At 46.7% G+C, this 72,089-nt stretch overlaps 2 protein-coding genes across 2 annotated transcripts in view; one reads left to right on the plus strand and one right to left on the minus strand.

The window, feature by feature from the left end:
- Window positions 1-12,949, plus strand: part of LOC144179307 (uncharacterized) — a 142,261-nt gene extending 129,312 nt beyond the window's left edge. Inside the window, exons 7-9 of the mRNA XM_077707604.1 lie at window positions 3,995-4,329; window positions 5,990-6,129; window positions 12,032-12,949. Of these exons, the coding sequence (XP_077563730.1) occupies window positions 3,995-4,329; window positions 5,990-6,129; window positions 12,032-12,193 (637 nt within the window). The 3' untranslated portion in view covers window positions 12,194-12,949. The remainder of the gene's footprint in view (window positions 1-3,994; window positions 4,330-5,989; window positions 6,130-12,031) is intronic.
- Window positions 12,950-22,149: 9,200 nt separating this feature from the next.
- Window positions 22,150-58,534, minus strand: LOC144179963 (uncharacterized). The gene is made up of 17 exons (XM_077708378.1): window positions 58,420-58,534; window positions 58,293-58,322; window positions 58,108-58,158; window positions 55,333-55,453; window positions 55,143-55,266; window positions 52,343-53,015; window positions 51,045-51,074; window positions 50,801-50,854; window positions 47,958-48,005; window positions 43,213-43,239; window positions 42,516-42,698; window positions 37,792-38,024; window positions 37,164-37,264; window positions 34,614-34,707; window positions 31,849-32,001; window positions 28,446-28,565; window positions 22,150-22,451 (listed from the first exon to the last, which is right to left on the minus strand). The coding sequence occupies exons 1-17, from the start codon at window positions 58,505-58,507 to the stop codon at window positions 22,299-22,301; spliced, it is 2,283 nt and encodes a 760-aa protein (XP_077564504.1). The 5' UTR covers window positions 58,508-58,534; the 3' UTR covers window positions 22,150-22,298.
- Window positions 58,535-72,089: the final 13,555 nt, after the last annotated feature.

Consider the following 72,089-nt stretch of genomic DNA (forward strand, 5'->3'; position numbering starts at 1 on the left):
CTCACTCACTCACTCACTCACTCACTCACTCACTCACTCACTCACTCACTCACTCACTCACTCACTCACTCACTCACTCACTCACTCACTCACTCACTCACTCACTCACTCACTCACTCACTCACTCACTCACTCACTCACTCACTCACTCACTCACTCACTCACTCACTCACTCACTCACTCACTCACTCACTCACTCACTCACTCACTCACTCACTCACTCACTCACTCACTCACTCACTCACTCACTCACTCACTCACTCACTCACTCACTCACTCACTCACTCACTCACTCACTCACTCACTCACTCACTCACTCACTCACTCACTCACTCACTCACTCACTCACTCACTCACTCACTCACTCGCACGAGCGCACCAGTAATTGGCTTACTGACGTCACACACAGTTACCCACTGATACGGCTCCTATTCATATCCCTGTAAATGCGATGATAGGTGCGAAGCGCGTGCGGACGTATTAGTTCAAGAAAATTGGGACTGCTTGCAAAAGTGGTGCACGGCTGGAGAAATAGCGGTGCCGGGGGTCGGGCTAGCTTTTTTCCGGTTTTGCTAAGGTTTGCTAGGCTTTGTTTCGGCTAGGCTAAGTGTTAATGGATGAGACCAAGTGTAGCCGGATTTTACAAGGCCTTTCCGGTCGCTCCCCCGTGCTGACAGTGGATCCCAGGGAGGAAGAAGAGCTATCTCAACCCCCAACTCCATTGTTTCTCTAGCCTTGTACCACTAAAGCGAACTGCGCCATTTGTTTTGCGTTTTATTAACCTATGAAAGACTATCAACTAGTACAGTAAGGGGTGCGCATATGCAGATGCCCCTTGTGCTCACTCTCGAGCAGGCGCGACAGCCGGCTTCATTGCCATAACACCCTATCTGCGGTGGTGCACCCTTTACAGGCATCGGAGTTCTTTTTCTTGGTATTTTTTTTATTGATTGATTGATTGCAGGGTTTAACGCGTCGACGCACCGCAGGCGATGAGGCGCGCCGTAGTGGAGGGCTCCGGATTAATTTTGACCACCTGGGGATCTTTAACGTGCGCCGAAATCTCGTACACACGGGCGTTTTTGCTTTTCGCCTCCATAAGAAAAGCGGCCGCCGCGGCCGGAAATCGAACCCGCTACATCGTGCTCAGCAGCGCAACGCCTTAGCCACTGAGCCACCGCGGCGGGTGGTATTTTTTTTTTGCTAACGCCACCGGAACAAGCTCAAGCCTAAACAGTTCCGCTGTTAATAGTTCAAAAACGTCGTTTCTGCATGGCTACCAGCTATGGTATTTTGTGGGTATCGGTTGTCGGAAACGTTGTTGTGTCGGAAATTTGTTAATGTCAATAGGTATCAGCTCGATTATGAAATACAGAAAGCTGGAATTTCTGGTCTACATTATTTAAAACTGTCTTGCTCTCCACTTCACAACTTACAAAAAAACAAGGTAAAACGTGTCAATTGCCGCCTCCCTCTCTCTGGTGTCTTTCTGCATCCGCAACAGCACTTGCCAAACTCAACGAACCTCCAACCGACTCCGAAACCTTCGCTTGAGTTTTACAACCACTCAGATTGTTTATTGAAGTGCGCTACATTCAAGCTATCCAAATCTCTGTCAGTTCCTGTTCTGGATGTTATTTACGCATGCAGGTTACGACAGACATACAGGATCTCTGTCGTATACATAGCACTAGCGGTCATCCCGGTTTCCGTAATGCTTTTTTTTTCTTTATGGCCAATCTTCAGCAGCGGTCATCACGTGCGCCTCACACGCGCAATGTCCCCGGTTCAAACCCGGGCGGTAACATGTTTTTAGTTTTTTCTCGAATGACGCTCTCTATGGCTGGTTGAAGCTCTCTATGGCTATGGCGTGCGTGCGTGCGTGCGCGCGCGCGCCCACCCGCCCGCCAGCCTACACACACACACACACACACGCACACACGCACGCACGCACGCACGCACGCACGCACGCACACACACACACACACACACACACACGCGCACGCGCACGCGCACACACACACACACACACACACACACACACACACACACACACACACACACACACATATACACACACGCACGCACGCACGCGCACGCACACATGCATGCACGCATGATAACCACGTATACGATAAAGATACAATAATACTATGTTTGCTAAGACATGAAGGAATATTTACGGTACATTACCCACAGCCATATCTTCCCCACATTTAGATATACGTTATAGTAAAGCGGCACTGAAGCGGAGGAGGAGGGGAGAAAACTTTATTTACCAGTGAAATTTCGCTGGTTGGGGGTCGGGGTCCTCAGTCCAGGACAAAGTAATTTTTTTCAATTCATTGAACGCCATCCCGAATAGGCCTGGATTTGTTCTTTACGCCTGAAATGGTTAGAAACAATAAATAGCTGCTTGGACATATTCATCAGTTTCGATTCTTGTTGTACTGAAAACCGGCACGTACACTTTTTCTTGCGTTCGTTAGCGAGTATATCAAGCCTTCAACACCGTATCACGCCATAGCCGTTCGGGATGAGAGGGAGTTCGTCATGATAGCGATGATTACGATAAAAAATGGGGGCACAAAAGCCGCCTTCGAGTAGTTTGAATAACGTTGTCTGCGCCGTTTAGCGGTGGCGTAGCACAAACCCTCTCATTGAATTTGTGTGTGTATAAACAATGCACGTTGCGGATATGCACCTTCGTGCACGCAGCCACAACGAAAACCAATTTGTGAAGAAGGGAATGTATGCCACACTGCGTCAAGAAAATATCACCAAAAAGCTTTATGAGCCTCGCAAACACCCCCAAATCTCCAAATAAGAGGTTTGTAACGATGCAGAAAAATTAAATGTTGGGCACATAAAAAAACATTCATCTGATATAAGTACAGAACAACGAAAGAAATAGAAGGCAGCCGTTTTATTTCCTGCTGTGTGATGCGCGCGCAGGGTCTCGCTGCTTGGTGTGTAGCATTACAGACTGTTGAGTCTTCGTAAGAGCATCTCAAAAATATCTTAGGGAAGTCCACGCATTTCGAATACTCGGCGAGGCATTTCAGCACTGAACCTCAGAAGTAAGCTAGAAAGGACCAGTTACACACGATCTTCTGACCGATGCTCTTAAGGAAGTTATTCTGTCTCCCCTCATGTGTTGCAAACCTGTGCGGGATACAGCTTGAAATTATTCAGAGGTGTCGGAAGCTGGCAAAATAACTGAATTACTGGAAATACGCTTTTTAATGCACTGAAGCATCAAAACGGGCGATTACTTGCACGGGCACTGCTGCCCCTCACAAGCGCAGTATAGCAGACGATAGCGGCGCGAATCCCAACGCTGACGTCAGTAGCCAGGGGGCGCCACTCAAACATCTCACCGCCGATAGGTGACAGCGAAACAGGAAGTCTACCCGCATGCAAGGGCGTCATTGTGCTCATCTTCGCGCATTTTTTTCTTCCGTCCACGACGTATACGCTTTTCTGAGTCGACATTCCTAAAATTACGTGTTCAGTTAGTATAGTTGCTGCTTGGACATTACATGTTCTCACCTTTTTTTATTTTCAGTGAACAGCTTCAGGGTACCTTGTTCACACATTCACAGATGGTTCTACAAACGTAATGCGACCACTGAGTGCTGGTTTTGGTTTGAAGCCTCTGCCCGCTACCGCATAAGTGATGATAAAATACCATGCGGTACTTCTACAATTGTCCTATATAGCGCCTACTAAGCAACGCTGCAGTACTTGTTAGCGTTAGCAACACCACCTCTCTTTTATTTGGCATTTCAGAGCAGTTCCTGGAAAGTACAGGATTGCTTTCGCAGTAACGAATACAAGACACCTTATGTTCTCCTGCCTTATCTTCAGTGCAAAGCAGACGCACTCGCCATGGAGCCCGCTTTACAGGCAAACCCCGTCATCGTGGCACGGTCCCGATGACGAGTCGACGCTGTAAAGGCAACCCTCTGGGGTCTCGCGTTCTCCTCCGCAGGTACCGGCCGGCCCAGCTGAGCGTCCGTCTGGGCGAGCACCACATCTACAGCGACCGGGACCAGGCGCGGCCCGTGGACTTCCGTATCGAGGCGGCCACGCAGCATCCACGCTTCGCCCGCCACGGCTTCTACAACGACATCGCGCTGCTGCGCCTCGCTGAGCCGGCAGAGTTCAACGAGGCCATCAGGCCCATCTGCCTGCCTGAAGCGTCTTTCACTACGGCACCCGCTGCTGCTGCAGCGGACCCCACGGTTGCGTCCAAGGCAGGATTGAGAGCCAACGCGCTCGCGGGGCTAATGGCCACGGCCATAGGCTGGGGCACCTTATCCTACGGTAAGATGGTACTATCCGGCGGTGGCCACTCTTCTGATGGAGGCGAAAAGCGAAAACGCCAGTGTGTTGGAGATCGGGAGCACGCTTAAGATCCCTAGGTGGTCGAAAGTAATACGAAGCCCTCCACTACGGCGTGCCTCATCACCTGTGTAGTGTCGGCGTGTTAAATCTCATAGTTAATCAATCGGTTAAATTAAGATGGTACTACCGGTCTCTCCGTTATGTCGTTTCGGACTGCCCACGCCCTGCTCAGAGCTGTTCTGGGCAGCAGAATAAAATGGACCACTTGCACACCTAGACGAAAGTTCAATCAACACAAGAATACTGCACTGCAGGTGTGTTAGATGCTGCTGGCGTGAGGGGTTGGGGATGGAGGGAGGATTTCGATTTAGTTGACATTCCCTGACCATGAGGTACACTGAGACTGGGGCTTGGCAGTAAATACATAGGGGATGATAGAGAGTAGGATGGATGGAGTATAGTATTGGGTACGGGTGTGTATTGGTCTGTAGTTGCCTCGGGACGACTTCCTGTTCTTTGGTGACCTGATCGGTGATCGGCGTAAATGAGCAGGGGTTGCCAGGTCCGCTCCGACACTTCTTGCGGTGCCCGGTGGGCGAGTTCTTGGTCAGGACATGTGCCGTCTGGTTGTCGGAAAGAGCAGAGTGGGCCGGGGTCCATATTATTTTGACTTGCTTCTAGGGGAGTCGTCGGAGCAGAACCCGAAGCGCTTGTCTTGAAATCCTACCTGCTTGGTATGCTCGGTAGGTGGCTTGACAGTCGGTAATAATTACTTTGGCCTTTGTGTGGAAGAAAGCGAGGGCGATAGCAGCTTCTTCAGCCTGCTGGCTGTTACACGATTAAAGTGTCAGACTTCAAGTAACGTCGGTTCAGGAGGTAACGACCGCCGGTCTTACCCCGTACCTAGGGTATTCCGGCGCGCCAATAGACGACGTGGTCTTGGTCTCCATACGGTTTTTCTAATGCTGTAGGTCTTGCTATGCGTCTTCGCTCATGGTGTGGAGGGGACGTATTCCGTGGTATTGGTCGGACAAGACTTCTTGTCCCTTATGTCAGTGAGGGATGTCCACTGCGTTTTCCTTAATGGGCTGTGCCGTGTACCCAAGCTTACCTCGCGTTTCCTTTTCTGTTGGACTTGCTCCGAGTCTTCCTTTCTGCGCTGTTAGGTGGGCCTCTATGAGTTCTTCGATGGTAGTGTGCAGGCTCAAAGTACGAACAATATGTGGCGTCAAGAAAGCGTCAGCTTCGGCAGGCATCGTAGGGCGGTCTCAAGGACGATGTGAGAAGGCACTCTGTAATTCGGTCGTTTTAAAACGATATTAGCGAGAGTTTTGAAAACAAGCGGTAATGCAATAACAACTGCTACAATAATAATAAGATTACTAATAATAAGAAACGATGTTACTCGATGTCGAGTTTAGGCCACCCGAAAAACTTTATCGTCCGATGGAACAAAGTGTCAGCTGTTGTTGGTGTGTTTTGTCCTCTTTTAAAAGAAAGCCATTCCGGCTTGGAGTCGAACGCGCCGCCGCATGGAAATAACTTCGGCGCACACTTGGGGACTGGGTTGCGATTAAACCTCGTGGCATGATTTGGTCTTCTCCCTAACTGTATACGGTATACACGACTGTATCCGCAGGCGGCTCGAACAGTGGAAGCCTGCAGCAGGTATCGTTCCCTATCTGGCGCAACGAGGACTGCGACCGGAGATACGTGCAGCCCATCACCAAGGGCTTCCTCTGCGCCGGATACATCGAGGGCGGAAAGGACGCCTGCCAGGTACGTGTATATATGCGAGCGTACGGCCGGCATCTTTTCACCGAAAATGTGGCATCACTTTGCATCAATGGCCCTAAAAATTATCCTGCTACTTTTTAAAGCGGAGCTTTCTGTCTCACTTTTGGCGGGGACGTAAAATGCACTGCAGGAAAGTGAACTGCAGGAAGTCCAACAATGGGTTTCTACAAATGGCACATGATGATGATGAAATGCGAAGCTTTCTCCGACACAAATGAAAAGTCCACAATCCAATAAGCTAATGTCGAAATCTACGGCAACGTTGAGCTAACCGAATTAGCGCATTCAGATCACTCAATCACAAACTAAGAGATAGAAAATCATAACACCACATTCGGTTAGCTCAGTTTGAACTTTGGCTTATTTGATTGTGGACATTTGTATCGGAGAAAGCTCCGCGTTTTAACCACGCGTTCTTCCATAAAGGAGCGTTAGCTTTTATATTACGGGTAGTCACTGAGAGGCACAGGTACGAATTTAAATAAAAATTTTACAGTATTGGGACTGTTATGTGCGTGACAGAAAAATGAGTCACCGACGGGATCCACACGCCAGTATCTGTCTAGTCAGAAAATAGTTTGATTCTCAATTCCCTGATGTTTGCTCCGGTGGCCATGGTAAAATAGACTCATGAATTTTGCACACGTGGGAGAACAAAGACATCATGCAGAAAATTCTCCACACGCAACCGCGTAAACGTTCCTTGCTCATAAGGCTCCATAGACTGAAGAAGGAAAAAAAAACATGCTGCTGAGTACCTCAGCAATCAACAATTGAATGCGCTGTGTGATGGGTTGGAGGTGCAGACGAATACCCCCAAAACAAGCCGCAACCTACTAAACCCATACGGAAGACATCTTACTCAGCGTAACAACCTACTACGTATTATACAAGCGCTTCAAGGGGATGGAACCACATTAATACAAAAGCTGCAGGACCTCTACCTTCATACTGCGCCCCCCCCCCCTCCCCAGAACCAGCTAGCCATATGCCGGTAAACCCAGCCTGCATCTGGACAGACCAATCATAAAGGCAAACGTGTATAAGGCCATCCCCCACCTCAACACGCGATCTGCACCACACCCTGACTGTATTACCAATCGCGTATTCACCAAACTTGATGACTCGTCCGTACGGGTTCTTACCACCTACATGAACACGGGAACCCCCCCCCACGTGGAGAAGCGCCCTAATTAAACTCATTTCATAATCTAGGAAGGCCCTAAAGGTAGAGAACTTGAGGCCTATTTCACTGACTTCGTGCCTGGGGAAGCTTCTGGTGGAGCACGTGGTTTTGACCCGTCTCAACCCCCACACCACATACCCTCATCATGTGCATACCATGGACACACCAGATCAATCGTGACCACACGTCAGCTTTTACCACACACCATGGTGGGTTTCAGGTTTTCTTTATTGACGCAGGACATGATGTTAAAACTGCAACAGCACGTAATCAACAACGTGGGCGTGTCTCCACTCGACACTCGAGTCGTAATGGGGCTTGATCTAACTAAAGCCTCCGACTGTGTAGCACACAGCGCCATCGTCCACAATTTCAGGGATTTATATGTGGGCAGCAAGCCGTATAACTGCATCGCGGTCTTTCAGTCTCAAGGGACCACCAGACTAACAGTACAAGCACTCAAATCTCACCTCATCCGTCTGGGCAGTCGTGGCAGCCCACAGGGGTCCGTCTTATCACCATTTGTATGTAATGTGCTCATGATCAAATTACCTTTCCTACTACGACGGATCCCCGACGTGCATCACAGCCTCTATGCTGATAATATAGACCGCTGGAGGCAGCGCCGGAGACATTCGGGCGAGACTATAAGAGGCTGCCACGATAGTTGAAAGCTATGTCTCATCACGGGTACTCAAGTGACCGCCTCAGAAGTCGGAGATATTCTTCAGTAAAAGTGCATATTATTATGCATGCGCCTGCACTGCCTTTACCGAGGGCTCCATCAGCTAAGAATGAACGGGTGAGGAAGACAAGGTTGGGTTCCCTGGGGCTGACCATATACGCACTGCTTGTTGATCTGGTTATCGCTTTCCATTTCACCCCATCGTGAACTATAAATAAACATTTCCTGCCTTAACAATACCTTCCTTCGAACTTTTGGTTCGCACGAGTGCGTACGACAATTTTCTACGTTAAGTGACGCTCAAAGATACAGAAATTACTATTTACAAGATCTGCAAATTGATATACGCATTTCAGATGACCACGGGAAGAACCTGCTCGTCGCGAGGCGTCGTGGAACAGGAATAAATAGGGGCAAGAACGGGCCGCATATCTAACACCTGTAATTAGCAAGCTTGCCGAGCGTGTGGTTAACAATTGGCTCGTTCCCCACTTGGAGAGTATAAATTGGTTTCTCCACGGCCTCACTGCTTTCTTGCTGCCCAGGATTACCTATGGCTCCTACGGAGAGTTATCAATCGGACCTCGCGCAAGGACTCGCCTGACTACGTACTGGCATTAGACATGCACGAGGCATTTTGGCTCCTGCGTTCCATCTCGATAGAGGAGTCCCTCAGGGGTCCATTTTGGCTCCTCTCCTCTTTAATTTGGCAATAAACCGCGTAGCCCGAACTCTTCAGCAGGACACTGCCGCCGATTTGCCCTTTATGCAGACGATGTTATGGTATGGACAGAAGCCTCAGATTATTACTCGAAAGAAACTATGCAAACAAAGTTGCAACCAGCAGTCTTTAGCTGGGAACATAGGCTGTCCCATTTCCTGCTACAGCTATCTCCAACCAAGACAAAACTGCTCAGCGTTGACGGTAAACGTGGCACAAGTAAGGAATGAATTATCTCTCTCCAAGTGGAGGATACGTTACTAGAATCCCACAATGGCACCATTCGGCTGCTGGGCCTTCCCCTCAGTAGCTGTAAGAGCCCAAAACAGTGGATAGCCTCACTTATGAGGACCTGGCTCTCCACATTACGCCTAATTACCCGAATATCTAATAAACATGGCAGGGCGCACCAAGCAGCCCGCACCATGCTCGCCCGTGCCGTGGCACATAGGAGCTTCACCTACGGCTTCCCGATTTATGAATTACGACAGTCGCACGTAAATTGTCCCCAGCAGATGAATCGGTACCTTCTCCGCGTGATCAGCGAACGCATCTTTTTTACCCGGGTAGATACACCCCATGAAGCAGTTCCGCTTCCGCTTCTCACTAACCTCATCGAAGACGCGAAACTACGTTCCCAATATCATCTGGACCATTCGCCACAAGGAAAAAGACTCCAGAAGTGGGACCACCTAATAGCGACTCTCACAGCACCGATTCTCCGCCAGCAATCGCTCCGGGGGAGCGGCCCTCCATCGGACATCTACGTCGACCCCCGATCCGCTGCAGTAAACGAAAATTACGCGACCATACGTTTGCACCCTCGAAGATAACAAGGCAGGCGACGAAGCTGACTTCTAAACTGACGCGGCTCTGAATGGAATGACTGCGGCTATTGCCTTGACATCCACGGACCTCCGGGAATTAAATAGATCTAGGCACATTTCTAACACATACAGCATGGTAGAAGATGTAGAACTTCTGCGAATTCTAGGAGACGCGCGGCAAATTTATCATTCCGTCCATCTCCCCAAGAAGGAATTTTGCATTATGACCGATTACTACGTTGCTTTTCGAGAGTTAAACCATCTGTTTTCACCGAACACAACGGAAACCAATATTCTTACCATAATAAGAGACCAAATGAAAGGCTGCAATCACCTCCCGCTGTGCCCGCCACGGCCCCCCCTCCAAGCAGCAGGCTGGCAACCCTAGCTTCGCTACCTCAACAAGGAAAGCAGCAAGGTCTTACAAGAAGAAACTCCGGTTGACGTCCTTGGCCCTCTCAAGCCATTCTCTCGTCCTGGGGAAGTATTCGCCAATAACTGGTATCCGAACGAAGCATACACCGCACAGATTATCCGAAGTGGACATCCCTAGCAGAATCCTATTTGCTCCGGTGCCTTTATGTAGTTGTGATGACATACCAAATCTTTACCACTTAATTTGGCTTTGTCCTTCATTAGGCCTTAATCACCATCAGCTTTTAGCCCTAGGTCCCGCACCCACGTCCGTGACGATCACTCTACACTTGAAGCAACCACACAGTACGCCCTTAAAAACGGTCTTGACAAATCGGTGTAGCGGTTTGACCGACTTCCCCGTTCTGTCTACAGTTCTACAGTGCGAAATGTCTTTAGCGTGCACTGTTCACAGTGTGAACGGCATGTGAAATGTGCATTTTCGTGTTATTGACTGACGTAACTGTGTGCATTTTCTGAATATGATTCCAATACTGAACTGTGTTCATTGTGTGAGCTGTGACCTTACCCTTGTTCCCTCATCCTTACTCCCCGCACCCCGGGCCTCATGGCCTCTCGTAGTTAACAGTGTTTCACTCACTCAACCTCGCCATCGCTGATATTATTACGTCTGTTGGAATTGTTTCTGCTTGTAACCCCCTGATTATTTCGAAAGTATGTGTCTGTTCAAGCCAAAAAAACACCAGAGAAATTACGAGTCATCTGGATGGCAATGAAAATGCAGTAGCACTGGCTGCTGACGTTTTCTCTGAGCAAATCAGTTACCTATTCCAGTCTTACAGACTCACCTCCGTCGCAGCTCCGCACCCTTTACAGTCGGCTAAATCTTTAAACTAGCGTGCGCGAGCATCGATTTTTCTCTCACTTGTCGCTCTTGAGAAGGAACAGCCTAGCAGACGATGGGTCCAGCTGGGAGCGGTTTCTGAGCGTGCACGTAATCTCGACCTGTTCGCAACTTGGCTTCCGTCATACGGCGTTGACGCATGAAAAGTCACCGCCGCGCGCACTAGTTGAAGATTTGTGTGGGCGTCCGACTGTACATCAGTTACAACAATATTGTTCGCAGGGCTCCCGAGAAGCCGAAGCCGACCGTCTCGTCGTGTCTGGATGTAATTTCCCCGTTTCCTGTGAAAGCTTGCAGAAGAAGCATGGCGACTCAAATTTTTACATTTACATTTATTAACCAATGCTAAACCCACTAAAACGTACTGCAAAGTGGCACGGGGAGTTCAAAGGTCGCTTGAAAATCTGAAAAAAAAATTACACCATCTTCCCCTAGGGGAACCCTGAGTAGTAATGTGAAGCAGCCATGGGGTCGACTGAAGTTACCATTAGTTTTCAGTTCGTCGTTTCCGCTGACGTTCAGCTTCGCGTGCCTTCGTTGTATCAGTAGCTTCTTGACGTAGTTTGAATGAGTGAAGGACATAAGGCACGTTCGTAGCACATGCTCCCGTCTCGGTTTGTAGCGCAGTGGAAGAGCGCCACGTACCTCCCGTTGCGGCCGTGGAGTCGTGGGATCGAAACCGGGCGTTAACTATTTCTTTTTATAGTGGACTGCGCTGGCGTCAGCCCGAACGCTGACGGGGCTGAAGAGACGCGCATGCGCAGTAGAGTGTGGACCGCGGACAAGGGAGGGAGGGACACAGCACCGAGCATGAGATGCTTCGCATCTAAAAAAGGAAAACAAAGCGTACTTCAGAATCTGCGGGTACTTCTTGGATTCTCTGCTTGGGGTGTTCATTGTCCGAAATTATTTTACGCACAGTCGTATCTTATCGCGTGAAAGGCACCCGTTTTCCTCATAAAGTTTATTTCAGGCATCTGAAAGACCAGCTTTCATGCCTGGCTGTCAGCTGCTTCATATTTTGGGGGCTTCATATTCAACCAAACCGATTGCTGACATCGTACTCCAAACTGTGACGTTCATAAGGCGCGCAACATTGTCAATCATCCCTTTCGTATGCTTAAAGTGGCTACCTTTAATATCCCTCCTCCTTTCGCCGCCGTTTCTCCCAAATGTTATGGAACAGGGCGACTCCGGCAGTCCCCTGATGGTTCGTGACCGCGACCGACACTGGCTGGTGGTTGGCGTGGTGTCGTTCGGAAGCCGCTGCGCAGCCGCCGGATTCCCGGGAGTCTACACCAGGGTCAGCGAGTACCTCGACTGGATACACAGAAACAGCCGGCCCTGAAGGACCCCCAGCCTCTCGTCCAGCGAGCGCGGGCGACACCGCCTCCGCTTTTGCCACTGCATAGCCGGGGCACGTGCGATGTGCTTTGGAGAGAAAAGGTTGTCTTATTGGTCTCCGGAAGCCGGGCGGCAACGGCGCACAGACAACCGCATTGCCTAGCTGTGCTCAGTGAAGCTAGACAGTCTGCGGGACAACCTGAACAACTTGCCCGGGCTGCACTGCAAAACGCCCAAAACACGTTTGCTTGCTGGCAAGGAGCGAGATACGTGTTTGTCGGACAAGTTAGTACACTCGAGCAGACTCGCTACCACGCGTTACGGAGAAAGGAGATCCAGTGGACAAGGTTCGAGCAGCTCGTGAAGGGCTCGTCCAGCGATATCAGTTCGAAAACATTTTTTTTTAACAGCAGAGCTCTTTAAGCTTGAGCATGGTCCGTTGGCGTTAATAAAAAAAAATACCAAGACCAAAACTCCCCGGCCGGAGGCTCCCGGCACGACCTTCACTAGGTGGCATTAGCAAAAAAAAAAAAAAATACCGACGGCATGTGACCGCTCTCCTCATGAGGAGCGCCCGGCGTCGGTTAGGCTTGCATGTGGGCTTTCGGCACGAGAGGAGCCACCGCTCATGATTGAAAAAGCGCTACTTAAACACGTAGACGAAGATGAACGTATACCAACAAGCTCAACTGGCAGTTGTAAGGAGATACCGCCTTCGTCGTCATCTTCGGTGGAGCGGTCCCGTGGCGCTCCGGTCGCTACAGCGCTTCCCCCACCTCACAGAGCCGGAGGCGGGTGTGTGCCCACGTGACACTTTTGGTCGGTTGAGCTTAGAAATTACGGTTCGCGGTCGTTGGGACGGGGACGCCCTTTGTGGGCCGGAGGAAGGTGACGTAAGCGCACTTAACTCGGTCGGCGGCGACGACGCATTGGGCGCCGTTAATTTCGAGGGTGAGTCTTAAGCTGCAGCTCGCTGTTCGAGGAACACTGCTCCCTCTCTCCTGGGATCCGCTGTCTGTGTGTGGAGAAGCTAGATTGACCACCGGCTCTGCTGTTTCTGCAGCCTTGCACCAATAGTGCAAGCTGCACCAATTTGTGTTACTCATTAGCATTTCGGCGTATAAAAATAGAAACACACCCGTTGCGTTATTGCGATTGTTTCAACAGTAATTTGAGACCCAGTAGAGGCGCAAATGATTTCGGGCAGAGTGTACAGAGTTCCGGCCTGGGGTCTCGGGCACTGAAGTCGGCCTGCGGTGTGCGGGGACTTTGTGCAAGTTAACGGGGTGTGCCCCGTGCCATGCGTGGGAGAGTTGGGAAGAACGACTGAGCGTAATCGATGGGGTTTGCACTGGTTGTGTGGCGTCAGGTGCGCAGTCCGAATGTCACCCAGACCATCGACGGAATACAAAAACGAACACTGTCTGCTCACGTCTCGCGTGTTCTTTTTACTGCAAAAGAGAACCGATGACGCCCATTCTTGGTATGTGCATTTTTGATATGTTTGCAGCTTCAACTGAGATGGAGAAATCACCGCAGGTGAATCTGAGAAACGTTGCTCGTTCATGCGTCCATTCTTTGTTCCGTTGTTTCGAATGGGGAGCGCCAAATGGCACATTTGCTTGCTTGCACACATCTTCCATGTTTGACTCGTTGATTGATTGTAGGGTTTAACGCGCCGACGCAACGCAGGCGATGAGGCGCGCTGTAGTGGAGGGCTCCGGATTAATTTTGACCACCTGGGGATCTTTAACCATGTGCGCCGAAATATCGTACACACGGTCGTTTTTGCTTGTCGCCTCCATCAGAAAAGCGGCCTCCGCGGCCAGTAATCTAACCCGCGACCTCGTGCTCAGTTGCGCGACGCCCTAGCCCTAGCCACCGCGACGGGTATGTTTGACACTTTAATTCAATTGGAAGCCTGATGACAGTCGAAGCTATTGATATAGTTGTAGCAGGCGTACTTTTATTGGTCTGTTATAGCCTACAGCAGCGGGCCGGTGGAAACCATTGGGCAGCAGTTTCAAGCTGCCTCGAGCCCCGACGGGGTTACAGAAAAACAGCCCATTGCTTTATTCCCGACGCCGTTCACACGATCTTACAGAAGTGCTCGATCATTGGCGAACATGTGTCTGCGAGAACATAATCACGAAAGAATCACTAGCTCCGCACACCACGCGCTTTACTGACGTCCTGCTGGACATACCTCGCAGCACGTTGAAGGGAAGATACCGTTATGAATGAAGAAATCTTATATGTCTCGTCCTTCAGCCAACTTTCAACGCCCTTTGCGACTGCACCTGTCGCTTAAATGGCGTTCGCTGACGTCACTGTAGCTGCTATGTTGGTGCACTGCGTGCACGGGGAAAGCCTGCGAACTTACCTTATCTTCAGCCCTTACTTCAAGTAGCTCTCGGAAGGCTGAGAGCAGTGCACGACAAAACATTTCACCATCTTCCCGTAGGGAAACCCTGAGTAGTATGCGAAGCAGCCATGGGGTCGACTCAAGTTCCCGTCAGTTTTCAGTTCAATCACGGCGTTGCGGGAGGAGAATGATGGGAGCGGAGCGCGGGCGCGCGTCATTTATACCGCGGAGCTACAGTGGCGCCCCCAGTGGAGTATGCAGCGGCTACCGTCACGTCTGTAACCCTAAGCTGCTTCGCATTATCGCGCGCGGAGCTTCAGGTGTTGCCATTCGTTGCGCAATAACGGAAAGGAGGAGAGGAGAGGAGGAATGCCTCGCATATTACTCAGGGTTCCCCTACGGGAAGATGACGACGGTGGTTGAACACGAAGCTACCTCGTGATGGATTCTTTGGTTGGCCAATCCTTAGAGGCATCCTGCCACAATCATCATCAGCGGTGCCTGGCGAGGCATGCGCAGTGGGGGTGTGGACGCCACACAACGGCGCCCACACAACAGCGGAGGGAACAGCCTCGACCATAAGCTGCTTCGCATCTAAAAGCGGCGGTGGCGTCATGGACAAGCGATGTACAGTAAACAAAAGCGCGTGCTATGGAGCGCCTGGCGATATGGAACGCTTCGGTCCTCAAAGACACGCAAAGACACGGGATGTCTACAGCAAATTAAAGCGACATGTGGGGGATGAGTTCGCTAATTAAGCCAACTAATAACAGGGGCTAAATGCATAACTTTTTGGGGAGCTAAATGGGTTGGGTAATTGATGTGCAAAACTGTGATTGACATTGCGAACTTGTATGGAGGTTAATATGAGGGTTGTCGGTAAAATAGTCCCGGCGAAAGAGAAAAAATATGTAAATTTTAGCCGTGAAAATACCACCCCGAGAGAAACCACAAGTGTACAAATGCTCCAACACGTCCAAACAGGTGCGCGCTTTGTGAGGAGTCATCGCAAAGCATGAAACAAAGGAAATCATGTGTTTGTCTTCAAAGGGGCCATGCAGACAAAGTACAAGTCTGTGTTATTCAACAAATTCGGTGTTTTGAAGTGTCTCCAGTGCTTTTCCAGCAGCAAACGATACTTTATTCACTAAGAAATTATTCAATTTAAGTTAACGTTTTGATTCTCCCGCCAAATCTTTTGTTTCGTGACGTATGCGATGACGTCACCACTACAGGTCTTCAAACGATTTTGAGTGCGCTGTTTAGTCTTCAGCGGACTGCGGAACACCTTCGTTACCATCAGTCCTTCTAGATGGCGCCACCATACTGCGCAGGACTTCTGTCTGCCTTTACTTTGTGACCAAATACACTTCGCTTGTTTTTGTTAAGGTAGGTAGTTTAGTGAAACATGGTTATACAAACAGGGTCACGTAAGAAAATGTCGCTTGACCCAATCGGCCAGTGTCGTGTGAGACAACCCCAAAGCGCCTACTCCTGGGCACACATAACAAGCATAGTGCGTGCAGAAACAACAGCAGTACGCACCGGCGCTTCTATGTTTGCGTGAACGTTCGTAACTTTCATTGTTTACCAAACCATTCTTACTGCTATAAAATGAATATGCGTCACATTTGATGCAAAAGAACTCGTTCTGAAAGCTTATAAACCCCGAATAACTTGCGTTTGCTTTTGCCGGCCGCAGTCAATCCCACAGCTGTGTATATTACGCCATAGGTTCTAGTGCGGGGAAGGAGCTAGTGAGTCGCATGGCTATTACCTTTTTGCCTAATTACATAGCTTATTTGAGCAAGTCTTACGTTAAAAGTGGTGTCAGTATGATTCTAACCAGGCAATCTTTCGAATGAACATCACTTGTGTTCTGTCTGCATGACCCCTTTAGCACATCGTCACTTACGCTTTCGCCTTCAAATCATGCGTAACATATGAGACCCTGTGAATTTTTTTGTCGGGGCTTTTAAATATTTTGTGTAGAGTAGGCGCTCATGGGACAGAAAAATTCCTAAAGCACGTAAATGCGCTCACGAAAGCCTAACGATTATTGAAATTAGGCGGTTTGAAGCTCCGCAGCTAGGCCTGGGCTATGAGACGCACCATACTGGAGGGCTCCGGATTAATTTTGACCACATGGGGATCTTTAATTATCAACGACTTCTCACTGCATCATAGGGTTGGCGATTCTTTCTTCACTTGCGTTTCTGCGTCTTCTATGCAAATTACTGTGACAGACAAGCTTGCCAAAATTCACGCGGCCGCTTCCCCACATTCAGTGCTCCCCGCGGGTGTCTGTTACACTCGCATGCCATCACGTGTAATCATCACACCACTGTGGGTAGTTTATTTCTCGCTCCAATTAAACCTTTCGTATGCCGACAAGTTTCGACGAAATATCGACTAGCACACCCGACACTTCTACGAACCAACTGTTTTATGGTGGTTAGGGCTCATGGTGACGTATAGGCGACAGCACAATACACGCAGACGTGAGCCGAAACATAGATTTCAGACGGGTACATGCTTTCTGCTGTGTGTTAGCACCCATCTGCCGTGGTGTACAGTAGTCAATACGTTCTTGCTAATTGAATTTCAGATGAAAGCACAAATGCCAAAATATCCTGCACAGAAGATCTCGGATCCCGCCAGGACGACTCAACCGGGAAACGCAATTTTATTTGTTACAAATAGTGGTTACATAACACAATTGTTGGCAGCTGGAGTCCCAGGAGAGAAAGAACAACATATAAATGTAGGGCTTTCACGAGACCTGTTTCCGTTGCTGTGTAACATAGAAGAAAAATCAGTCCGTCCCTGCCCTCAGATACTCTTGACAACACTGCTGGTATAAGGTAAGTACATGGTAAACAAAGGTACAAACTGTTTTCAAATCAACTGCACTGTCAATGGAAAAATATACAAGAAAACATATTCACATCAGCCAAATTCTCTTTTCCACATAGTTAGTGTATGCCCTCCCACCCTCTCCCCAAACCGAATCCTTACAACTCTCCCGAGCTCTGGAGGCGCGACCTCTACAGCTTATGCCTGTGCACCCAGCTTCGACTGGTGGTGCGTGCTGTAGCGGCTGGCAAGGCATATGGGGTCCTGGACTGAGGACGTCACCTCCTGATGAGTCCACGCAACTTTTTCCCACAATAAAGATGTTTATCCTGCTCCTCGTATACGTTCACGTACAAGTTCTTCCCATCCAGGAAACGTGCAAGCTCGAATCGCGCTTAAAAAGAATTCCTTCGTGCAATTATGGAACTGCATATCGTTTATTGGTTGGAAGGAGTGCTTAACTTGGAAGAAAATGGCATGAACTTTGTTTTTCGGCACTCATTTCCATTTGGCACACGCGACACCATTCAGCTAGGGTGGTTCAATCGTTTTGTAAAACTGGCTACGTCGTCAGGGGTGGTGATCTGCCTAAAAATTATAGTCATCGGCGACATCCCTAATGTCAAAGTTATATTGGTCCCAGCATCTTTAACACACGCACGCGCACACGCACGCACACACGCACGCGCGCACGCACACGCACGCACACACACACACACACGCACGCACGCACGCACACACACACACACACACGCACGCACGCACGCACGCACGCACGCACACACACACACACACACACGTACACACACGCACGCACACACACACACACACACGTACACACACATATATATATATTAGATCATTACTTGCTGGCATCTAAATCTCGTGCTCTGTTTCGAGGCTGCTGGATGTTGCAGCGTCCATCAGAGAGTGGTCTTGACCGCAACCAATCCTTGCACGTCTGTGCTGCGTATTATTTCGCCACTCACGAACTTCCACAGCTGGTCCGATCCTATGGGTAGGCTGATGCCTTTCTCGCCACATCCTCGCGGACCCGCCGCGGTGGCTCAGTGGCTAAGGCGTTGTGCGGCTGAGCACGAGGACGCGGGTTCGATTACAGGCCGCGGCAGCAGCTTTTCTGATGGAGGCGAAAAGCAAAAACGCCCGTGTGTTGCGAGATTTCTGCGCACGATAAAGATCCCCAGGTGGTCAAAATTAATCCGGAGCCCTCCACTACGGCGCGCCTCATGGTCTGCGTTGCGTCGGTGCATTAAACCCTACAATCAATGAATCAGAACGAAGAACGCATCCTTCAAAACAATCGCTAGGTATCTAAGCTGCAGAGACCGAAACTCTGCATACGCCTGGTCATGGCCCGCGTTCAACACAAAAATAAAGTATAATGTTCCTTCGTGGGAAAGATGGAAAAACGTACGAGTATCTCGTCGCTGTCCCTGGCGAACGTGAGGATCCACCCGGTGAGCTCGCCTTGCTCCGGCTTTAAAAGTTCGCAACATGGCATTTATCGCGCGTTCCTGGTACTCCATGCCAACCGTGCTTAGCACGCTCTGTGTCAATGGCAATGCTAGCTCGGTGTGGCAGCGGAACTGGCTGTCTACCGCTCCTTTTGTTATCCACCAGTAATGGTACTTCATCACCACCCTTCCTGTTCCTTCCACTTTAGCCGCTTCCATTTTACAACTCGTGTAAACGGCGGCGGGAGTCATGGGCCCCGTCCAGATGGCGTCCGACGGTCGCATCGGCAGAGGATGCCGGTTGCAAGACGCGCTCCAATTTCGCATCTGCCCCTCCAATGTCAACAACGGAGCGCATACAGCGCCACCGCAACCACTAGCTCTTTCGTTCCCTGTACTGCCGCTCTACGGACGGATAGACGGCGAACATTTCTGCCCCCATCTTTGCGAGCTGACAATTACGGTGAAACGTTCCGGCTAGCGCAACGTGGTTTCCTGCTTGCGAGCCAACTTTTAATGTACTGAAGATTTGCCCCACCAAAGTGGAATGCCTTAAGGGCGCTACTTATACCGCTAGCATTTGCTACACAATACGGTCTACATCAATAGCACACCCCAATGGTTGTTCAAGGAACCAACTGACTAGTCAGACTCGACTTGAGCGTAAGGCGTGACGGTATGGCATATGGGTTTGACGGGCCAATGAGCGTAACAGATTGCACATATGGCCCCACTTGTGGCTTCCCTAAAAATCTTCCATTCATATATATCCACTGTTGAGGCGTGCAGTGATAGGGTATGCACAGGTGTTCTGGCGAAGGGTGAACGAGGGAAACTGCACCGCCGCTGCCGCCATGAAATGCTCGGCAGGTATAGGCTAGGAAGCGCTGGCCGAAGTGTTACTTTCGCGTGGGGCGACCACGTATTTTGTGATTGGACTCCCGATAGCAGGCATTCGAAGAACACTATCAGGCCTCACCACAGAAGCGGCAATACAAATGAGTACGGCGACGTTCATAGGACCCATTGAGATTTGTGTCGTTTGACGCGACTGCACCTTGTACCCGTAAAATTTGAGCGTGTGCGTGGCGGTTTCACCACAGTAAAATACCGCTCCACGCATCGTTACACGTGAGTGTACAGACTCAAATATTTAGCGTCCTGATATTTTACGTGTGTGCATATACATCATCATTTGTGAGTTACGCACTCCCGTACTTTTCACTGCTTGATACGCAAGGAATTTCGCAAAATTTGCTTTTGAAGACGGGTAACTAACTAAACACTTTGGAAAACTAATCAGTACTGAAAGCAAAAATGGACTGGTGTAATTTCTTCAGAAATAACGGTTAAGGATAAGAGCGCATTTTGAGATTTCACCGTATAATATTGAAGTACATTACGCGAAATAGAACAAGTAGATGAGGAAATTCTGTGCGTCACTGCAGTTGAATGCTGAGGTACAAATTTTCGTGTGGATGAACCCGTGCTCCTCAACGTATACCCACTTGACATTCACCGCCCATAGCCCAAAGCCCGACACAGTGGCGCCAGTTTCTGCGATCCTGTGTAACCATAAATGATCACTGAAAATTTCACGTCTTTCACGGGCTTCATAGAGTGTGTAAGATACAGTGTGAGCTCCTTCCGAAAGGCCACTCCAGATGAACGTTCCATCTCCCATCACGCAGGTAGAATGCAAAACATGGGCACGCTACGCCTCCTCCATATTTGATCAGCTGGCAAACCGACCTATTGTTGCATTTAAATGTATGCTGCCGCTCGGCTCACTGCCACGGTTGCCAGCATTCCTTCTGGTGGGCCACAAATGGATTGTAGATCTAAAAATTCTAATTTAGAATGCACTAGGACGCAATCAGGAAAACCGTATCCGGTTAAGGGCTTTTAAGTTATATCCTCTTATTTGGGATAGAAAATATTCTCTACAAAATTGGTTGTCTGTGCCTTCAAGAAGAAACAGCCTAGTAGATGATGAGCACAGCTGAGCGCACCTTCTGAGCAAGCGATTAGCCTCGATCTATTTGCAATGAAAATCGCCGCTTGCGCACGCTAGTTAAAGATTTGGGAGACTGTACGCGCGTCGTCAGTGCTGTGCGTCTGTTGAATCAAGCAACCTCAAGATGATTTGCTGTGTATAAACGCAACGATCGGCCGGTCGAGTCATGGTGTATCACATGAGCGTCAGGAATAAAGCGACAATGGGAGTTCGAGACCATCGTCGCCGTTTGCCGGCGAAAAATTTCTGAAACGGACACTTCGGGCGTTTGGGGTAAATTTTTGCCCCAAATTTATGCTTAATTCATTTACAAAAACCAATGTCCGCAAATTTTTATTTCATTTTCAGTTCTAATGTAAATTGAACTTGTGTCCACGGAAGTGCTGCTAAGGATACTTTCTTATATGAGAACGGCGTTAGGCACATACGCACATTGAATGTTATCCCTCACTCTTGAAGGCACAATCGCGTGACAGTTACTTATAACAAAGAACTGGGCGGCTGACTTTTTATGAAAGCCAACAGAAGCGACATTTCGCCCAACCACTTCCGATGTGTGCAGGACGCTGAATGTTGCGCGGTATACCTGAAGGCATTAGCAAGGTACTTTTGCTGCTCTACGTGCCAGCAGATTGTAGTGGAGACTGCACTGCTCTTTCACGGACGCCCCAAGAACATTCCTGGTACCTGCACTTGCGTCGCAGGTTTGTCCAATCGTTACACAGGGTGTAGCATCAGCATGCCTCATGAAGAGCAATAGTTCCTGTAGGAACTTCTTCCTCTTCGTACATAGCAGAAGACGCTGATCATCATCATCTTCACCAGCACGGACCGAGCGGTGGCACGCGCTCGCGCTCCACGCGACCCTGTTCCATTAAAGCCCTCATTCTCATCAGACGTGCGCTCTCGGCTCTCTCTCGGCGGCTTGGCAGCCGGAGGACCTCGAGGTCCATTACAGTTCCGTTTATAAGCATTTGGCTGTGGAGCCTGTGCCTATACGTACCTGCAACTGCATACGTCACCTACTCGTTCTGCAGTAAATTTGCACCCCAGTGCACGGAATTTTCAACAAGTCAGCTCACCCATTACCACTGCTCCACGGCGTCAGAGTACCTGTTCCAAAAAAGTGAGCGCACTTCATCCATGTCCAGGTTAAGGTATAGTAGCTGTATAGTGCAAAAAGAGCAACACTTCATTTCATCAAGAACACTATACGTGTTAAGTTTATTTTGTGAATATAAAGAAAAACTAAACGATCGAGCAACGAACAAGCAACAAGCGCGTGGGTGGTGTGACCGGCAGTCAATACGCGTGCTCCTGCGGGGGCCGTCTTCCCAGGTTCACATACGCCGGCGCCGCAGTAGAGGACAAGCTGAGGCCGTTACAGGTGCAGCGCCTAGCGCAGCAGGAGGCGTCGCGAGTTGAGCACACCGACCTCCTTCTTGACGGCCTCGAGCCTCGAGTAGCGGCCTCCCTCGCAGTCCTCGGTGTCGTCGCACTGGACGTCGAACATGGCGGCGCACATGCCGTGGTGCTCCAGCTGACGAATCTGCGGGTAGACACACGTTCCTAGCATTCTGTCGGCTGGCTGTAGCGGAGCGAGCTCAGAAGGGCATCGTCACAATGCGCGGGTTTCGTCTGTGCGGTAACCGTTATGTGATGGAATCGACGCATACGAATTAGCGGCACTGTAAACCGACTACCTTGTCTTTTGTACCCCTGTGAAGCCGCGTGGGCTAGATTGAGAACATTACCGGCATACAGCGTTTGGTTGAGACTGTTGTATGTCACCTTGCCCTTCTTTTCGCGTTAACGGGAGAATTTTAGATGAGGTTTGGCGATATTTGTCTCCGGTGTTACCATTCGCGACATGTTTTGATGGCACTCGGTAAGGCCGTATTTGGCGTTGAAAAATTCGTCTTGGATTCATGCAACAAGTGCGCGGGAGGCAAAGTTTTTATACACATGACGCAACCTATGCTCTTAGGAAATTTATTTAGAAGATCATAGTATTACTTTACCACTCGTCAGAATTGATATTAGTTGTAGCAGGATGTGTGTTGTTTTGTTTTCGGAGGGTCATCAGGGTTCAAGAAATCCCACACCGACGAAAATTTCATCTTCAGCGGGGGGGAGGAGGGGGGGGGGGGTGTCACCATGCACATTACAAAACTTTTTAAACGGAACAAGAGGTGCATTAATTCGCATCTTGGAGAGAATGGAGAGGTCATACAAAAAGCGTGGTTTTAAGCTCAATGAAACGTGTAACTGCTATTAGACTAACGAGTAAACATTCCTAACTCTGTCGGGTGAGTTCAGGGCAAACTTTCGTATTGCGCCAATTATGGTTAGGTTTTAGGCAAAGCTAGCCCCTTCATAAATCTTCTCAGCTCAATGTATGTTTTGATGTAGGTCTCACTGAAGGTTAACTAAAAGTACATAAACGGTCGATACATGGCGAACCTTGGGGACAGGTATATCATTACGAATGCTGTTAATAGAGCATTGTCAATTCAACTTCTCTTTCTGAGGTTCCATTCCTCATAGAGTATATGAATCTTTAGTACCCATACATAGCTAGGCCCTAACTTCCCATAGAAAGAACAGAGTGCGCATATTCGTCGCGAGCACTACAATTGCGTTATGAATGAACTCCAATTTTTAATTTACTGCTGTAAGTATATATTAAGACAGAAACAAAAAGAATAGTTCATGTAATCGAAATGTGAAAATGGGCGAGAACGTAACAGTGCTGGACAGGGTTCCGTTTTCGCTGAGAAAGACAAGAATGTAGATCATGGTCTGAAGAACTGAAATTTAGTTAGAAAGATTGCATTTTTATGCAACGCAAGCCCTTCCGTCCGTTCATCCGTCCACCCGTTCGTTCATCCGCCTGTCCGTTAGTTCGTCTGTCCGTCGGTAAGCCACGAAGACCTCAACCTCAATTTTATTCCATTTGATCTACAATTCATGATGCCATATAGGCGCTACAAATCCCAAGGGCAGAGCAAACTTTTGATGTGTTATGCTACTGTGAAATTACAGTGTTGCTTGCCGCAGTTCAACATTTTCTATTAGAATCGACAATTGTTGTTCGAACTGACATTCGACGTTTGTCGCTAGAAGGCAGTGTATACACAATAAAAAACTCCCATTGCGAATCACAGATTTTATAGCCACCCGCTTCTATCAGTTCTCTCGAAATTGACAACCAGACATGGACCAAAGAGTGCCGAAAGTTGCCGTTTATACGCAGTACTTGATCCAGAGGAATACGTGTTAGTAGTATGGTCGAAAGAAGAGGAAATTATCCCGATCCACTAAACAGAGATCTGCTTAGTACCAAAGGTCCGTAATAGGATGTTTCTTTCAAAAATTCCGCATGAGACGGCAAAGAGCGCTTACCGCCCGAAACTTGTCAGCCGAAATCGTACTCTTCGTCGAGCTGGTTTTTAAGTGCGAGCGCACCGCGGATGCACCTAACTACACCCGTATTTCCGCCCTTTAGTTGAAAAAGAAAAAAAAAACCTTGACAGGAGTTATTTGTCCAAGATTATCGAAATAGAAAAAAAATAGAGCGGCTGACGATGCCGCCCGATCACTCCAGATGGTAAAACCAATCGGTATATATGGGACCTCGACAGCGCCACTTTTCGGCCGTAGAAAACGCATTGCAACACGGATCGGAAACACTTATAACTCCGAGTGCGCAGCGTTTAGATGGCGTGTGTGGAAAGAATGCTACTAATTTGGTTCCACCTAATTAAATCCCTTTCTTGCCACTCATACTGCCTGTTTTGGAACGCCAGTAGAGCTGCAGTAATACGCACGATGAGAAAATGAACATCTCGTTTTTGCGAAATCCTTGAAAAAAGCTGAGAACATTAGGTGGGGAGGTTTGAATTCGTAGGTTAGCCGCCCGACGTGTGTCATGTCAGCAAATAAAGAACCTAGCAATCCCGCTAAATCAATTTGCATGATTCAAAACATTACGTAACGAGTGCTGAGCTCTAAAAATAAAAATGTCAGACTGATTGCTCGCGAACTGATCGCGCCGACGCATACCACAACCAACCTGGGATCTTTGCGCGTGTGAATGACGAAGTCCCCAGTTCGAAAAGAGGTGAAGGCAGCTAGGTCGATTTTATTCAAGATCCCCGAGCTGTGCATCCAAGTCTTTGTTTAACCAAAATAAACGCCAAGTGGTCACTACTGTACCGAAAGCGCAACGTAGTAAAACTGGTGGTCGAGACAAGCATTCAAACTATCTAACCCTCAATTGTCATTATTCAGCCACCGAAAGCTACACATATAGCTAACCCGTTCAAACATAAAAATTGTAGTTTAATAAATTTGCAAGCTTCCAACTCATTTCCGAAGAATGGAATGGGATTATCAAACTGGGTAAGATACGACCACAGGGAAGCGTGCACACACACTGAAATGTTTTTATATTATACAAGTTTTGCGCGCCGGACAAATTTGTCGTCGTAGTTGTTGCACGCTGTTTTGTTTGGGTGGTTTTATTGTGTTATTTCTAAATAGTTTTATTACTCCGTGGCAGCTCACGCTGCGTGATTGAAAGCGCTATAGGCAGTCAGAGGCTAGATAAAGAAATCAGAACTACGGTGGCCACCCGGAAATGTGAATAACGAATCGAATACACTTGTTGAGGGTTAACAATTATGGCATATTTTTTTCTCGTTTATAGTGTACTGAAAACAACAGTTTTTCGGGCATAGGTGCGATATTGCGCCTGCAGTTCGGATGGTAGCCCAACACGTGGGTGGTTTTTTTATCCTATGATTAGGGCCGCAATATCACCTGGATTTGGAGACCAGGAATGCAGTTTAAATTATTCTTGAGCACAGTTCTGTCCGTATGTAACATTTCAAAGTGTGATTTTTTAGCTTTCCGTTAACGGTTGCCACTACTCAAAAAGATTGTCAGAATTTGAATTTTCGGGGTCGTTGAGGAGACAGGAGAGGGTACACAAATAGTTAAAATAGTTGTTTCTTGGCATGGGCAATCAATCAATCAATCAATCAATCAATCAATCAATCAATCAATCAATCAATCAATCAATCAATCAATCAATCAATCAATCAATCAATCACGAATTAGTTTAACGTTGGCACCAGCAAAAATGTCATGGCGTGCGTAGCAAAGTTCCCTCTGCATTAACTTTTCCTCTCGATACATCTTCCTGGGTAGGTCATTCACCCGTGGCTAGTACGTCTTGACCACCGCACAAGTTTATTGGTTGGCCTGCCTATGGTTTTGTATGCATGTTGTTTAAGAGGCGATTTTTTTTTGTAGTAGAAGGACTTATAGGACATTTCATAGATTGAAACTTGAGTAAAGTAAAGAGAAAACTTCCAAGATTTCGCGAGAAAAATTTGGCTTTTTTACATTTTGGTGACTACGAGTTTATGGAAGTTCCTGTGACTGCGAAGAAAAGGTATGACCCAGCGGAAACACCAGTGACACAAGATGGTTATAAGCGCAGATCTAAATTTAACGGACATTGAATTACTACGGCAGACAAGTTTGATTGGACCAGCCTAATTAAGATATTCCTTTAGCTTTTAGGTTATGGCAACTCGCCCCTTTTGTGCTGTGTTTTGAAGTGGGTAAACGCAGCTTATCGCGGGTTTCGTGTCCGCGTGAATAAACCAAATTGATCTATGAGTTGGTTTATTCTTTAGTTTACGAGAAAAGGCATTTTGGAAAGAAATCCGTGAAGTGGAATCATGCTACCCTCAGCGTAATGACGACGATGCCAAGCTTTCTCGTCATAGATCCTTTCGTTTGTCAATCCCACACTGCGAGTATGCGTCAATGTGAAGGTACGCGCCACTCTTCTAGAATAACCACAGCAACTCGTGGGTGTGCACTCCGTAGGCCTAACACCGGGGTTTGTGGAGTAGGGCGTGAATCGGTACCTGCTGCTTGGCGTTCAGGGAGCAATTTTTTCAGTGGGTGCTGGTTCGATGCGCTAAACCACAAGGTGTGACGTTAGACATAACGTCCTACACCTCAAAATGGGAAGTTAAGCCTAACGTCTTGTGGCTAGAAGCCTTATGATGATGATGATGATGATGATGATGATGATTTCTATTGGTTTCCCCTTTGTATCGGGGTGATGACATGTCATCTGACCAAAAAGGACTAATATACCTATGTTTTACACTTCTGGTTCAATACTAGCGCTGCTTAGGGCAGGCACAAAAAGCTTATTAGGCACAAAATACTTTTTTTTTTCCTGTTACAGATGGTAACTGTCCTAGGCAATATTCCCCACTCTGCTTTTCGTCCACCAGCATTCTAATCTTCTTTTCGTCCCCTCGACAGCCTTGAAGTTAACTTCCTCTGTGATACCCTTAAATCCTAGGGCTTAAATCCCTTACATCACGCAGAGCAACGCCATTCACATCCTACGCCGGCCTGTGGGTCACCGCTCTCGATGTTCACCTCCCAACATGACGTTGGGCCAGTTAACGTCTCGCTGTCGCACGCCCGCGACCCCTGTTCCCTCTGCTGCACATCAACCTTTAGCGGAGGGGGCGTAACGGAGCTGTCGCCAAGGTTCGCAGGGAAGCGTTTTAGTTTTCCTATGCTTCATCCAGAAATATTGTCATGGTCACAGAAAGTTGGCTTTCCTGCAAGGCGTATTCGCGGTACAGACGCCGCCAGTGAGAACACTAAAGGTTCGCTTTAAAACACCCCTTAGTTTTACGGGAGAGTCTGGATTCGTCATCCTCTCCCGTATGCTGTTGTGAATGAAGCGACTACAAAAGCACGCGCGCAATCTGCGGTAACCGCAAGGCTAGTTCTTCCAGTGCTTAGTTGATTTCCGCCCGTAAACTCCGGTTTACAGGCGAGTGACTTCAGCCAAAACGAGACTCGAGATGGCGTGATTGTCACAACATGCACGTGTTTTCATCGAACGCCGTGTTTGTTTCATCCACGACGCGGAGACGTTCCAACTGCTTAAAAAATTTTGAGGAAGAGAAGCAAGTGCGAAGGCGACGCAACGCATACAATGGCCAGCGTCCTAAATTTAAGAATGCCGCTCTCGACGCGTCTTCAGTGGTCGACGTTAATGAACTAGTGTGCACGTTGTGTCACTGGGTTGTCTAGAGCAGTATGCAGTAAAAGAATTGAAAGTTGGCCCTGGTTGGATGCTATTCTTCACAAACACAACAGCGCAGGAACTATGCAGGACATGAACAGAACAAGACTCATCAAAGCTATCTGGGGGGCTAGTTGGTTTCTTGACATAATGAAAAAATGCGCTAACAGGACGGGACTGAGGGAAGGAAACACAAAACAGCGCAGACACAACAAGACACAACAAGACACAACAAGACAGAACAAGACACAACAAGCGCCTGCACAGTGCTTGTTGTGTGTTTGTGTTCTCGTACTGTCGCTGTTGTTCTTATGACGAACAGTATGCAGGGGATGAAAAAGCACTCAAGCACTGCTGTTTTCCGGATGTTGCCTTGCTTCGTTCCGAAGAAAGCACCGCGTGTATTACCTTGCTAAGGAGGGAATCAGTGGTGTCGTAGGCGTAGTAGATGCTGTGTTCTCCAGAAACGACGGATATGCCGTCGTCCCTGCTCTGGTCCGTATCCATCTCCGAGATGCGGTCGCACGACTGCATGGAAAAGCATTTGTGATAGGCTTTCAGGAGGCGCAGAGTCAACTGCGAAGGCTGCGTAGCTTGCGGGATACTGGGCCAATCGTGAAGTCCAACAACCTACGTCGTCATCCTAATCGATTGCCCGTCATGAAGTGCGGCACTCAACAAGGATAATAACAGGCACAACAATTTTTTAATTGTGATCAGGAACTTGTGGAATTACAGTTCGGGCCGCAATCTTGCCGGTGTTCGAAAAAAGAAGAAACACCGTACCAAATGCTTAATGCGTCCTACAACTTGTGTTTATTTTACGCGCACTGCGGAATGATTTGCCCACCAGTATTTCTTCGTGGCAACTCACAAGCTACTGCGGAATGTAGCTATCACTCACTACTCTCTTTCGTCATAGTGCATTCATTTTGGACAATAAAACGTTTGTACGGCCATCCAGCAATGCATCATGTGCCAATGAAGCCGGCAAGTACTGCAATATAATACCCAGTAACACTTTAAATGGTATTTAAAAAAAATGTTTTTCTTGCTACATTTTGCTTTCTAATAAACGGTATTGCCGATCGCAAGAAAATAGTAAATGTAAAAACAATTTGCTCCGCTCAGAGTTCTTTCACGTATACTTCGAGGTGGTAGCCCGTATGCTGGAAATTGTGCATCTTTAGACGCTCATAGACGGCCCCCGCACAACAAAAATCTATTATTCCTTTCCAGTCAAGCCCGTGAGTGCCGGGATTTCGTCCGGAGGGACACCTGGATCTATTCAGTAATTTCTTGTCCTGATGCCTTTCAGAAAAAGGCAATGCTATAGCTCGGTCACTTTTATGAATGCAAAACATTGTTTTTATTAATTAACGTCTTTTTATATGCGAGGCGCGTATTCATAAAGCAAAGCAATTATGTCCTGACGGGGCTAAATGGGATTCAAGGCGTTCGGCGGTTTTACAGCAAGGGTTCTCTGACAAATACGCCCCGCAATGCTTGTTTGAAAGGGCTTTTGCAGCAGCCGAAAAGCTAGCGCGTTTCGGCTGCTGCAAGTTGCTTCTGAGAGCGTAAGGAAAGTGTGAAAAGCTGAGAGGCCAGCAGATTTTGACAAAGTCCAGAGAAGAACGTTGCGCTAAGGCCCTATGTACCCTTCCTTGACGCTATTAAAACTATAAGAATAATAGACGTGAAATTCTAAGTCATTCATCTGAAAAGTTCTGAATCACGGCACACACAACCCAGCGGCATTTAATCAAGCTTAGTACGTGAACATCGCCGGTAGCAGCATTTGCTCTAAACCGAGTTGTTCATCATCGTTGGGAACTTGGGTGTAGTGGTGAACTCGGATGTTGTCCCATACAGAGCCATCGTGAAAAAGATCCTGGCGAACATAAACTGCTGCCTGACACTGCACCCAACCAAGAGATTCTATAAAGTCCGCTATTGAGTAATATAGTTGGAACGGCATCTTGCATATATTATGTGGGACATGGATGACCCTATGCTGTACTGTATTCGGACGCTGTCGGACTCGTGCGAATTCTATGGCAAATTTTACCAGACCACCACGACTCCTAGAAAAGAGATACAAAATTTTTGATCATGAAATAAGTCTAGGACGCCGATATTCAAGAGTTCGTGTCGTCGTGTTATGGTAGAAATTCTATGTGGGGTTCATCACGAGTTTTTGCTGTTACAGGTCCTATTCAGCGGGTATACAGGGTCACTCAACAGCTCAAACAAGTACCGTGCACCATCGGGTACTTGGTTTTTCTGCTCGCCAGCGGCTGCTGATGGTACTGGGCGTGTGAACCACGGAGTAAAACCGGAAGAAGTCCCTGTTATTAGAGCAACCAATGTGGAGTCTCGCGTCTCGCTCAAGGAGCCAAAGAGAATAACGAGAGTTGCATTAAAACATACACACAACTGACTGCAGTTTCTTCCATTATGAAGCATTAATGGCCAACTGCACTAAAAATCTCAACCTCTTGAAAGCGTTATTTCGATATAGTGTGCCTAAAAAATTCCCACCTCCCCTCGCGGGAACCCCTGTGTAGATGCGACGCATAGGCGGAGCGGCGAAGGGACCGCGTTTTATAGCGCGCATAACGTTGAGGGGACTGCGTAAGCCGGTCCCAGTCGATGACGACGTTGGCGTACTTGTAAAGCGGCGTGGACTCTAGGTGTTTGAGCCAAGCGTGGATGTTGCTTCGCCGGAGAACGGCACACCGGTTATATGCGCAGCGCGCCCGAAGGAGAGGAAACCGCGGAAGAGAGAGTACTGCACATGCGCCGGCCCCAGCGCGTCTGCCGCGGCTATGACGCAACGTGCCGCGGCTATGACGCAACACAATCCAACACAATCCACTTTAATCCAATCCAATCCAATCCAAGCCAAGCCAATCCAATCCAATGCCCCTCGCGAGAGAGTGTTCGCTATCGGCGAGGAGAGGGGGTGAGCGGCGGAAAGCGCAGCTGGCGCGGCAAGGAGAATGGGGGAGGGCTGGACAACGCCGACGACGACGACAACGACGCCGGAGGGACAAGGCGAGGGAATCAGATGCTCTGCATCTAAAAAGACAACAAGGTACAAAATATAACAGCCTAAATGCGCGGCGCAAATCACCATAAAAAATCGGAAATTTTGCAACCGAAATTGAGAAGAGCGCGGCCATTAAGGCCAGGATGAAGTGAAGTTCCAGCCGGTTTAGTCGGTGAGCGAGCGGCCTCCCGCGGCCAGCCGGCCGGAGAAAACCTGCGCGCAACGCTTCGCCCTCGCCGCAGCCCTACGACAATAGGAGAAGCGCGCCCAGCGGAACCCGACCGGTTATGACTGGCCGGAGGAAAAATCGCAGTGCCGGACTCAACATCCCTTCCGCTTCATTGCTGTTTGGGTATCCGCTGGCGGTTGCAGCGTTGCCTGCGATGGAGCTATTTTAAATGATTCCAACTAATTAACAACGCATTTCATGGGGCTACCAGTCATGTCCCTGTTGGTTTGGTGGTACGTAAAACACGTCCAAAGCAAATTCGACCGAGGTGAAATCTGAGTACAGTTGGCCTTAAATGCCTTATATACGTTCGGGTGCTCGAAAATTAATGTTAAATGGAGCTTTCATTTACTGAATATTTTAGTCAGTCACCGGTTTGCGAAGTTAGCACGTTCGTATGAGCGGATTTTTGTTGGCGCCAAGCATATATCTCAATATTTAAAAGAAATAGCTCTACCTCGTCAGGCCACAAAGTCGCAGAAAATGACGCGAAGTGGCCGCATCAGTTTGGTCCCCTCTTCGCTCCTCACCATTTCGTGGAAGTTGAAGAACTCCCCTCGGATGGCGTTGAAGGGCGTCCCTTCATGGACGATGTAGTGGGCCACGCAGAGGGTCAGCGTGTAGCACATAACCAGGTTAGGGTCCGCCTGACGCACGGCTTGCATGTCCTCCACCATTTGCTTCTGCAGCACCGGATGATAAAAAAAAATTAGCAGTGGCTTAGTTCGGCTATTCAATGATATACGTAGCGTGAGCTAAGGTTCAGATGGTTAAGCTTAGGTTTCCTGGTTGTCTGGAATTAGCTGATTATCATGCTTACTGCTGCTAAAACGATTTTCAATCCAATCCAATCCAATCCAATCCAATCCAATCCAGCCCAGTCCAGCCCAGCCCAGCCCAGCCCGGTCCAGTCCAGTCACTGCTCATCGCGCAAGTGCAGCACGGCTCTCCAGGAGCCACGTGAAACAGCCATCAAGCGGCTCCGGCGCAGCGTCAGACTTTGCTACTCCGCAACTTAGGCGCACAGCTGGGCACGCGCCGGCGCCAGTGCGTCTGCCGCAGCTATGACGTCCCTCCTCTGGAATGCTGCAGACCCAATTCTCTGCACACCCGTACTCCAACTGGATTGGATTTCCAATCCAATCCAATCCAATTTAATCTACTCCAAACCAATCCAATCCAATCCAATTCAATCCAATCCAATCTAATCCAAATTCGATCTAATCCAAGCCAAGCCAAGCCAGGTCGATCCAATCCAATGCTCCTCGCACTTGCGCACAACGGCCCTTCAAGGTCCACGCGAAACTGCTCAACCTCGGCCAGTGTAGCTTACGCTACAATATTCGCCGTTAGTGGGTTCTCTCTTAGGCCCACTTGATTCGTTGAAAGAGAATTTCCTGTCTACAGTACTCCACGTTGACTCCTTCAACGTCGTTAAGGACCGACATAAGTAAAAGCAATGTGTTCCACCATGTCTAGCTCTTCAGCAAATGGTATTGCGACCTTAACGCAAGCCTGATTTCGAGTTGAACTAGAGACAAAATTGAACAGGTCCATTCCATGGTTCTTATTTGTTGCAGAGTGAAATTTGTGTGAACTGGAGAGATGTGTACAACAGGCGAACGCTCGATACACTGGGCGCAAGAAACAGAAAAATAATGGCCTCGAGGGCCTCCTTTCAGTTTGAAGAAGGCTTTCTACATGGTCACCTAAATGCTTCTAGGTTACGGCCACTGCAGTGATGCGTGATCTATCGCCCGGGTATCTCTTGCGCACGAACGCTGACAGCATTTGTGTGGGTACGTGTACTCCTTCGGAACAAAGACCATAGCATTCTACTCCTATCCCAATGTCTCTACAATGAATTTTCCATTGTTCCGTGTCCCTACTAATATTTCTTGAACTATTCGAGTTTATTGTTTTAATTCGAAGATATTAAATGGCCTACGGAGCGATAAAGCCGGCGTTGGTCCTGGTGGAGTATTTCCAAGCGCATCGCTGCACAGTGCAGCACGTGACATGTGTCTGCACGCGATACAAAACGTCAAATAAACGAGGCCATAGGCTGCGCCCGAACCTAAAGCGAACTAAACATACCAAATTAACCATTTATAACAAAGACAACACAAAGAATTTTGTTGCTCCGTAATAAAAAAAAACAATTGAGTTTTGAAAAAAGTTTCACATTAAAAAATTAACGTAGACCCGCTGAGGCTCGAACTTCGGCCTTCAGTGCAAGTACCCAGAACTCTACGTCGAGGCCACAGAGCCCGAACTGCGGGTTTGTATTAGCAGCTCAATAGAACATCACGCGCAAGGACATCGCGCACGTCACCTGGGGCGCTGTGCAGCGAAGCGTTTGGAAACATGCGTCCTGGTATTTGTGTTCCCTCGTAATCCAAGAAATAGCTGCGACGTGTCTGCAACGCGTTTTGTGGCACATTCTTCGCAATAATAAACCGGAAGCATAGGACCACGCTTTTAAACAACGTCTGGGCCTGCGCAGAGTAATGTGAAAAGCGGTGAGTACAGCTGTGGCTGTGATTGCAGTGTTCGGCAGCATATCACGCGTGAGCCCCGCTCACCTCGCACGGGGACGCAGCAGCCACAATTACTTACAGCACAGGACTAAAAGGAGCTCTCAGCAGCCTTCAATGGGACATTGATGCCTTCCCATTATCAACCCATAAAACATGCTCAAGTGTCCTCCGATGTTTTATTATTTCTGTGCCGGTTACTTCGATTATTTTAGATTTCAGCGCACGTTAAAGTTCCCCAGGACCCGCCGCGGTGGCTCAGTGGCTAAGGCGTTGCGCTGCTGAGCACGAGGTCGCGGGTTCGATTCCCGGCTGCGGCGGCCGCTTTTCTGATGGAGGCGAAAAGCAAAAACGCCCGTGTGTACGAGATTTCGGCGCACGTTAAAGATCCCCAGGTGGTCAAAATTAATCCGGAGCCCTCCACTACGGCGTGCCTCATCGCCTGCGTTGCGTCGGCGCGTTAAACCCTACAATCAATCAATCAATTAAAGTTCCCCAGGGGGTCAAAATTAATCCGGAGCCCTCCACTACGGCGCGCCTCATCGCCTGCATTGCGTCGGCGCGTGAAAACCTACAATCAATAAATCGACTTTGATTAGTTTTCCCCAAGCAGCGCAATTAGGAATTGTTGAGGTGGAAATTGTTTTATAGATAGGCTTAAGATAAAGGTAAATATAAATCGTTTTACGGCGGCTGTTGCAAAAACTCATTGAACAGATGGCCGCTGAATGAACACATGTGAACAGATGAGCACTCACCAGTTTACCGAAATGGTTCGGTGGCAGCGGTTTTGTTGTATTCCAGATGTCTATGGGCGCGGCATGCGTGATGAGGTTCGAAAATGACAAGTGCCTGCGGAGGAAACAAAACACCGATAAGGATATCACACTAATGTGGTACGAACAGCGAAACACCTGTAGCGCCTAATACTCGACGTATTACGAAACTGGATTGTGAGGCGGGCTATGGAGGTGTCAGGTGGCACCCTTGTTGGGTTTGAACTATCTCCTACTCTAGTTTGTTCTTTGATCGAGAAAGTTAGTTTCCTCGCCCTTAACGTTACAACTATCATTCTTTTTTCCATGGCCCGCTGAGCCGACCTAAGATTGGTTTCAAGTTGTTTAGCAGCGCGCCAAATTTCCTCTCCATATGTCATCAGACTCATCACCGCCATGACGCATTCGTTGTATATTCTCGTTTTCAGTGATAGAGGTAGCTTACTTTTCTTTATCTGGGAGTGTTTTCCAAGTCCACCCAAGCATAGAGTTTCTTACTATATACACTAGAGGGGAATCTGGCGCTAGCGTCTATGCGGCTCACATCAAGACCGTCTGTGTAGCCATGGACCGTCATTATACCGCGCGCTCGCCGTAGTTTTGTCATTGTCTTGGATAGAAACGTTTTTGTGGCCCTATATTCGAATACAGTGCCACGAAAATGTAAACAATGGTTTGTTATTATATAAGTGAAAAATAGAACAGACTGTTTTAAAGTTAAGGAAAAAGGAAGTAAAGCGTATTTTTGCCGGAACGTTCATGCTACTATTCCGCAGACCAAGCTGGTAGTTGACAACAATGCTAATATTTTTTGGAGAAAACTCATTAGGTACACTTATTTTATTAATTTTACCATTATTTCAAATAATAAGTTGCTTGAAGAGCTTAGCAATGTTGTTGAGCGTGCCTATGAAACCGTCGCCTTCGTGGTGAACCGGTGCACCGACCGTCAGGTACAGTTTAAAAAATTGGTTGCTGAACGAATGGGTTTATACTTGAAGGAAAAAGAAAATGTGGTGCTAAACAGTCGTGGACGAAGACAAGGTAGGACGGCTACAGGCACCCGTATCTGTCGTATCTTGTCTTCGTCGAAGTACGTTAGTTTCTTTTTTTCCCGTCAGCTACGACTTTCACGGCGGCATATTACCCGCTCAGTCATACATTTCTTCGACTCCGGCATGAGCAACAAAGTTAAGTAGATCACGCACTGCCTGCTCTTTCACCGAACACGCAGTTGCCACAGCTCACGGCTACAACAGAACGGGGAGGATTTCGGCTACTTCGAAACTCGTAGACGTGTTAATGCACAGTGAAGAAAGCAAATACCAAACACCGCTTAAGAATTCAATTGTCATGCCAAGCCAAAGCCAGAAGCTGTGGTCTTAGCAAAATCCCCCACTGCGACATGGCTTCGCAGGCGCAGTTGTCTCTCTAGTATACTTACTAATAAACTGTAAGTACCCCAGCCCATACTTATTCGACCCTGGTTTCTGTCTTGTGGTTGGGATCAGCACAGACGACCTCACTGAAGTTGTTATAATCTTCTACTTGTTCTGGCGTTTCGTTACATGCGCTGGTGAGGGCTCTTTCGGCAGGTTTATGCATAATTACTTAGATTTACTCCTTTTTTATTCGCATTTTTTAAAAAGGATGTTCAAATATTGCCCCTTTTGAACAGTCCTAACATCTTCTTGATTATTTTTCTAACACGCTCTGAATACCGTATGCTGTGTTATTGAATACCTGGAAGTGCTTTCTGACCTTAGTGTTTTATGTACCCGGATTGGCCGGCAGTTCGGTTTTATATGCGACTAACAACGCAAAGTCGAAAGGCATCTCCGTGCTCACACGAGTTACGGTGCGGGTCAAAGCTTACAACGGAACTGAAGAATCATTGGAGCGTGCTTATACCGCTCGCAAAATGATAGGCACGACAATGTTAATTCCATCGGTGGTGCGCTAGAATAAAGTAAGGCCCACAATATTCTCCACTAACACTTACCGGGGTATCAGAACGGCAGGGGACAACTGTTAAGCAAAATAATTAGCCGGCAGATGTTTCTTCTCCTAGACACGAAGCCGCGGGCCAATGCTCTAGAACAAGCGGGGCCGTCTAAAAATGTTCTGTACAAAATTCCAACACGTTTCGAAAAGCTTCCGATTCGATGGTGTCGATTACCGGTATGCTTTCATAAAACGGCAGGCTTTATAAACAGCCGAGCTAGGGCGCATCAAGCTGCAAACATGAACCCTAAACCTTCTGTTTTACTGTTCGTGTTATAGCATGGACAGCTGAATGTGGCTGTTCCAAACAAGAGTTGGTTTTCTAGGAAGAGAAATTTCAGCGCATTTTAGGTGTGCATTTGCCGTTATTGGCCAGAAGAAATTAACGTGCGTTAATGTATAACTATCGCAGCGCGGCGCGCTCTCTCATGAAGTGCATGTTTACGTACAAATGTTTCGGTTCTGGTCGAACAGCAGCGCAAATTTAAATGACGTGTTGCAGTGCTACAGCGCATGCGCAGTGCTCACTTCAGTGCTTCGACTAAGCGGTCAGTGGGAACGTTGGCGTCGTAAGTAAACCCGATGGACAGCAGGTACTTGTCTTCCGAGCGCAGCTCCTTGCTCAGGATCTGCACGTAAACAGTCCAAGCTGGTGTCGCGTAACATCAACTTAACTTTGAATACATGTACAACGCGTAGGCATACCGGAAGCTCCTTACAAGCCGCAGAGATTTATGGCAAATCTGAGTACATAAAAAAGTAAAATCAATAAAAGTAAAACGCAATAAAATACTTCAACGTAACTCGACTGATTTTATGAAACATTTAGTCTCAGATGGGAAGTAAAAAAGAAAACGTGCACGGCGACCCCAGGTATAAGCAAAAAAATCTATAAACAGGCTCAACTGGTTCCCCTTGAAAAGGAACGAAGTGTTGTGCACCTGTTTCTATTACAAGAAGTTCTGTTGCGAAAGGATCGAGATGCTTGTTAAGGCACGGAGATGGAGGAGTTCGTTTTTTTAGAAACATTTGTGGCTGACTGAAATCAGTCCCTTTGACCAGTAAAAGGACGCTGCCAGAGTCATTTACAGTAGAGAAGCCTACTCCGTCTGTCGTGCTTATTTGAAGGTGGAATCGAAGTGTGGACGCGGCTTGCCTGCAGCATCTGGGTCCACATGGCCACGTTGTCGTCGGTGAAGTGCACCTTGTACACGTCGAACCCGTCGAAGTCGTAGTAACGCAGGAAGACGTGCACGTTGTTGGCGAACAGCCTCATGTTGTCCCCGCTCATACGCGCCCTCAGCTTCCGAAGAAGGTAGTCGGCGTCGAAGGACACGATGAAGGTCACGTTGCTCTCCCTCCGCATCTTCACGAAGCGCTCCAGCCGATCTGCCGCAGTGCGTGGCCAATAAATGGGGCATATGGGCGTCGATTAGATGCTTGACGACGCTGTTATTGTAAAGCGTGAGGTTGGGCCTTGTTGGCTCGTACGCGCAAAATCGCACTGCGAAAAATACCTAAAAGTGGGACGATGAAGAGGGGGAGACAGACGGGGCAGACCGCAGTACCAGTGTGTCTAGTATGTTTCTTACGAAACGCATTTCATTAGCGGCTGTTAGGCATGAAATTGCCTCAGCAGTGCTCAACAGATTCTCACGTTTTTGCGCATGCATGGGAGTGTGGGCAAGTTACAAAAGCATTTGCCAATTTGCGAGCCCCAAGAATAAAATTTCTAGTTTGCAAGTCGTAGGTTTCCAAGAGAGGGAATAGTGACAACTCGGGCACTATTCTTTTCGTTATTTCGGGCCTCACAGCCGTGGCATAAAGGGGGAATTCGGAGGAAACTTTTGTCACGGCTTGTTCATTTCGGCTCGGCTCTCAGCAGTGACACACACATGTATACGCATGGGAACATAAAATGTCGTTTCTGCCTAAGATTCGAGTCCAGGAATAGGGAGGTTCGGCTGAAGTGCCAAGTGAATTTGTTGCGAGAATTATTTATAGGGTTTGTTGCTGTCACGCAATAAAAACTTCCCTCTAAGATCCGCCCACGTGTCTTGTAGCATCGTGCTCACGATGGTGAGTGACCCAGAATGGAAAGATGCTACGTGCCACGTGCTGCGAATGCTGACTTCTCTCCTTGCTCGATAAGTCGGAAGTTTCATTTCCGTAATTCGCGCAATCGAACATTTCGTTTGGAGAGGCGAACGTCGCTTTTTTTCGCTAGTTAAACTTTTCGCAAACGCACTCATAATGTAAGCATACATGCCCTGCGCTCGTTGCGAAGGCACAAATGAAAGTCTTGTTTGTTCATTTAAAGAATAATTGCGTCCGCGTAAGCCTTGTCATCTTCTAGGATGGGCTGTTTAGAATTCCACGACACACTCCACGTAATCCGTAAATTCACGATGGGAGCACAGTTAATCCCACTCATACGTTAGTGAAATTGCTGGACTGGTCTTAAGTATTGACAGTTACGAAAGGAAATCTGCCCATTGTTACAGTTCAGTTACCTGCGCTAGGGCCGGCACATAATGTCGATGATGTTGGCTTTGTTGAACGGAAATGCGAGCGCCTCAAACCGTGTCAGAAGCATTTAACATACCCTTGGCTGCAAGCGAAGTTAACAACATGCTTGACAGAACTAGAGTCTCGCCCAGGAATGTTTGAGCTCCCATAACACCAGTTAATTCCGGGACGTTAACTTGTGACTGTATTTGCATACGCGGTAAAGTCTATAAATGTGGGCATGTGGGCCGTGTACACTTGAAAAACTGCACGGTGAAAGAAATTGCACATAAAAATAATTATTACTGCTTCTTGACACCCGACTCGCTACAAGCGTACACAAACAGCAGGTTTTATTTCTGACCCAACAAATTGAGCATGGGGCGAGAAACCAAAGTATGCGAGGAGATTTGAGGCATCTGTGCAGGTATACGACTAAATATTTTCTCTGGGGATGTGATCGCTAACATCTTAAGTTAGAAAAACAGGACTCGTGATTGATTGTATTGGCAAGTTTGGAACATGATAGGGATAAACGACTTTTTCCCTGCGCTTTGTACGCCAGTGCCGCCTACCTTGTACTTTTATAGCAGATTAAAGGGGCGCACACGTGATCAAAGAACAACCGCAAACGACCGGGCGAGAAAGTGTGTTCGTCACTTGTACAATGCGTACTCTACGCAAGCACTGCCTGAATGAATGCTCAAACAATTTGTGATTTGTTTGATTGATTGATTGATCGATTGATTGGTTGATTGCATAGGTCGGCAAAACAGAAAGAACTCACTCAAACTCAATCACAATTTTTTTCATTCACGCTGTACTCAATCAAACTCAGACTCAAAAAGTTCGTCTGTTCACAAAATCGCTCGTACTCACTCATCAAATACTCATTTGTAATCGTACTCACTTGTACTCAAACTCATTTGTCCTCACGAGTATTCATACTCAATCTGTACTCATGAGTACTGAATCTGTACTCATGAGTACTCACTCTGTACTCATGAGTACTCAATGAGTACTACTGCTCATGAGTACTACTCATGAGTAGTACTCATTCTGCACTCATGAGTACTACTCATTATGCACTCATGAGTACTCAATCTGTACTCATGAGTACTCAATTTGTATTACTCACGAATAATCAACTCATCTGCACTGTTAGCTAGGTCGTAGCTCGAATGAACAACTAAGTAGAAAAATAAATTGTTTAATTGATTAGAAAAACACAGGTTACACATAAATCAGGACAGAGGAAGAAAACGTCTGACGCGGTGCACAGTCGTTGGGCGACTTACTGCGCGAAGGCAAGTACTATGAGAAAGCGAAACGGAACGTAAGCACTCGCGTTTCATCTGGCGTCTCCTCTTGTTCTCAGGCCGGGTCGGGCTCAGGGGAGCTCGGGGCTTAACGGTGCAGCCGTGGCCGTAAACTGCGTTTTTCTGCGTGTCTTCGGGTGGGAGCTTTTGTCGTCCGTTTTCTTGTTTGCACTACTGTTTGCACTACTGTACTCAGGAGTGCATATACTCAAGAGTGCAAGCACTCGCAAAAACTGTATTCATGAGTATTGTACTCATGAGTGCTGTGTACTCATAAGTACTGTGTACTCATGAGTACTGTGTACTCATGAGTGCTGTGTACTCATGAGTACTCATACTCATGAGTACTCAAACTCATGAGTACTCATACTCATGAATACTGTACTCATGAGTACTCATACTTATGAGTAGTGTACTCATGAGTACTGTACTCACGAGTAGTGGACTTACCCCTGTACTCACTCGTCATCGTACTCACTGTTTTTTTCTGGGTGTGTGATCACTCATCATCGTACTCACTCGTGAGTTTGAGTACAAATGAGTGTACTCACGAGTGAGTACGCCGACCTATGGTTGATTGAAAGGTTAAACGTGCCGAAACTTTACCTAGGCTATTAGGCTTGCCGTAATGGAGGTAAACAAACTGTACTGTTGGGCTAGTTGGTAGTTCATTGTAAAACATGCTACAGCGCGAAACAAACGGACACAGAAAGACGACGGGACGAGCGCTGACTTCCAACTAAATTTAATGCGATGAACCTTGCACCTTTTATACACATTCTTCATGTTAACATAACTACAAAACATCCTAATCTCTAGTATTACACAACCATATCAGCACGCGTTCAATGCACTTGGCACAATCTATACAAACAACAATTCACGTCATGCGCAAAGTGCCGCACGTGTTCGAAAGGAAGTCTATCTTTTTTCGAGAACGCAATAGACGCCCGGCTTACACATTTACTGCCATGCCTTAAAATTTCGTGCGCTTCAATAATTTCCCGAGTAGTTTGATTACCGCTTCTACCTACCACCTCGCACATTTCAAACTGAGGTTTGCATCCACAAGATTGCAATGCATGGCCAAGAACCAATCGTTTCCTTTTTTGACATTGTTGTCGTGCTCCCTCAATCGGTCATTAAGGCATCTGTCAGTTTGACCGCCGTACACAGACCCACACTTCCTCGGGGGAATGCGATACAACACACGATCCACGCATGGGACGTACTGTGTACAATGCTTTACATGATACCCACAGTTGTTCGCACCTGTTTTTGTAGTTTCTTTGGCGAATTTCACCAGCTTGTGAGGAGCGCTAAGCGCTACCTTCACGTCTACACGGTTGGCGATCTTCGTTAAACCGTGAGACAAGCCGTGAATGTGCGGGACAACGGCAACCTTTTTCCTCTCACTCTGGTGAGCAGGCCCGTCATGCGCATCCTTACGATGGCAAGATTTCAGGCTCCTGAGGAGGCCTTCTGTCACCGATACGACCAGGTGGAGTGGGTAGCCAGCCGCTTGAATCCGACTGACCTGCTCGTCAAAGGCAGTTTGCACGGCATGGGGCACGACTTACTTAAGGCGTTCGAGACGCACAGCCTAACTATTCCCCTTTTTACCAGTTTGGAATGTGCAGAATGATACGGGAGAAGCGGCTTGTTGGCGCGAGGATTGTACCGCCAACGCACATGTTTCGCGTCTACATGTTTTTTTCGTAATGGAGGGCTCCAAGCTATTTTTGACTACCTTCGGGTGTTCAACGGGCGCATAAATCTCAAAATACGGGCGTTTTTTCTTTTTATCTCCGTCACAAAAGTAGCATCCATGGTCGGGATCAAACCCGCGTCTTTGGGCTCAGCAGCACAATGCCTTAGCCAAAGAGCCACCATGGTGGGTAGATGCTCGTACAAGCAGGTGTCCATGCTGTATTGCCATTTCCAGGACTAGACGAAGCCACAAATCATCACAGTTACCCGTGATTTGTCTAGCCGGACGATTAATTACCACAAACAAGGCGTGTGTGCGCATGCATAGACTTGGCGCGCTCACAGAAGTTGTTCGGGTAGAGGGCGAGGTCATCGGTGTTGTCGTCGAACACGAGCGCAGAGAATATATAGTGGGTGCACAGGTGGTCCGGGTACCGGTCTGCGTACCGGAACGGGAACCCGAACGACAGCCAGTACGAGTTGAAGTCCTCAGTGATGGCGCACACCAGCGACTTCTCGCCTGGAACTGCAACAGCGAGCAGCAGGCAATGCGCTCTGCAAAGTGTCCGCTGGGCAACGACTCCGGCAGTGCTGTCCGCTAAACAAAGGACGACTATTAGATGGTTTGCGGTGCGGGCGTTGCTCTTCTTCTTAGAACTGCGTTGGACGCTTGACTCAATGATAGTGAAAATTCTGCTAGCATAATAAATGAATATTTTTGTCGATTGATCTGCAACAGCACCGAAGGTATATAAGCAGGGCTACCGGAACTGACAGCTAGGTAGATGGAAGCTTAACCTTGCTTGGATTTTGTGGCTGAGGAAAACAAGACGGTTGCAGTTGACACACAAATAGTGAAAAAAAAAGTCATGGTGTCTTGCCCCAACCTTGCAATCTTAGCTGCTACAAATGGCGTTTTCAGCAATCCAAGAGCTCGAATGCAACGTGCCCCTTCTTACGGTTGGCACATAAAATTACGGCGGGTAAAATCTCTTTCCAAGGATATTTAGTCCCTTTAACAAGAATGCACCAGTTCTTACCTTTTTGCCTCGAGTATGGAAGTGGTTCTGAAAGAAAGAGTTTTAGATTTTTGAAGAGAGAGAATGCTTTTTTATTGAGGAACGTTTTTTGGTTGTAACTACTTCCAACGCGTTACTGTGTCTGGTCGTTGTGGCCACGTGGCAAAAGTGGCCAAACTCGCCACAAACACACACAGTGAGTGACAGTGCCCGCTCCTTGACAGTCGCACCCGGACTGTGAAGCGCATTAAGTTAAACCACTCTGACACCGGCGACGGCCTTGTAAACCGCGTATGAAGACGGCCTCGATACTAGCGATGATAGCATGCACGAATAAACTGCTTACTGTGAGATTTGCAATGGAGTTGCCATTTACAAAAAAAGAAGAGAGCAATCGACCATTTAATGAGAGGAGTTAATGTCTGGAATGCCCTTTAGTAAAGTTTGGTCGGGAGGAAAAAGTGATTTCGTCAGTTTTTATGCACAATGCACTTGCTCAAGCAGCGTAGTGGTTTCTGCAACATTCTTCGTTCTTCGCAAACTAAAATGCGGTAATGAATACGACAGATCAAATACATATGGTAAAAAATACAACGACATATCCTAACTTCTTTCACACGATTGCCGATGACACTGACTCAGTTCCGCATTCGTAAAACGCGCGGATACATTTTTAATTGAGAATGGCTATTCCGAATACTCCTGGAATTTCAACAGCAGGGCTGCTTATGCTTGGCCATGGCCCGTCTGCGTTCACCAAAAAATACCAAGAAGTACTTAGCGGACGTGACGCTGTGCCTCGTGGGGAGCGCCTGGCGCCGTCCAGGTTTTCGCGTGAGCTTGAGCCTCGTGAGAAGCGTGAAAAAGTACAAATAAAAAATATCGAGCGCAACTGAGCGCGAGCCTCGTAAGGAGCGCCCGGCATCGTCGAACTCGACCTTCGAGAACCCTCTTCCCAGCGTTCTTGCCGTCATCCTTCGCGTGCTGTTCTCATCGCCAGTTTACATGCGTTCGCGCCTTAGTGGGGTGCGCAGAGCAGCTCGCGCTACATTCGCCGAGTTCGTGAAACCGGTTGCTGCCGATTCTAGCACACGCTAAGGCGATCCACTTTCGGAAAAGGTGTGGAAGCCTGCAGACAAAACGTTTCGCGCGTGCCGATCACGAATACCCTTTAGCGGGCAAGTTCAGAAATCCGTGGGAGTTGCAACAGCATGGTCTCCGACGAAGGAATAGGTGCCGCCAGCTCTGGTGTTTCTCCAGCCTTGCACCACTAGTCGAAGCCGCGCAAACTTTGGTTGGCATTTAAGGCAACTACGGAAGCTCCGGAGGTTAAAAAAAATTCTGCAGGAATTCAAAGAATTGTCTACCAATGCGTTGCATTTTTATGCCGCCTGTCTTCAGTGTGAGTCCTTTACAGCCAAAGGTTTTGGATTTTCTAAATCCTGTTCAACCAATTATATCTATTTACGCTATTATAACGATTACAGGTGGGACTTTGGGTAAATCTTCATTATTGCGGAAATGCAGGGTGTTACACGGTTCACACGTTTCCATAATTTTTGTATATTTTTGTTATTTTCTAGTTTTTCAAAATTTCGTGCGACCAGAGTTCTCTCCATTTACGCTATTATAACGATTACAGGTGGGACTTTGGGTAAATCTTCATTATTGCGGAAATGCAGGGTGTTACGCGGTTCGCCACTTCCCGCATCTTTAATATTCTTTATTCTTTTAGTCTCTCAAAATTTCGTTCGACCAATTACTTGAATGTACGCTATTATAACGATTAATAGCGGAACTTTCGCAAAATCTGCATTATTGTGGAAATGCAGGGCGTTACACGGTTCACACGTTTCCATAATTTTTGTATATTTTTGTTATTTTCTAGTTTTTCAAAATTTCGTGCGACCAGAGTTCTCTCCATTTACGCTATTATAACGATTACAGGTGGGACTTTGGGTAAATCTTCATTATTGCGGAAATGCAGGGTGTTACGCGGTTCGCCACTTCCCGCATCTTTAATATTCTTTATTCTTTTAGTCTCTCAAAATTTCGTTCGACCAATTACTTGAATGTACGCTATTATAACGATTAATAGCGGAACTTTCGCAAAATCTGCATTATTGTGGAAATGCAGGGCGTTACACGGTTCACACGTTTCCATAATTTTTGTATATTTTTGTTATTTTCTAGTTTTTCAAAATTTCGTGCCACCAGAGTTCTCTCCATTTACGCTATTATAACGATTACAGGTGGGACTTTGGGTAAATCTTCATTATTGCGGAAATGCAGGGTGTTACGCGGTTCGCCACTTCCCGCATCTTTAATATTCTTTATTCTTTTAGTCTCTCAAAATTTCGTTCGACCAATTACTTGAATGTACGCTATTATAACGATTAATAGCGGAACTTTCGCAAAATCTGCATTATTGTGGAAATGCAGGGCGTTACACGGTTCACACGTTTCCATAATTTTTGTATATTTTTGTTATTTTCTAGTTTTTCAAAATTTCGTGCGACCAGAGTTCTCTCCATTTACGCTATTATAACGATTACAGGTGGGACTTTGGGTAAATCTTCATTATTGCGGAAATGCAGGGTGTTACGCGGTTCGCCACTTCCCGCATCTTTAATATTCTTTATTCTTTTAGTCTCTCAAAATTTCGTTCGACCAATTACTTGAATGTACGCTATTATAACGATTAATAGCGGAACTTTCGCAAAATCTGCATTATTGTGGAAATGCAGGGCGTTACACGGTTCACACGTTTCCATAATTTTTGTATATTTTTGTTATTTTCTAGTTTTTCAAAATTTCGTGCCACCAGAGTTCTCTCCATTTACGCTATTATAACGATTACAGGTGGGACTTTGGGTAAATCTTCATTATTGCGGAAATGCAGGGTGTTACGCGGTTCGCCACTTCCCGCATCTTTAATATTCTTTATTCTTTTAGTCTCTCAAAATTTCGTTCGACCAATTACTTGAATGTACGCTATTATAACGATTAATAGCGGAACTTTCGCAAAATCTGCATTATTGTGGAAATGCAGGGCGTTACACGGTTCACACGTTTCCATAATTTTTGTATATTTTTGTTATTTTCTAGTTTTTCAAAATTTCGTGCCACCAGAGTTCTCTCCATTTACGCTATTATAACGATTACAGGTGGGACTTTGGGTAAATCTTCATTATTGCGGAAATGCAGGGTGTTACGCGGTTCGCCACTTCCCGCATCTTTAATATTCTTTATTCTTTTAGTCTCTCAAAATTTCGTTCGACCAATTACTTGAATGTACGCTATTATAACGATTAATAGCGGAACTTTCGCAAAATCTGCATTATTGTGGAAATGCAGGGCGTTACACGGTTCACACGTTTCCATAATTTTTGTATATTTTTGTTATTTTCTAGTTTTTCAAAATTTCGTGCGACCAGAGTTCTCTCCATTTACGCTATTATAACGATTACAGGTGGGACTTTGGGTAAATCTTCATTATTGCGGAAATGCAGGGTGTTACGCGGTTCGCCACTTCCCGCATCTTTAATATTCTTTATTCTTTTAGTCTCTCAAAATTTCGTTCGACCAATTACTTGAATGTACGCTATTATAACGATTAATAGCGGAACTTTCGCAAAATCTGCATTATTGTGGAAATGCAGGGCGTTACACGGTTCACACGTTTCCATAATTTTTGTATATTTTTGTTATTTTCTAGTTTTTCAAAATTTCGTGCGACCAGAGTTCTCTCCATTTACGCTATTATAACGATTACAGGCGGAACTCCCGTGATATTTGCATTTCTGTAGAAATGCAGGGCGTTAACGGTCCTGGCTGTGGGGATACTCGGCAAAGAATGCTACCCATTAGTAACTTCGTGGCATCCACCAGCGCCATAAAGAAGAAACTAATTGATTGATTGATTGATTGATTGATTGATTGTAGGGTTTAACGCGCCGACGCAACGCAGGCGATGAGACGCGCCGTAGTGGAGGGCCCCGGGTTAATTTTGACCACCTGGGGATCTTTAACGTACGCCGAAATCTCGTACACACGGGCGTTTTTGCTTTTCGCCTCCATCAGAAAAGCGGCCCCCGCGGCCGGGAATTGAACCCGCGACCTCGTGCTCGGCAGCAGGACGCCTTAGCCACTGAGCCTTTACGCGGCGGGTTAAAGATGAAACTGCTGCGTTAAAATCCTTGCATAGTGTTTTATGCATTGAACAACGTTACGAACAAATTTTGCTGTGCACATTTTCCTTCTTGTCGGCGGGTTCGGAACCATTAATCAACGTTTTGTCATTACTGGCAAGCAAAGGGCTACAAATAACTCGGAAATTCACTGACGAAAACGTCAGTGCATGACACTTTGCTGGAGTTCGTGCACTGTAAGATATACGGGGCGTCCTAGGGAGATGATGGCAGACGAGCACTGTTAGAGCTAAAAGGGGTTAAGAGTCACCCATAAAAGCCGAATTTAATCGAGAACGTTCGAATTCGCGGCAGCATTAAAGCCATTGTCTGGCGAAATGTGACACAGCGATGGGTTTTCCCGGCGCAATGCTTCAACGTCTTGTGGCAGTTGAACTCTGCGGGAAAGCAGCCCAATCTAAAGTCGGATACATCGCGGCAAATATATATCCATTATTCTGCTTGGACCCCCTTCTAAGCAATGGTTTTCCTGCTTTAAATGATAATTTTCAGAGGAATATTTTGGACGTGTATCATGCCAAGGATGGACGGTGTGATAGAACTGTGTATACTTACTTCGCGACCTCTCCGTTATAGGGCCTCTCGACCTTCTCGTCCTTGGCTCTGGTTTGGGACAAGGGCACGGCAAATAAGAGGATTAGATACCTACGGAGTGGAACCGGGGATTAACATTACAGGCTTACGTATGCTGCCCAGGAGAGCACGTGCCATTCCTCGAAAATCAAAACTTCGATTTTAGAATGCGATTTCGAAAAACGAAGTCAGTGTCTTTGCTGCGTTCTGGAGAATCTCCTGCTACGCATATGGTGCTGACGCTCCGAATAGTGAATCTTCGCTGTGGGTGCACCCGAAGCGATTATTAGGGTTCATTCGAGCGCATCCCAGCAGTTGATTAAGCATGGTGAATAAAGTGCTTGGCCATCAGACAGTACAGCAATTAACTTGGGTTTTCCAAATAGCGTCCCCAAGACTTTCGACGCCGGGTGTACGTAACTCAGTCAGGCACAAAAGCTGTTTATTTGCCATGACGGGGAATGACAAAGCAAAATAACTAACGCGTCGCGCTCAGAAACCATATTTACAGTGAGTGCCACCTTTTCACTACATCTTGTTAAAGGAAAATTCGCAAATATCTCGGAGCGAGAAACTGTCCGACATTAGTTCTAGTGCCAAGAGGAGTGCGTTCATCGTGCTCGTGCGACGCACTCACGTGACACGGTGAAGCGCGAAGTCAGCGTAGCCGTAAGCGGCGCTTGAATGCAGCAAGTTTCCTGTGGTGAGCCGTATTATAATTATACCCTGGCCCGCTCTGGGGGATGTGATGTGCCTGTAATCTCTGGAACAGACGGCGCGCAACTTGGGCGCTGCTTCAACAGCGCTATACCCTTGTTCCCGGTGCCCCAGAAGTACGAACCGATGCATCGGGATAAACTTACAATGTGGCCTGTCAAGGGTAGCCTTCGGCTAAAGTTTAAACTTTTAATCAGGCTGTCTACAGAAAATTACGGAGTTCGCATGTTACATAAAGTGAATGCGTTAAAGAAAAAAATAGATTTTAGTTTTTAACGCGCCGAAACTACACACTGCTCCGGATTAATTTTGACCCCCTCGGAATCTTTAACGTGGGGCGAAATCTTGACACATGAGTGTCTTCGCTTTTCACCTCCACCTGAAAAGCAGCCAGGATATCCAGGATCGAACACGCGTCCTTCACCTCAAAAATGTACTAAAAGCAGCTCCAGTCCTCCACTCAAAGACAGGCGTGTCCTGAAAGACCCCTGCATCCTAGAAGAACTGATGCGGCATCGAGTTTAAAAGCAAAGAATTTAGGTTGAACAGTGGGTGATGTGGGCGAAGTAAGGTGTGTTGGTTATTTACGTTTTTTTTGTTGGGGGTGGGGAGCATTAACTAATTAATGCGTCCTTTTTTACGGCTCCTAGGAAATATACATGCTGCAGAGTTCACATTAAGAAGCAAGAAAAGAAATGTCACGCTTGACGTCCGGGAAAATTTTCGAAGTTCTGAGTTGGGTGCGCGTTTAAGACAGACATACTAAATGGGCGTTATCTTCATCCTACAGTTATTACGCGAATCGCGTATAATGTTCGCCCACGGTACCCGGAAAACAAAGGCGACCGACGGTTGGGATTCGGATGCCATGTTGGGTAGATTGTACGTCATGTGTGAAAGAGTTTTAAAGAGCTTCAGCTGGCGCATTCCGCAGAAAATAAAATACTAATACTAATAAAATAATTGTGGAATTGCTAAACATATCTAGGTATTAAGAGTACCGGTTGTACAAACAGTGCATTCGGAACAGAGGGCACAAGCCACGCAGACATTTCGGATTATGAAAAGCATTATGATTCCGGGTCAACTTTTGCGGCACATGTAGTGGAATATGTTGTAGCAGCACTTCACAAGACACATTAAGCGGTGAATAATTTTTGAATAGGTAAGAGAGACGCGCCTTATTCCGCCTGGAGATTAATCGTGGTAGTGTAAATTCAGAAGATAATCCAGAGTTATTATTACCGGCGAAGCGATGGTTAAAGATATAAATTTCTTGTATACCCTCTCAATGAGCATACACTTGGTTACACTTGCTATTCCAAACAACACGAGCATACTGCAGCTGCGGGGGACAAATAGTAGTCTAGAGCTCGACAAGAGAACTCAGTTTTTTTAACTCCTTCGATTATCCGGCAAACACCACCAAGGGATCGAAGAGCCCTGTGAGTAATTAACCGGATGGATGATGAGAAGCTCAGCTTGCTGTCAGAGTGGTCGATTAACCTGTGCTACAGGAGGTACCAAAACCGTTAATGTTATAGGGGAACAAGATGTCAGTTTTTCTTGTGTATGTCATTACCTCAGTTTTAGATGTATTGATAAAATGTTTGATGCAAGCGCACGAGTGCGAAAATGAAGAGATTGCTCTCTGGAAAGTAGAACAGCTTGCAGTGTTAGAAACAAATTTAAATGTTTTGACATCTTCCGCATATAACAGAAAATTACAATCTTTAATAATAATAATGTATTGATAAAATGTTTGATGCAACCGCACGAGTGCGAAAATGAAGAGATTGCTCTCTGGAAAGTAGAACAGCTTGCAGTGTTAGAAACAAATTTAAATGTTTTGACATCTTCCGCATATAAGAGAAAATTACAATCTTTAATAATAATAATAATAATAATAATAATAATAAGAATATAGTTGATTTGCCATCATACATGGTAGACACGAGGGCGGCGGGAATTCGCAAATCAGTAGGTACTCTAGCTAGATTAAACCCTCGCAAAGAGAAGTCCCTCTCTGGCTATATTTAAGGAGGAAGAGAAGACACAAGAGCAAAAAAAAAAAAACCACAAACGACAACGCAGAAGCAGCAACTTACTACGAGATGTAGTTGTCACAGTCGTCTCAGGTTCATTGATAATCTGGAGAGGTCCTGTTAAGAAAGAAGAACGGGTCTGACAACGAGCTACTGTGAAAGGTCAACATAGGCTTAGCAATGCGTCTGGTAACAATAAGTGCTCCAATCTTTCATTTCATCTGAGGTTCAACTCAATATCTTCGCATCACTACCTATGTCGCTTTCTAAATTCTCGTTCGTAGACTGTGCGACAGTTGGTACTTACTCTGGGTAGCCCACTCGGCCGGACTGGATCCTGTAACCATATTCCGAAAGAGAAAAGAGAAAAAAATGTACAGCAGTTAAATAGCAGTAGCTTCACCTATGTGTACTGTTAGCGCTGTGTCGTTTTTGTCTCTCTGTGCGTTTCTGTCTTAGTGTGCTTCAAGATGCTGTGACTCGCTGACTGAGTGATTGAATCATGACTCGGCCTAACTCAGTTCGTCCGCGAAGGCCCCAAGAAGAGTACGCTCCTTTACTGATGTAGGGACTGATCTCAGCGGGTTTATTTGGAGATTTTTAGCATTACGGGCATAAAAAAGGCTTCGGCAATATTTCTTACGCCCACTAGGTTATGCCCCTCGCCCATGCTCTAAACATCACATGTAGAAACCTCTTAAGACAAATTCCAGTAGTTTTACAACTTCCCGTCCTAACAAATTTAAATTCGTAATCAGTGGATTACAGAGTTTTGTAGATACCCCAATATCTCTTACTTCCTCCAAAATGTGCAATGAGTCAAAGTATTGCGTCTAAACGTTACTCACGCACATGTCCAATCATAAATCTCGAAATTTTTATGACGTTCACTCCTCACTACATCTAATAAAACGTGTCAATGAAGCGCGTTCTTATACTTTAACCCCCGAAATATTTTCATTTGGGTTCTTCATTCAAATATTACACAATATTGCCTACCGTGTGTACGAGATTTCGGCTCACGTTAAAGATCCCCAGGTGGTCAAAATTAATCCGGAGCCCTCCACTACGGCGCGCCTCATCGCCTGCGTTGCGTCGGCGCGTTAAACCCTACAATCAATCAATCAATCACAATATTGCCTAAAAACCAGCGTATGACTTTTGGAAGTTCCGCCCTCCAGAAGATTACCAGAACAATATGTCCGGCTAAGGCACCTACAGCATGATGAGTTTTTTTTTTTTTTTTCAAATTCGGTGTAGGGAATATCTCATCTTGAGAAAATCTGAGATTCTCCTACATTGCCCGCGATTCTTGCGATTTTAGCACTTCAGAAACACGTTGTTTTCGTACTGATTACGTCTTTCGAGGGCACTGATTTTGTGCTCCCCCCAAAAAAGAGACATTTCTCATTTGGACAAGTTATTTCAGCCTGAGCTAACCACAGCAACCATTCTGACGCGGCAGCCTTCAAACACAGAGCATCAGGGCTTGCCGCCAAAAACGGTCTTTAAACATGAACCACTTCATTCAGCTTATTACGTTAGAAGCGATGCACGCGATTCGCACAATAGACCAGAATATGTAAGAAGTCGCGGCGAACTTACCATTCAGGATCTCCGTAGCGAAGATGTCCTCGGTCACTTGAATGGGAATAACATCTTCCGTGGTCTGCCCAGTAGACCCAAAAGGACCCGTCACCAACCGTTCCGTAAGCGTAATCGTGTCCGTAGCTGTGACCGGAATGATGTCCTCCGTGCCCGTTGCTTCGGAGCTTGTCCCAAGCAGCTCCGTGACGTTTAGATCGTCGGTCACCAGTACTGGGAAAAGGCTTGAGACATTGACCTCGGCGTTCGTCGTCAATAGCTCCGTGACATTTTGGTCGTCGGTCACCAATACTGGGAAAAGGCTTGAGACATTGACCTCGGCGTTCGTCGTCAATAGCTCCGTGACATTGTGGTCGTCGGTCACCAATACTGGGAAAAGGCTTGAGACAGTGACCTCGGCGTTCGTCGTCAATAGCTCCGTGACATTGTGGTCGTCGGTCACCAACACCGGGAAAAGGCTCGAGACAGTGACCTCGGCGTCCGTCGCCAGTACGTCCGTGGAGTTTATTTGATCCGTCACATTGCCAACCTCCGAGACCTGAGCTCCGCTGCCGGTTTCAACGCTGGAACGGGCATCGTCCGCTGCTCTGCCTGCCCGTGCGGGAAGAGTCTCCTGAGTCTGCAGAGTTTCCGGCGTGACACCACTGGGTTTGTCCGGATTCGAAGGAAAGGCCTGTTTGGGCAGTGTAAAGAAAGCAAATATCGACCCGGCGAAGTAAATTGCAGACGAATTGGGGGACAGCCGACGGAATCCCGCTACCATTAAAAAAGGGCTCAGAGTTCTGACAGAATAATGCGACGACTAAATCGGTAATACTTAAAAAGTTACTTTGTTATGGAAACTTACTGTACAGCGTAATCGTTAAGATGAACTTTAAAAATGCAACCTGTTTGCAGGTTTAATGCCTAATTATTTACTTATCTGACCATTTCAGTGATTGATTGAATACGATGAAAACGGTCACTACAATTCGGGCAATATCCCTTCATTGACGCATGCTATCTGAGTCAAGGGGCAGAATTAAATGTAATATTAGGGTGACTAATCAGTGACGCCTTCGAATGAGCTGGATACGGACCTCACAGGAACGGACGACCGGTCGCTTGGAAGGGAGAAATGTTTATTATAAAATGACGAGAATGTAATTATGCACATATATTATTCACATCATGGTACGCATATGTAAATTGAAGAGCGACGGGCCCAATGAACAACAGGTATACCGAAAAATGTTCGCAAGAAAGCAGATATGAATCGAAAGAAAATTCACTGCCTGGGGAAAACACATAGTACTAAGCGAAGGTAAAAGCACGTAAACCGGAGTAGTCAACACCATTGTGACGAGTTAAGTAGTGCAACAACACAGAAGCATCCTGACACCCCTCACTTCTACCGCGTAATGCGTTGTTACTAACGGTCGAGGATCGGTATCTTTCCTTGCTGCAGCTTAATCAACGCGGGCACACCAAGCTTTAAACGTTTGTCTATGAAGCAACCCAATAAAACATGAATAGTGAAGCAGAATGCCCTTAAAATGACCTTGATATTTCTTCACCTGCCGAGCTCCCGTCTATTCCAAATTCGTCGCGTAGTGTACGACGACGTTGGTCCAGACGTGGACATCAGGCGGATAGACATTGGTTTATATGAGTCTCTAATGGGAGTCGGGATTTGAACACTTAACTGTTGAACGAAGTTGCCTCTCACACAATGCCCATTTCCTTAAAAAAATTTTCTGGTTGCATCATTGAAATAACTCTATCCCCGTATATTAATGTGCTAATTTTCGTCTCGTCGATGGCCGCTGTGCAGAGTTCGGTGTTTCAATTTCTTTTGCAAGGCGGTCCACCTTGATAAGTTCCTGCAGTTCGTTTAGGAGTTCGTTTATAATTGGTTGTCTTTTCTCTAGGATACTGTTGCACGATAAGCAATAGATGTGTAGGGTCGTGTCTTTGCATTACAATGTACAACTAGAGCCCGTACCGTGTAATGTTTGCATCAAATAGCACTTATAAGAAAACACAGCTAGCTTTACAGTAACCCCTGAGGTGTTTTGTTGGACATTTGGAAGAGTTAGCTTAACCAGGTTCCTTTATCGATCATGACATAATCAATCATATAGCCATAGCTTTCATTACAAAATTCACCATCATGATGGATGTTGCATTTCATGATGTCCACAATATCAGTAGAGCAGGGCGCTGGAAGGAAGTACCCGTGTTCTTCCTGCCAAGGGAAGTTGAAAGTTCTAGGTGCGGAGGTGAGAGAGCGACAATTTGGATGTACTATGGAGCAATGGTAGGTGAGAAAAATCTTTGGATAGCGCAAGAAACTGGGAGGCCCTAAGCTAGCGTTAATGGGACGCGACGTTAGCAACGCGTGTTGGTAGTTCTTAGACAGATTGTATTCTGTTGACGTGGCTCAACATTAGCCAAATATCGAAGCGCAGCAAAGACGAGGACAGAAATACAGAAGACGACACACAGAGCGCTAACTTCCAAATTAAATGACACAAAAACTTAAAGTTGGAAGTTAAAGTAGTAAATTAAAGTTGGAAATTAGAGTCGGAAGTTAGCGCTATGTGTGTCGTCTTCTGTGTTAGGACTGTCCTCGTCTTTCCTGCGCTTAGATACGTCACTATGTACCAACTCGCCCAAACCAATACTCTCCTCAACATTAGCGCTTCGTGGCCTCCGTACCAAACTACGTGCGATTAGTCGTGCTGGAGGAATTATACAATCATGACGTATTCTCGGGTAAAGGAAATTCGTCCACAAATTAGCGGGAAAAAGGTCGTACCGTTATCCTGCGCAAGGGGATTTGCACGGCGTCCGCGGAGCTAAACTGGTCGTACCCCTCGCTGGCTGTACGGCGTTCTGTGGTCTTGGTCGTTTTCAGCTCCCTTCCAGGCAACACGCGCAATCTGCGGGAGAAAGTGAATGTTAGCCTGGTGGCCCCACCACTTATTGGCAGTGTGGACGCGGCTGACCTTCTTGCCATTTCGTGCTCAGTGGGGGCTTGGCCGTTGGCCACTGGCGCCAGGGAAGAGATGTTCCTTGTAAGGTTGTCATTCTTGGTTCGTAGAGACTGCGGGGTTTTAGGAGTGCGCCCTGCGGAGCGGATGTGGAATAAAGTCACAGTCATGGTTTCATGCGCTCTAAAGCTGCTTGAAGTGTGATTAGCTTTGCACGTGACACTAACTTTTGAGGCGGCCAATTCCCCCAGTCCCTGGGAACGATACAGTTTTTATACGCTTCATGAACGGAACGGGAAATACAAATTTTATTAAAAGAAAATTTCGATTAAAAGTAAGATATAAAAATAAAAAATAGAAAATAAAAAATACACATAGAATCGGGAATTTAAAATTAATTTTTTAAATTTTAAAATAAAAATTTAAAATGCGAAAATTAGAAAAATTAAAAATTAAAAATTAAAAATTAAAAATTAAAAATTAAAAATTAAAAATTAAAAATTAAAAATTAAAAATTAAAAATTAAAAATTAAAAATACAATTGTAAGGCCCACGGTAGACTCGGAATAATTTAAACCCGGGTAATTCGAACCTTGGGTTAATTCAAACAAAATTCAAAATTATTGTTGGCCCGCTATGTTTTCAATGTATTTTAAAGCTGCTTAATTCAAACCGCTTCATAACTTCAATTCGGTTAATCCGTACTTTCTCTTGTCCTTGCCGAAAATGATCTACTGCATTTGCCGTACCCAGCTGCACATTTGCATCCTCATATCACTACCAGTCACGAATAAGTCGATTATCTTCTGCATACGCGTGTCAGAGCAATGGAGTGGCTGCGCTTGCTGGCATCGAAAACTTTCTTTTGAACTGTCATACGCAGCGCAGCAGTCATCCATCGCTTTGTTTTTCAAAGTATGTAGCACGTCAGCATTGCGTATGAATGCTGTATTATTAAATATATGTGACTGTTTCCTTACAACACAAGTAAGTACGTTTCCCGGAGTCATATTTTTGAGTTCTGATTACTCAAGAAATTCTGGGTCCCCTTCGAGATTGAATTAACGCGAGACTACTGAATTTTATTACGATCACAACGACATTAGTGTCCGTACGAAGTTAAAAGAATTAGTCGAGAATATGAGGAAAGCAGAAACCAGTGGCGAGTTATCAGCCACTCTTCAGCGATATCGTGAAGACGTAACGTCGATTTCTTTGTTCTGCTGGCGGCTAGAAATATCCCGGCCTTTGCATGGATGCCTCCAGTTCTGTTTTATCGGGTCACCTGAATGACGACTTTTTTTTAACAAATTGATAAACCTATTTATAGCGTGTCTTTTGCAACGCCGCTTGTAACGTTTGATACACCGAAATGTGAACTTTTTTCAATATTTATGAGTGTTTTGACGAAAAGAGCGTCATTCGAAACCCGAACGGAGTGAAGGGAGTTTACAAAAGACGGATCTCTCGATTAAAACAACGTTAGTTTATTTCGTCTTTATGCAACTCGCCGGAAGCAAGAAGGCCGTCGTATACCCACTACCGCGGCCAATAGGGATTACGACTAGAGGTACCTACACGATTTTTGGTTACGCGGATCCAGGCACAATTTGTATGAGAGAGAGAGAGAGAGAGAGAGAGAGAGAGAGAGAGAGGGAGACATAGAGAGAGAGAGAGAGAGAGAGAGAGAGAGAGAGAGAGGAGGGGGGGGGGGGGCAAACCAGTGAGGACTTTGGGAGGCTGCTCCCGGAAGTTCCTGGGGAGTAGTAAGAGTGGGCAGAGTGGGGTAGGGAGGCGTATTCCCAAACGCTGGGCTGCACAGCGCACCCACGTGACATGTCTGTTTGTGCGATGCAGAACGGTAATTAAACGTCGTCACTGGCTGCGCACCAATCCTAACGCGACCTAAAACATACCAAATCACTATTATTAACAAAAACAACCGGTACATTTCAGTTTAAAAAATAAAAATTAGATTTGAAAAAAAAAAAGAGAGCAGTGAAAAAAAAAGATTAAGAGAAAGCCCTGCTGGGGCTCTAACCCAAGCCTTCAGCGCCAGTACTCAGTACTCTACATCAAGGCCACACAGACCGAACGGAGGGCTAGTTTTAGCAGGCGCTCAAAAGAATAGCGCGCGCAGTGACATCACAAATGTCACGTGGGTGCTCTGCGCAGCGACGCGTTTGGAAACACGCCGCAGTGCGGCGTAGAAGTACGTAAAGGATCCTTTTTAAAGCTACAAAGCTACAAAAAGAGTCCCGGGGAAAATTGTAATTGTGCAATACAATTTTGTATTGTATTGTACAATTACAATAATATATTGCAAAGCATTATTGGAAAGGGGTATTTTAGCGATGAATACCCGGGAAGTGGCACGACACCTCTGAAGCCCAACTAGACCGCTCTATTTGTTTGTGTAATCGTATGATTACTAAAATAAAGACGGAATAAAATTATACAATGCAGGTGCTCTGGAGAACCTTGAGTCTGACCGCATCGAACTAAAATAAAGATGATTAATACATCCCGCCGGGAGGGCTACTTGGCTTACGTTACTACTTCTGGGTATTAAAGAGGTACAAAATATTACCAAAACACTGCCATGGCTTTACGCACCTTATAGTTAAGGGTTGCGGCCCTGGAAGCGGTTCGATTTATCGATATTTTACCAGCAAGCCCATGGCAATGCTTCAATTCTCTGCCCTCCGGGTACTATTATAATACGTTTCGACTCGTGTGAACCCGGGTTTTTTTGTTACAAGTAATAATATAACAAGCGGGAACTGATACCATGGTTTGTCGAGCTAGGCTCCTCGGTCGGCGAGGTCGCGGGCTCCGTGCCTGAAGAGAAGACAAGCGAAGGGGTGAGAGGAATTTTTCCGGTATGTGAAAAGCATAAATAGAGCTGCGAGTGTGGGGTGATCGCAGGTAGATGAAATATGCAGCAGACGAAGCAATTTCAGCGCCGTACTAACCTTCGACGATGCCGATTTCGGGCACATCGCCTGCCGTTAAACAAAGCGAGATATCACACAACGCACTGTCAAGTTTTGCTTCACTACAATAATCATTTCGCTCTGTAGTATAGAAAACCGCTGTCACCTTGATGAGCTGGATGGTGCACCAAAGGCAAACTTGTAATTAGGGGCATTTCTTGGCCTGTGAAAAAAGGAGCGCATTTTTGATTCATCCCAAGTATAGCTTACTTCAAGGTTGTACAGTTACGAAAAGAAAAACAACAAGGACAGCAAGTTCATAGAATTAATCGGAAAGGTTGACAAAAGTTGCATTGCGTGTTTAAATAGACTGAAAGCGGAAGGGGAGCTTACGCAAGAACTATACTGTATAAGTACGCCTGATCAAAAGAAACCATTTCGCCGTGCCTGTGCACAACCCAAACATGAATGAACTTTCGAGCGTTTTACCGAGTACACCGCAGTGACTTGGCCTATCAAGCATTAGACATTAGCTTGCAACTTGTAGGTAATACGCTGTTGTGTGAAGCGCATGTTCATCGGAAAGTAGGGAACATTCTTGTTATCTCTCATATGCCTTTTAGATTGGAAACGGTCTGAGGCAGCACAGAATCTCACAGAGGGACTACTTGGCATGAACACAAAGAAACCAACGGCAGAGGCATCCGTCTACGGGCGGCATTTTCCGCAATCTCAGTGGCTGTAAACTTCTGTGTATCTGCCCCTACGTTCGGACTGAGGATGTATCTAGCGCTCTAGAATATTTGGAAGACCAATATATGCATTCACCAACATACTCGGAGCGCCGGTATGCGTTTCTTTTTTCGCGGGTATACTGTTCCGTCGCCCCGTTTTGTTAGTCCAAGGAACGTGCAGCGCAGTATACATGAACGGTCACGTAAGCGAGTACCTTCTTCCTTTACAGCGGGTGGTTGCTCCGCTTCGACCATCTGAGCAGAGCCCCCCGCCCCCTTCCACCCAACCTGAATCCGGTGTTTCAACAATAGCAGGTTTTTCCCTGTCCGAAAGCGGGCAAGTACCGAAGGAGAAAGTGCGTTGCGGCGCATCCAAGAGAGGTCGCGTCACCGAACACCTCATGCCGCAGGAGGTGTGCAGTATGTGTTGGAGGTGCTGAGGTGAACACGGTAAAATGTGTTCAGCGTTATACGTGTGACCTCTTAATTATTCTGCGACTATCCAAGCGAGGCGAAGCGGTCAGGATTTACAGAAGAATAAACCCAAATGGTTCGGATTTAACACTAGTAAAACCAGGTATCAGGAACAAAATTAGAAGCCTACGCACAGGTGGCCTAGACGGCGCACCATCGCAATAGTGGGCGATCAAGCATCGGCGAAGCAGGCGCTAAATTCTCGCCTACCCCGTGCTACCACAGCAGCGACACTCCAAGCAACGCCGCCTGTAGCCACTCTCCTGCTGCTGTCTCCTACCCCTTCTCGCTCCGTAGCCTTCCCAATTTTTTTATTTCTCTATGGCCTTCCTGCGTGCCTTCATGTCCGCCAGCGAGCGCCACTTCCGGAAACTGTGCAAAACAGTTGCCAGTTTGTTTAGCGTTTCCCAGGCGGTGCTCCTACGGCTTCCTGTTTATCATTATGCCTGTCTGTCTTGGTCTGACGCTGATAAAACCGCCTGCGCCACGGCGGACGCAAAGTCACATGTGGTGCCGCAGGCTGATTCCGGCTTTGCGCGCTTCCGTACTGGGATCGCGGGCCCCGAAATTTTCTGCGTGGGGCATCCCCTCTCTGTCCCCTCTGCGTTTCGCCCTTGTTTTTTTAATGCTGTTCACACTCCGAATCGGTACACAGTTTTAAAATTGGGGACTGTACTGCAGAAGCGCCCTTACAGCGGGGCTGGACGCTCAACTGCTTATCCTTTTGTTTTCTGGGATCTCGTGAAATTTACAAGCACGCGATATTTTTTGGAAAGTAATTGTAGAAGTGAGCGATTGAACAAAAAAATGTACACGCAATATTTTCTTCCCTAAATCCTCCAGGGAGAAAAATATCAGTAAAATACTGGCTATACCATCCGAAAATATCGTTCCTGTGTTTGCTATTGGTGAATCCGACAATTAATATGTTCTTACACTATTTCAGTTCCGCCTACGTCAGTCGTCTTGCGAAAAATGCAGCAGCTATGAAGCGAGCGACAAGTTCAATGATATCCCCAGTGTGCTTCAGAACTAGCGCCCTGTCCCGGCTAAAATGGGAGCGCAACGGCTCTTGAAACACAACAGGAAAGCTGACAGACACACGTCGTAGAAGTGGGTGCAGCGTTCGCGACTCGCGAGCAGTGTCGTTAGGCGGGACGTCCGCCGGAGCGCGCCACAAAGCGGATGAGTGGCTGAACTAAGCGTGCTTACTGTTCCCATTGAAAAGCGGGCGACGCGTTAGGCAATGTTTGTAGAGGCGGCGTCGCTTCGAGCGAGCACAGCTGCGACACCTTTGAACAGCGGACCACATGGCGTGACGTCACACTTGCCTTACTCACTCCCGCGGCTCAAGGTAACTGCGAGGCAAACAATGACCTTGCGAAACATGGCTCCACAGAGCTTCCGCTCTACAAGAGCTTCCGTTTCGTCTTTGGACGTGCCTTTTTTGAACGCTGAAATCTGCGAAGTGGAACAAAAAGTGGGCGAACCCAACCTTTTCGAGACATTTATTGCTCAAGATCCACTTGGTTGGTTTCTCACACCTGGAAGGCGAGCATCGGAGGCTGCAGAGATAGCTATCACTTTCAGGCATAAAGGCGCTACCGTTGTAGACCACCCAGTTTTAAATTAAAACAGATAGTCAAGCGACAGCAATCTACGTGAACCTGCTTCGTTCTATAATGTGGCAGGGAACTTACCTGTGACAGGAAGGAGAATCTCTTCAGGGGCTGCGAAAAAATCACAAATAAGTCGTAGTTAACGCTGTCATGAAATTTTTTTATGAATTTGTAGTTGCGGGCTGCCCAAGCATTAGACATCTTTTTCCCTCCCTCACTACATTTTGCTGAAACGTTATTTACATCTGCCCACTGCAGGGATAAATATCAAACGCAAGAAATTATAAAATAACATGATGACTTTTGTTACCAGCTCAACACAACCAGAGATCCATGTTTTTTTATTGCAAGTAGCTGAAAAAAGGGAAACTTCTAAATAAAAAAAATACAGAATGGTCGAAAAGTTTCGAAGCTGTACGCCACGAATGCAGCCGATTTGCTTCTTCGCTGCCGCAATGAATTTTACTCATTCTTTGTTGCTATAACGGCCAAACATCAAATCTAAGAAGCACAGAAAAAGAACAGAGCGCGCACACTTAGACTAGGCGGCTGCAGGACAGAGAGCGAGAGAGAGCGAGAGCGAGAGCGAGCGAGCGAGCAACCGAGTGAGAGAGAGAGAGAGAGAGAGAGAGAGAGAGAGAGAGAGAGAGAGAGAGAGAGAGAGAGAGAGAGAGAGAGAGAGAGAGAGAGAGAGAATAAACATTATTAAATGAATGGATCCCGTGGAGCATCCAGCTGTCTCACCCCGTTGGATCAGCCGAAGCTGACCTTCGACGCTCGAGCTCGACCATTGAATGCAGCCCCAAACAGCCCGTTCCGTTTGGGAGCTGCCTGCTTCAACCCGTTACCAAAACGCCCTTCCCCTTTCTCACTTCGCTTTTATGGGCATACTCACAAATGTTGGCTGCTTCGAATTTTCGCGAATTAAAATACTAATATAAATAACAATGTACTAACAGTTGTCATTTTTCAGGCGCCAGCAAAGATCTGTCGGCGGTTTCTAGGCGCGTATTTTGTTGTGAGCTGATCATTATTATAATATGACTATCATTATTTTTATATTCTACTTTGCTTTGGCGTGCATGTTTGTTAACGTCTTGCCTGTTTGTTTGTTCAAATCAAAATTTGATTCGTTGGTTTATTGATAATTACATTGCTATTGTTTACGTCTACTACAAACCATCATTATCATCATCACCACCATGAAAGCCCGAAACGCCCGCCTTTTATTTTCTGCTGACAATTTCGCGAGAACCCGTGCTTGCCTATATGGCGGGTTTGTTTCCGCTTATTATACGAAAGAAACTATCAGATTAGTAATTCTTGCTAAAACTATTTTTCGCGGCAGTGACACACGTGCAAGGCCAAGGCCTTCAGCACTTGGTGGTCAAGATCCCCCAATGTTGACCGCGAACTACTCGAAGTGCTTAAAGTACGCATGCCTCATGCGCACTCGATCTTACGCACAGATGGGGAGGGGACCTAATGTCCTTTGGAGCAGTGCAAGCGGACGATGCTGGTGTAAGCGTTCGGCATTGAAACATCATGCTACCATAGGTGCCAAACTGACTTGAGTCGTTTGACCATAAATGCCAGAGGAGGCCTCAAAGCAGCTTCTCAGGGGCCAAAGGGATCTAATCGGTCGTTTCGAGCAAAGCTTTTTGTGGCTTAAGAAGATAATCTGGTGGTCACCTGTACGCAGAAAACCTTACCGGCGGAACCACACCCCCCTGCGCGATATAAACAGATTGCAGAGGAGTTAGATGCAAGCGTACAGAGACTGGCTTGGTTTATCGCGGCAGAGCACGCGGCAGAGGAGCGTCAACGTGGCAATAGCAAACAATGACCACACGTTACTTTGTAATGGATAGGCCAAGCGTCACACGTAAAACCCGGGCTGCGCGTCACAGCCTTGCTGGTTAACCGCCTGTATTGAGTGCAAGGACGATTTTCTTCGATTCACGGTCATTTTGGCTATTCTTTTTTTTTTTGTTTTGAGCGCGAACTTAAGATTTCGCTATTTAATTTGTTATGTTTTATCTGCACGTTTCATTTTTCTTTAATTGTGAACAGGACCATAACCACTTGTGCGTTGCGGTATCGATTGATAGATTATTCCGATCACGCGAAACCGTAAATTTGTTAAATATTTCATACAGAGTGCGGCGATTATATCGACAGATCGCAGTTTTTCTTCGCAAGTTTGTTTTACGATGGCTAGTTTTCTTTGCAGCTTTCTTTGCTATTTTGTGAGTGTTCTGTCATTTTTAATGAAAACTATATACTGTGTATTTAAACAATGCCAGCTTCCCTGTAGGTGGTATACAGTACTGCGATTTCTTGTGCAGCAGTCAGCAGTCACGCCTCGCTGGAAGGATTGGGGACCCTTATGCTTGATGACACAAAGATACCTTCAATGAGATACAAATTTCTGGGCATGAGGTTTTTTTTTTGTGTACGAGGCAGTGCATCTACCACAGCAAGATGATTGTTTAGTGGTCACTCAGAGTGGGCAGGAACTGAGACACATGCACACGTGCTTCCGACAAGAAAGCACTCCTTTCCACACTCGCCTCTCCCAACGATCACAACATCAAAGCGCATTAGATACCCGAAACTGCAGTCCTCACGACATTATCTCGCATCGCCTTTGACTCTGTGAAGTGATTACATCAGGTAATAAATGATCAGAATATTGTTTTCGAAGCTGCCCATTTTACAAATTCCTTCATGTGCAGCTTTCCGGCTCATCGCAATTCTTTCATAAGTAATTACTGTGCAGTTATTTAGCGTAATTTAAATGATTTTGGCACTGCTAACACTCAGGGCGACAGCTTGCATTGTGCGGAGTTCGAAGTTCTGCGCATAACTCAACTACGTTCCAGAGCCAAGGAAACTATCCCAATGAAATGTATGGGCGCTAACCTTCGACAGCGAGTAAGGCAAAAACTATTTCGAGTTCTGGAAACTTCTTTCACAGTGTTCATGTCCAAGCCGATGGTCTGCTCCATGCGAAATATTACTGTCGTGCAGTGGTTCCACTGGGTTCGTGAGAATTCGGAATTTTGAGGGAGAAAGCTGGGGATGCACATGCTTCGAACCTTTTCCGAGATAAAGTGCCCGTGCAGTTCAATTTTTTTTAGGGCTAAAATTGTAAACCGCACTTATGACCCCCTTTTACCGTGATCTACTTGTCGTTCCAAACGCGGGGATCTTGCTCGCACCGGGTCGCGCGTCATGTTCGCACCTGAAACAAGGAGAAAATTCACTCAGCAGGGAGCACTGCTCTCAGTGCGATTTGTTTATTTCCAACTTGCAGTTAAAATAGCGTGGAAGACGCGGTGAAACACGCGATGAGCTCGAAATGATTACTCGGGGCAACTCAAACGAACGGCTCATAATCAGACCTACTTAACAGTCGCTAAACGAGGATAAGAATGGTAGAGTCTAGGGTGCAGCTTACGAAAGCGCCAAAAGTGTTTTTGCGCGCTCGTCATATTCGCGCACTTAGCGTTACACGGAGAACATAACGCAGTATAACAAGCAATGATCCGTGTGAAAGAATGAGGGAAGTCACTCCACCTCGGAAGATAAAAGCCACGGCAATATTTGTTCGCTCTTGAACTCTGGCTCAGAGTTCCTTCATTTCTCTTCTATAATACCTAAAGTCCAACATCCAAAATTAGTTCGCGTAGATCAAGCCATAAAACACCCGTGAGCACATAAAGAAACTACCATTCTCTTGGATCTTCGGCTACTTTCCCAACAGATTTCCCGTACACTTTAACAGTACCAACAAGGAAGATGTATGTTCGAAAACGCTAGCACAAGAACGTAGACCTTGCGGGGACTTGCGCATTGAGTTTTTTTTGTTTGGTTGGCTGAAGAAATCATTAGGCGATGGTACTACCCAGAAGGAGAGATCTACCTCACCGTTTGCTAGAGCTCTTAAAGGGCTATACTTTATGATAGAAACATGCCTAGGTGACATCAGTTTATCTAATGACCTTGCGAATTGGGACTTGCATTGACACATGCATAAAATAATCGTTCAAGAAATAAAATATATAGGCAAACTTTGCTTCAGCAGTGCGACCATCGCAGAACCGACTAATTTCAGCTGTATTTATAGCTAAGGAATCCATACATTTGTACGGCCTCGAATAAAGATAAGTGCGGATAAACACGGTAGACTAGGACGAGCAGTAGACAGGAGAGCGCTGCACTCGCAACTAATTTATTTTCGAAAAAAACACTGCTAGAAAACATATGTCAGTCACCCACGTAGCGGAGAGACAGAGAGAGAGAAGGAACTTTATTTGAGCCCAAACTGGTAGAAGGAAGGGGTTGACAGGGAGGAAGTCACCTAGCCTTCCCCGTTAGATGGTGGCCATCAACCCGTGGGCCCTAGCGGCATCTTCCGCCAGCTGGATGAGTAGTTGTAAGTAGGGGTTAGAGCTGAGCAAGGCGGCCTCCCATTGCTCCTGAGTCATGATGTTTAATGCTCTATTAGGTGAACGAGGCTTCTGTGGGCATGCCCATATGATGTGTTGTAGGGTGGCTTTGTCTGCACACCACTTGCATCTGTCGGAATACGTGTCTGGGTAATATCGGTTGTAGAGAACGGGGTTGGGGAAGGTGTTCGACTGTATTCGTCTCCACGCAACCGACTGCCATCTGTTGAGGGAACAGTGTGGTGCAGGGTACTTGAGGCGGCTCAACCTGTATTGGTGCTACGTCCGCACAAGCGTAATCTATTCTCGGTCATGGCTATGCAAGGGTGTCTTTCAGGTGCGCGTATACTCGAATCAGACATAATTCGGGCATACCAAATAAAACAATCTGCCGACCGCTGTATCAGTATGCCCTGTGTCGCGCTGTATGACCGCGAATACGCAGTCAACCGTGTTGTTTCAGCGCTGTTCTTTAATCATTGAGGTTCATCAACTGGACCAAATCGCAGTCCTCTTAAACATTTATACGAAACCGTCACTTACGTTTCGCCCTCGTGTGCAGCACTCCTACGTATAAAACAAGCAGAATGAACAAGACGGGTGCTATCCGGCAGATGAAGAATTCGGTGGTTCGCCTGAAAGGAAAAGCAAGATAGGTAAGGTGGGATCCTGCTTGCTTTTTGCAGAATAACCTGGAAATGAGATATACGTACCATAAAGGCATATATTAAAATATTACTGATAAGAATACTTTAACTAAAACGTACTGTACAATACGAAATAGCGCATATAACACATGTGGGAATGAGGTTCAGCGCGCTGAGGTAACAACAGCCCCCTTACGTAATTTTTATGTCCTATGCTTTCGGTTCTTCCTTCTAAAGCAAGGATGCCCAACTACTAATACATAAAAACGAAGCCTGTTTACGGGGTCATAAATAAGAGGAAAGAGAAATCCTGGTCAGGCAATTTAATGGCCGGGAAATAACCCGGTGGGCGTAAAAAGCAAGGTTTTATTCATACAACTCCGGGAAGGCCACGCATCGCTTGACGCGCATGCAATAGTTCAGTGGCATCTGTAGCGATGGGTATTGCGAGAATTGCCAGAAGCAGACATCTATCAACCCCAAAATTTGCTTTTTAAACGTTCGTATCAGGAATCTCCACACACATCGACCATTCGATGTTTTGCGCACCTAGAAAATATGTTTCAGGATGCCTGAAAAGTACGTCATCCGTAATCCAGGTGCTGCTTATTTTTATCTTATCTTGATGCGAAGATACACGGCTAAAATTGGATAAGTTATTAATTACTGGCACAAAACCAAATGGTGCGTATGTATGTATGTATGTATGCATGCCTGTATGTATGTATGCATGTATGTATGTATGTATGTACGTATGTGCGTACGTATGTATGTATGTAGTATGTATGTACGTATGTTGGTATGTACGTATGCATGTCTGTACGCATGTATGTATGTATGTATGCATGTCTGTACGCATGTATGTATGTATGTATGCATGTCTGTACGCATGTATGTATGTATGTATGTATGTATGTATGTATGTATGTATGTATGTATGTATGTATGTATGTATGTATGTATGTATGTATGTATGTATGTATGTATGTATGTATGTATGTATGTATGTATGTATGTATGTCTTAAAACAACGCTTAACACAGCGCGTGCAAATATATAGTAAGTGAACTGAAATAGGAACTGACATTTCTGACTGAAATAATTGGCTCGCCGAAATTATAGATTGAAATAATCGAATTTCAGTCGTTAGGTTTCAGCTATTTATCTCATTAGCTATTTCAATAGGTGATGAAATGGTGACCTCTGTGGACCACATGTGCTACCCTTTTGATTGCGTGATTATGAGAGCGGTTTGCAGAATTTGAAAAGAGACATAGATCGGGAGACTGTTCTTACGATCTGCACATCTGGGGCCCTGGGAGTCCATTTACGTGACAGTTAAGAAACATCTCTGAGTGCAGCCCTCACTCGGTAAACGGTAAATAAAACCCAAAGAACCACTAAACGTGATGGAAATACTTCCACGTGAAGGAAGGTTTGGTGTGATAGGCCGAACATGGCACACCTTCGCCAAGGGCGGTTTCATACTTACGTCATATCTGGGGTGAAAGACCGCGAAATAATTCGAATACGTTAGAAAGCGCAAGGGGTTATTTCCTAACACAGCATATAATCCCTGCTCAGAAAAGTCTAGAGCTAGAAATTCTGGCGGAAGCTAGAATTGATCGATTCTATAGAAGTGTGCGTTCCTTGCGCCCCAAACTTCTTGGTTGTGCTCCTTGGGTATATGTGAAACCGAATGCCATGCATGCCTTATAAACGCGAAAGCCCAAGGCCCCAATGAGGTCTGCTATTTTTGATGCCCGGGAGGGCGGGGTGTCAAAAAAGACGAAAATAATTCTGCCTGCCAACAAATATTGACTACCCATAATTGTTTCGGTGTATGTGCGGCTTCGATCTGTTATGATAAAAATCAGCAATTTGGCAATTTAAGTAGGGAACCCGCCTCGGTGGCACAGTGGCTAAGGCGTTGTGCCGCTGAGAACGCGGTCGCGGGTTCGATCCCCGGCCGCGGCGGCCGCTTTTCTGATGGAGGCGAAGAAAAGCAAAAACTTCCGTGGGTACGAGATTTCGGCGCACGTTAAAGATCCCCAGGTGGTCAAACTTAATCCGGAGCCCTCCACTACGGCGCGCCTTATCGTCTGCGTTGCGTCGGCGCATTAAATTCTACAATCATCATCAATTTAAGTAGGGAGAAAATGAGCAAAATAATCGAATAGGTACGTGGAGTACGACGTCACCTAGAAGCCTTAGTATATTTATTTGTTTAAATTCTGTTTTTTTTTTGCATTTCTTATTTCTTTTGGTAAGTTTTACAGCGAAGCTGCTAGCCTCTCATTTGTCGGAAACTTTCATGTCTTAAACAAATACCTTTGCAGGGCCCAGCAGTCCTCGCCCAAGACGGCAAGCGCATGCGTCGGGCTAATCAGGCGTGAAGCATAGAGCTCAGTATTTGTCTAAAGAAAAACCACAAAACAAGCATGGAAACCGCATGATGGATGATAAGGCGCCGGTGAACAACGGGAACTCTCCCTCCCACCATGTGTTCGGGTAAAGATTAGGTTTGCAGCTGCTCTCGAGAGGGGACTGACGTCATTCGAGGGATTGCGCATGCGTCAGGCTAGGGAGAACCCACAGTTCTCGCTCAAGACGCTGGGCGCATGCGTCAGGACACAGTATTTGCCGCCAGAGAATCCGAGTGCAAGCAACAAGCCAATCGAGAAAACGAGCAACATTTCATACCCTCCCCCATCAGAATGTGTAGTGGTTTACAACTGCTACTCTGGACCACGACCGGCTTTATAGAAAGCGAGCTGCCCCCGCGCGTCGATACGGCGCGCGCCGAATTTGTTATTGCTTGTTTGGTTCTTTTTAGTTCTTCCGATGCCACTGAAGCGGCTGGCGCTGCATTTAATCCTCATTTCTTCACTGTATACGTGTTTGCTCGGCCTTGTTGTGCCAGAGCGCCCGGCCGAAATGCGTTGCACGGGGCGACGTGCCGACAGCGGGGCCGATTCACGCCTAGTCCAAATCAGACCAAACCGGCCGCGGCAGACAGACTGAAACCTGCTGAAACGGTTCCCAGACAGTTTATCGAACGCCGTTTTATCGAACGCCGTTTTATCGAAAAAATGCCCGTTTTATCGAACGCCGTTTTATCGAATGCCGTTTTATCGACCCACCTACGTCCGTTTTATCGAAAGTGCGGTTTTGCGGCTTGCATGGTAATTTTCGGGGTTTATTTTGTTTAACTGGCCATCGCATTAACCTAACCTGCAGTAACCTTCCTCCTACATTGTCTCTGCCGTGCATTACATAAAAAACCTATCTATATATGTTGACGCGCCTTTACAGTGCTTTCGATAACCTTTGTTTTATTAAATTATTTTTATTTTTTGAGTCTTTATTGATTTCACTCAAGCATGTATGACCCCCTTGTTTATATTACAGAATTTGCCCCTATAGTACCAACCCGAACCCCGTGCGCAATATTCCTTAGATGTGTATCGGCGTGTTTAGGTTACTGTTGAAAAATATATCCCTTGCGCCATGGTTCATCATTACGTGATCCAGAGTCTTGTACCCCACAATTGTTCTAGTCACGTGGTTTACCCGCGACTCCTACTCGGACCTTGGGGTCACACTGCATCTGGAGAAATGTTGGGCCAAGAACTTCTGAAAGATTAGTGCTATGTGACTGGAACAGGGGGGTTCCGACAGTGATAGTGTGACCCCAACAGAGGTGGTGGAGTCTAGGAGAATCGTCACAAGGGAACCTGTCACAGCCAACTCGTCATAGGTGAACTCGTCAAGTAGGACAAGTCGTCAGAGGTCATCTCGCACTAGGGAAACTCGTAAGCTAGTACAGCTGGACAATTGCCCATCCCACCACAATTTACGTTTTTTGTTAATCATGCTCAAATAAAAAAATACAGGATTTCGTATAATTTTCTACTTTTGCGTCAACACTCTTAGCCCCTCTTTTGATTCACCAACCTTACGTTTTCGTGGTGGCCTTGGAGGAACACGCCCGACCAGGCAGCGCATTTTGTTGGTTTTTTGTGTGCCTTGTTCAGGTATAATCACACGGGCCATAGTAGTGCTCGTTCTCATTTTTTTAATTTTTACATTTTTATTTAGAGGTAATCGGGTCACGACGCTGTATTTTGAGTAGACCTTCATGATTTCTCCATTTTCGGTGTTTACTATTTTGATCTTACTGTTTTTATGCCTTATGATAAAAAGGCAAGAGCATGCACCCCAGCAGACATGCTGGGGTGCAACCAGAGGGAGATGAAAACGAACCAACCTGCAGTACGTGACAATTTTGTACCTAACGTTTTTCTCGTTAGTTCATGCAAGGCAACGAGAACAGTAGTACAAGGCTTGGTAACCTCTTAGCAACTGAACTCAGATCCCATTAAGAATTAGGAATGCAGAAATCGGGAGAGACTTTTGCTAGCGTTCCAATTAGGTTTTTGACATTGGACCCTCAAGCGCCAAGAAGTGATTTACTTATGTACAACATACGCGGCGAGATAATGGACCTTTTTCCAGTACCGGTCCCTCTAGCAGCCGCCACGGCGAACTAAAAATGGCAGTAAGGCACACCCCCCCCCCCCCCCCCCCCCCCCCCCCCAAGAAAGTTTGGCTTTCGGAGAACTCGTGCACAAAATATCCTGGTCCTGCTGCCCCTCCCGCACTGACCAGTCACCCGCACCTTTCACATGAATGTCACGGTAGCAGGCGAGCGTTCTCGTGACTAATCTGCCGTGTTCGAAGCGCCACCCCCCCTTTTTTTTCATTTTCGTAACCCCCTCACTGGCAGCCATGTGCTGGCAGCGTGGTCAGTCTCAAGCGTCTTCGCCCCTTTTCTTAGAAAGCCATTATTGTATGCACGTACGAACCCACCACCAGGAGTCCAAAGAGAAAAAAAAAGAAAAGAAAACGTGCAGATTATAGCCGCTCCCTAAGCAGAAAACCGAGGGGCGCGCTTTTGTTTATTTTGCCCGAGGCGCCTGCCAAGAATGGCGGACCGGTAGCCCGCGCATGCGCAGATCGCAACTGGAAAAAGGTCCATTAGATTATGTGTCGACACAAAAGCGGTTTATACAAAAAGGTACGAAGCATATCGAGGCATTTTAATCAATACGCCACAATGCCGTGATATGCTTCGGATCAGAGGGGATAGAGACACAAGGAGATTCGTTATGGCAGTACCAGTTGCGCAATGAACACAGCAAAAAATTCTGGTGACATATTTCGCGCATCACAAAAACAAACAAAAAAACACGCAGGAAATAAAAGTCAACTAGAAGACAGACTATAAATGTTTTTAAATAGGCCTGCTGTGGAGACAAGATTTGCAAATTACATAGCGGGGAGGAAATTAAAAAAACGTACCGCAAATTCTGTTACTCGAAAAGGCCGAGAAAAACACTTTCGATAAAACGGCTTCGATAAAACGTCCGTCGATAAAACGGAGTTCGATAAAACGGCGTTCGATAAAACGACTTCGATAAAACGGCGTTCGATAAAACGGCGTTCGATAAACTGTCCGGATCCCGCTGAAACATGCAGCGCCACAGAGTCGCCTTATCCTTGCGTCGCGGCGGCTCGGCCGAATCGTGCATCGGGTGAATGACCGGCAAGCGACATGCTGCGACTCGCCTGGAGGTGACCTCGCGAAGACGGCGTGGGTGTTGCCCACCCTTGCCCCATCATTGCGGCTCGGCTAACGCTACCGCTTCACTTCCATTAATCGGATTTTCAAACTTCGGCCAGCGAAAGTTCTGGTTGGAGCAATTCAAACTGCTCGGGGCTCCAACGAATTCCTGGGGTATAAATACCCGCCCGAAATTCATGTCGTCGCCTTTCTCCGGCAGCATTCTTCAGCGACACTTATCGGAGGCAACGAGTGGAGAGCTGCTGTCGCCTTTGTGCGGGC

The sequence above is a fragment of the Haemaphysalis longicornis genome, unplaced genomic scaffold (assembly GCF_048455015.1).
Source record: "Haemaphysalis longicornis isolate Haplotype H1 unplaced genomic scaffold, Haemaphysalis longicornis Haplotype H1 scaffold_4, whole genome shotgun sequence".
NCBI classification, from domain to species: Eukaryota; Metazoa; Arthropoda; class Arachnida; order Ixodida; family Ixodidae; genus Haemaphysalis; species Haemaphysalis longicornis.

Coding starts and splice junctions, on each gene's coding strand:
- LOC144179963 (XM_077708378.1), bottom strand. CDS start 58,507: ATGAATCAAAAATGCGCTCCTTTTTTCACAGGCCAAGAAATGCCCCTA. Junction 42,699..43,212: donor TCCATACTCGAGGCAAAAAG/GTAAGAACTGGT, acceptor TCGCTGTTGCAG/TTCCAGGCGAGAAGTCGCTG. Junction 22,452..28,445: donor CTGATTCCCTCCTTAGCAAG/GTAATACACGCG, acceptor GTCTACCCGCAG/ATTCGTCAGCTGGAGCACCA.